The sequence below is a fragment of the Lissotriton helveticus genome, chromosome 12 (assembly GCF_964261635.1).
Source record: "Lissotriton helveticus chromosome 12, aLisHel1.1, whole genome shotgun sequence".
NCBI lineage: Eukaryota > Metazoa > Chordata > Amphibia > Caudata > Salamandridae > Lissotriton > Lissotriton helveticus.
The window spans coordinates 337,136,590-337,208,678 of record NC_136073.1 but is presented as its reverse complement, the minus strand read 5'-3'; positions in this window follow the sequence as shown (position 1 = coordinate 337,208,678).

Genomic DNA, 72,089 nt, shown 5'->3' with positions numbered 1-72,089 from the left:
GAACAGAAATTGTTTTTTTATAAAATATTAATAGATCAGTGGAGTTTGTAATTTTAGGAAAATCCCCTGCTCACTAGTAAGTAACATCTCAATTTATGTTTTCAGCCTAGCATATTTTTCTCAATCCCATACCATATTTCCTACCATTCTCTATCAAAACTATAGCACCTATATGAGGATACAAAGAATGTATTGCCAGCCAAGTGACAGCGTACCCATCTCACTGCAATTGTTTTAGCTCATGGTACACCAATAGCTATAAAGTCAGCTGATAAGTTGAGAAAGGAAGGTTCATGCTACAGTTAGTGGAAATATTAAAAATATATTTAAACATATTCATTTCAGCAAATTCCCACCAGTTTAGCTGTAGTGAAGTGTAGAATACTCTAATCAATCACACAGTCATACAAATGTATACGTTTCAATTAATGCCCTAATTTCTTACATCTTGCCATCCTAGTATTCAGCTGGGCACCCTGTGTTCCCTGCTATCCATTTCAATACCAAACTATTGCTTACCAGGCAATTGATTGGCCCTCATGTCAGGCGACATTCTGCTGTAGCTTTATGATGTCATGGCACCACTAGAGCAATTTTCCTGGGTGAAGATGACACACAGGATGATGTGATCAGCAATTGTGCACTAGATTACTATCTATAATTATGATAGCAAGGCAAGTAGGAATAGTAATAGGAAAGTACTCTGAGCTGCTGAAAGGATTGAGCTCTTTTGAAAAGTAAGATAGAGTTACAAGAACCCACAGTATCCTCAACAACAATCCATCTTCAGTATCAAAGTTCCACAAACAGAGTGCTGGGAAACAGCTTAATTGAGCTTGCCTCCATGAGAAAGTAAGTCACACGGTCTAACTTAAAGCAACTTATTCCAGCCACAAAGTCAGTAATTTCCTCTGATGACATATTGCTAGCACAAGTATCTAAACTAAAGCAGGGTTTGTCAGCCTTAAAGACAGTCAAAGTCTTTGATTGGCTATGAAGAGCACCATAATGTCATCCACATTACAGCCATCTTGACAGAAATTATATTTATGCTGGACGCCCCATGTAATGTACTGAGGACCTTCAGATGCTATGGACTTATCATAATAACAAGCAAAATGGTTAAATGGGAGTTTGACTTACCATATAAATCAATTAAAAAGATGCAGAATACTGATGAACTTTTCTTTGTCTGCACAAAGCAGAGAAATTCTCTTCTGCAACACTGCCACTACTGGCCATTCAGTAAATTCTGCAAATGGAAAAGTCCACTGCATTTTCCATTATTAGAAATTAAATGTGTTCAAACTAATGCAATACAACAAAACATGATTTAAATAAAGTGCTAAAAGATCTGTACTGTGGCTTCTGTAATATTGAGAAAATCCACAGCTCACTAGAAATGTAAACCTCAATGTGCGTTTTGAACCAAGCATACATCTCCCAATTCTATGCCTCATTTGCTACCACTCTCAATACAACTCTAGCACCTCTATTAGGACGTAGATATGAAGATCATATTGCCAGCCAAGTGACAGCATATCCTTCTCACTGCAATTCTTTTAGTTTATGGTACACCAATAGAAATTAACCATCTGATAAGTAGAGTGAGGAAGGCTTATGATGTAGGCAGTGGAAATAATAACAATTATGAATCACACATTCTTACATCTTTATTTTAGCACATCCACATCAGTTAAGTAATAGGGAAGTCGAGAATAATATGAACTGTTTTGATCTTGTGCCTAGAAAACTGCTATGGAAAGTTTTATTAGGGATGAGTGCTACTGCTAATCTGATTAATTTGCTTGTTAGGCTAAACAAGTGTAACAAGGCGCGGGTTAGGTGGGGAGACAGGGAGAATTAACTACAAAGATTCCTATCCAGCTTGGGCACACTAAGGATGCGCTCTAGCCCCTACACTGTTCCCCTGTATGTAAATGAAGTAGTAAATGACTTGAGGGACTGTGCCAATGACTCTCCGGCGCTAAATGCCAAGAAAACATCAATTCCGCTGTTTGCAGATGATTCTCTACTTGTTTCCAGGGCCCCCATGAGCCCCCAGAAACTATTATACAAATTGTTGGCTTTTTGTGAAGTTAGGGGCCTGTAACTCAACTTGGAGAAAACTACGTTCATGGTATTCAGTAAGAGTAAGGGCAGAACAAGAGCTGTGAGACCCCTTGAGAGTGTGGTCACTTTTGACTATCTCTGGGTTAGGTTGACCGACACTTTGGGGTGGGTTCCCCAGCTTGAGAAAAGTTATATGTTCCTGTGCCATAAATCTAAACACATAATTCATCATCATCATTTGCTTCATTTCGATAACTGGTATCATAAGAGCATCAAGCAGCAGTTTAAAAACAAATAAAAAGGTACATGGTGACAAGCAAAACAGAAATAGGCCAAAAATGATGTACAATCAAAACATAGAAGTGCATTATTGTGCCACAAACAATAAAATCAGTTGTTGAAAGCTACATGATGAAGAGCATTAAAAATGTATTGATAAAACCATGAATTATTATGATAATAACAATTAAAAAGTTAATTCATGACAATCCTGCCCAGTAGAGATATCACAGCAAAAAGGAAAAGACAGTGTGTGGAGCACTCCGTGCATACCCATTAAGTAGATGGATTGGGCCCTCTATCAGGGGGCAGGTGACCTAGTATATAGCGCTAGTGCATATAATGAAGCTTTAGCGGTGGATTTGACATTCATCTTGGGCTGGAGTAAGTCCTCCACGGCTCCTAGAATGTGATGTTAGGCCACCCCAAGCAAGGCTTTTTGCTTAAGTATCCAGGCGTGGCTAAGAAACTTGGCCACTGTACAAGCAAAGAGCGCTCATGCATATGACTTCAGAATGCACAGAGCAACCCGGTAGCCTGATGTGCCCAGTTGTCTGCAGATTGGTTTTAGCCAGTTAGACCTTGCTGCATTGTATGTAGACATAATTAGACTTCACAAACAGACCCTGACCTAGTCAATAACCCCCAGCCCTAGAGGTTTACCGGATGAAAGTCCAAAATGTGGTACTTTAAGGAGCAGAGCTATGGTGTCTTGCTCACACGTGCAAGCTGGTGGTGAGCAAGAACATATTTGCCATATCCCTTGTCTCTGTTCCAAATAGTACCCAACTGACCCCACTGTATCTTGATCTTGGGCTAAGGAGAGTTGGCGACGTGGCCGCATTAAAACCCTTGTTGTTCTGGCTGCGTCTTTGGTCCACCCTGGCAGGGCCGGACTGCGAACCAAAACCGGCCCCGGCAAAGTGCTTGGCCGGCCCCCCGGGGGGAGGTCCGAGCTCTTTGTTGGGGCCGGCTTTCGGCCAATTTTGTTGCAGGGCCGATTTTGCAGCTATGCTGCATAAACAGCCCTGTCACAAAAACGGCCCCCAGTGGCCCAAAACCGGCCCCCACCCTTGCGGCGCACCGGGGGATTGCCCGGTGCCTGCAACGACCAGTCCGGGCCTGCACCCCGGATCTAAGGGAATATAGTGCTTCACTGATTGAAGTCCGAAATATGAGTGGTGCAACGGATTGCAGCATTACTTCATGTTGCTACTTGGTGTAGATCCTTGGGGTTGATTAACCTATGGGAAAGCCTGGAGCGCATTAGCAAAATGTCATAGCTTCTGTGGAAGCCAAGTACTGGGCTTTTGTGGCTGAACGGTTTGCTAAAGTACAACTGCAGGGGTTTAACCAGCAAGTTTTTAAGTTTTAAGTTCCACCCAAATTTTGAGCCCTTACTTGATTTGATTACACCACCATTGGCAAAAAGTCTCAATGTGAGATTCCATCTAGGCTGCCTTCCCCTTTGGGCTTTTCACACCTGGGACTCTGAATCAGACTCAATCACTTGCTCTGCTTGTGGCTGTGCTCAAGAGACTGTTGAACATATTCTGTTCTTTTAAACCAAATACCGTTTTGTAGGAAAGTAGGATCTGCTTCTTATGATTAAGCCCACTTTTTTGCTGGATGTAATACTTTTTTGACCAGTCTGACTGGGATCCTGCTAATCCGGACTCCAGTTTATCTGCTTTCTCCCTAAACTGTTATGCTATGTACTTAGGTACACCCCAGATTGGATACTGGGGTACCCTGGTCAGTCCCTAGTGTATGGTACCCATGTACCCAGAGCATTGGTACCCCAGATGTTTCCCATGGGCTGCAGCATGCATTATGCCACCAGTGAGAGACCATGCAAAATGGACCTACAGGATTGCCATTGTAGCCTGTGTAAGTCGGTGCATGCACCACTTAGTTAAGATATAGATTTATTATATCTAAGCCTCACTGCACTTAAAACTATAAGTCACCCCTATAGCAGGCCTTTACAATTCTGAGGGCAGGGTGCTTGGTTCTAACTGAGAGGGTGCTGCTGCATGAGCAGGACAGCCCTACAGCCTACGGAGTCTATTCTCCAGGGTTGTCAGTGAAGCAGCCATGTACTATATATAAAGGGGCATTATGCGACCGAATATTGACCATCTCGAAAACGGCTGCACCCAACTCTATCATGTTTGGTGTCAAACATGTTGGAATCATACCCCCACACCGGCAACTGGTGTGGGAGGTGTAATTCCACACATCAGGAGAGCCCTCAATTAAGCTCTCCATGTTCCCGGTACCAGTCTTCTTGACCCAGACAGCACAAAATGGTTGCTGCCGACCAGAGACACATTTTTGCCTGCCTGCTGCTGAGCCAAGCTCGAGCAGGGAAAGGCAGAACAATAGGCATCCTTTCATAGGGAGGTGAGGCCACCTCCCAGACAGGATTTAGTGTATTAGGGCTGGGTGGGTGCACTTGCAAAGCACCTGCAAGTCTGCATGAGGGGCAATTTGGTGTCCCGGTGCATAGTCCAGTTCAAACCAGTCCTGAGAGCTGTTGGCTCCCTCTCTGGCATGAAACTGGACAAATGACATGGAAGTAACCTCTCCCCTGTCCAGGCCCCCCCCTGGGATGGTCCCTTGAATATTTTCAACCCTCTCTCGTGGCTTCTTGAGGGATTACCTGGCTGCAGGACCTTGGATTCATAGTGGGCAAGATTCAGAAATGAAACCACTGCACTTCAACCATCTCAGCATTCTGGACTTTGCTGGACTTTGCTTGGGCCTGACTTCATCTCCCTTTCAGTCTGCTGCATCGTCTGTGCCATAGAAACCTGAAAATAATCGCCCTTGGAGTGAAGGAGTCACTCCCCTGCATTCGCAAGCACCGCAACACTGATGACTGGTCTGCTGATCCTAAGCTCCTACAGACTCCAAAGGGCCCAGCAACACAGGAGGTGGGCTTCTCTGTCCCTCAAGGCCTGAGCTGCCCTCTTACCTATTCTGAGGCCAGTATCCCTTGTTGGGGCTGCAATACCCAAATCCCTGTGCACATGTATATTTGCAAGTGCATGTGCTTATAGGCAATTTCTTGACAAGTGCATTGGACTCCGAGTAGCCCCAACCTCTGGCAACTTTCCCTACAAAGATCTTTAGTCACCTCACACCGAGTGCTCCGTGGCCTGTGGTTTTGTGGAACTGCTTGAGATACTCTCACGAATCCTTTGCCTCCGGCCTGTGGGTCAATTTGAGGGGAAACTTTGTTTTTCTTATGCTCCCCTGGTTGTTCCAGGTTTGCCCAGACTCCCCTGACTGTGGTGAGTCTCCTGGGCCTTGCTGGTCCAGACTGTACACTTCCTAGATCTTCTCTGTGGGTTGCTTTTGCCAAGGTTTGTTGGTGCTCCTGCCGGACACTCAGCACTCTACATCCTTCGTGGGACAGCTTGCATCCGGCTCCTGGTCATCCTCAACATTACCTGGCGCCCGCAGCTACAGAGTCAAGGTCAATGTCACCTATCCTGATGCACCCAACATCACTGGGCATTCATCTACCGAGCCCCTAGTCACTCTCAAGTGACCCAGACTCTGTTCCCTCTGCTTTCAGGTACTCCTCGACAAGAAACCACATTTGATTTCCAACGGACACTCTTCTCCCTCCAAGCAGCCACACTTTCTCGAAGCCCTCCATTGTGTTTGATGACAGTTTCAGACGCCACTACACATCTATGCACCGGCTCCCCTGGGTAAGGTAACTTGGGTACTTCGGTATCCATGGGTGGGGTGGGTCTGCAACCTTCTGTCTTCCACTGGGATTCTTCTAAGTCCACTGGAAAGGGTCCCTAATCTTTAAAAATCCAACCATGACTTGTACATTAACTTGTACGGAGCACGCAGTTGTGTAGTCACTCTGTACACTCACTCCGTGGAGTCCCTATGTACTCACATTGGGTGGTTCCTTGGGGTCCCAGCAATTCTACATCCTCTCGACATTGTCCTGAATTGAGTCGTGGTTCTTATACCAATGTCTTAGTAAATGGTTTGGTCCCACCCGGGGCCCACTGTGTATTAGTGCTATTTACTGTGATATCTTTGCTATAGTATTGTGTGCTTTAGTATATCTCTATGTAGGAGATACTGTAAAGTATTACAGAGTATTATATAATAATTACATATTTTTATAAATACCTTGTGTGGTTCTCTTTCATTTAATCCATACTATAAGATTGCATTTTGGTAAAACAAGCTCCTGTGTACACTCCTTCAAGACTAAGCCTGAAGGCTGCTCTCCACAGATACCACTTGGATAGCTTTCTAAGCTTGTCTGAGACCTCTTAAATCACCATAAGGGTTGTCTGAACTGGTGCAAGGTGCCCACTTACATTAGTGGACAGCATATACCAGGCCAGCCTCTCACACATTTCGTTCGAAGAAGGTGGATCCGACCTGTGTGTTGCAATCTGGGAGTCAGATATTACTGGCTTGCTTTGAGGATCCTAAGGACTGATACATCAAATCCTATTGCCTTTGCTGTAGGCCGGTTTTTATTGAATGCTTAGTTTAGGTGACAAAAGTTAATAACCTAGAATGTTTGGGTGTTTTTTACTACCAGAGATGAAATCATGTACAGGGCAGCTTGGACTCTATTTTTAGGAATGTTGCTATGATTGTTTGATCACAAGAGGCAATTACCACTTTAATTACATGATAATATGTTATTAACTGTGTTTTAATTTCTCCAATGGAAGTCTTTTTTTTTTTAAATGATGTTTTAAGATGTGCAAATCGGGTAAAGACGGTTTTAGTTATTTATTGTCCCTCATCGATTGTATATACTCAGATGGTCTGATAAATTGAAGAAGCATTGGATGGTGATGAAACAGCCATGAGCCCTAAAAGATTATGATATCCCCAGATTGGTATGGATTAGGCACACAACATGGCGGACCCCTTTAGACTTTGTTTTAGGATTTCTGGAAGTTTTTGTTGTTTAGAGCATACCGCTCCATCAGAGAATATTGTGAAATATCAATCAGTTATTTATTGAATATGGGACTGTGCATGTATTTTGGCTGCTATAACAATGTATTGTATGTATTTATCGTTTTTGCACTTTTATGGTCACGTGACCGAAATAAAGTATTATAAACATAACTCTCCAATACATTGGTTTTCTGGGGCAACCCCAGACTGTGTGTAAGAGAGAGCCTTCCGTATCAGCACAACACAGGCTGCAAGAGTCAGGCACTATCCCCTTGTCATGAAGATGTCTGTCATAGTAGGCTCTTTCAGCATTTTAAACTGAATTAGCCAAATGTTATGTTATGTTATGTTAATTGTTTATTTCTATAGCGCGCGGCTACTCAAAGAGAGTGTCCCGGCGCTTTATTGGAGAAAGAGACAAAACTGCAACATACTAACATAACACCAGATAAAAAAACTAACAGAAGAGTGGGCCAAAGATTCACGGAGGACCGGCTACTGAGTGAACAGCCAAGTTTTAAGGCCTTTCCTAAAAGCCAGTAGACTGGTGGCTCCCCGCAGGGCCAATGGTAAAGAGTTCCACAACTGAGATGCCAACAGTCCAAAAGAGCGGCCTCCGAGGCGCGCTTTCTTTACCCGGGGGACAACAGCAAGGTACAGGGCTTCCGACCTCAGAGACCTGGTCGGATGATAAAAGACCAGCCTCTTTTGGAGGTACTTGGCTCCCTCCTTGTGAAGAGCTTTGTAGGCCAAGGTCAGCGCCTTAAAGGCGATCCTCTTGCGGATAGGAAGCCAATGTAAAGTTGCCAGCAAGCCCGAGGCCCTGGAGCGCCTACCAAGGCCAAAGATTGCCCTGGCAGCGGCGTTCTGTACCACTTGAAGCCGCTGCAGCAAGTACTCTGGGAGGCCCAGGTAAAGAACGTTGGAATAATCCAACCTGGACCCAATCAGAGCCTGGACTGTCAGCGTCCTATGTTCCACGGATAACAGAGGAAGGAACCTCCGCAGCATCCTGAGGATGCCAAAGCAAATGCCCGACACCCCCAGGATCTGGGATTTCAAGGTAAGCCTGTTATCCATCTTCACCCCCAGATTCTTAGCAACCTGAGAGGAGCAGGACGGAGGGAACATATCCAGTGGCCACCAGGTCTGCCAATCTGGCTCTGTGTCGCACCCAAAGAAAAGTACTTCGGACTTGTCGGAATTGCACTTAAGGCTGTTTAGATGGAACCAATGAAAAACAGCCCCAAGGCAATCCCGAATACTCTCCCCATCAAAGTCGCCTCCTCTCTTACAAGAGAAGAGGAGCTGGGTGTCGTCCACGTAGGATACGATCTGGGCACCATGCGACTCCACCAACGCCGCCAATGGGGTCATAATGATGTTAAAGAGGGTCGGGCTCAAAATAGAGCCCTGAGGGACCCCGACTCCCAGAGGCGGCATCACGGCGGAATCAGGCGGGGCCCAGATCGATTGCCGGCGGCCGGCTAGGAAAGAGGAAAACCAGTCGAACACCGTCCCCCGTAAGCCTATCTCGAAAAGTCTAGCGAGAAGACCATCATGTGGAACGGTGTCGAACGCCGCCGACAGGTCTAACATCACCAGCATGACTTTGCCCCCAGAGTCCAGAACCCCTTTAATGGTTTCCGAGACCTCCAGGAGCGCTGTCTCAGTACTGAGATGGGGACGAAAGCCCGATTGGGTGGCATGCAGGATCTCATTAGATTCAAGAAAGTTGGAGAGCACGCCATGGACGTGCTTTTCCAGAATCTTCGTGAGGGCCGGCAGCAGAGAGATAGGCCTATAATTAACAGGGGCCTTCGGGTCTAGACCAGGTTTTTTGAGCAAGGGAATCACCATCGCCTGCTTCCAGGTTCGCGGGACCACACCGAGCCTCAGCGAAAGATTTAAGAGTGGATTAGCCAGCGGGTTGATCACCTCCGCGACTTTCGCTAGAAATTTAGCAGGACATGGGTCAAGGGGAGAACCCGATTTTAAATTGCCCATGAGAGCCAGGGAGTCCAGAGCAGAGATTGGGGGAAACACACTCAACGTCGCCCCTGGCCCGGCCTGTGGCAGTGTGGTGATGTCGGGCTCAGTCTGGCCCGCAGACGCTGGTACCAGGAATGACTCCTGGATGCGTTGGATCTTGCTCGTGAAGAAGTCAGCAAGGTCCGTGGCCCAGGTACCAGATGGTTTTTGGTCCGAGGTGTTAGACCAAGGTGAGGTGAATTCTCTCACAATGGAGAAAATCTCCTTGCAGGAGTTGGAGGCAGCATCAATTCTCCTGGCTAGATAAGCTTTTTTCTCCAGGCGGATGTCCCGGTGATAAGCCTTAACCACCGTTTGGTATGTCAACTTGGCAACAGTGTCATATTGTGCCCGCCAGGCTCTTTCGGCTACCTTGCACTGCTGCCGCGTAGCCGACAGTGCAGCGGTAAACCAAGGCGCAGAGACCCGTTTCGGTGTTGGGCGAGATGTTACTTCCGGGGCAAGATCGTTTAGCCTGTCCACTAACCAGTCTTGCATGGTCTGCAGATCCCTGTCTAGATCACCTGAAAGAAGGCAGGGGTGGGCCTCAGCTGCCTGGGCCAGCATCTCCGGGGTTACTCGATGGAAAGCCCTATGGACACGACCCTGTTGATGTGCCTGGATAGGCACTGATTTAACTATGCCCTTGATCACAAATTTGGCAAGAAAGTGGTCAGACCATAGGACAGGAGTGATCTCTATACCCTCGAGAGGGACAGACGAGAAGACCTGGTCAAGGGTATGCCCCTTCTCGTGCGTAGGCTCCTGAAAGTAGGGGATGAGCCCCAGCGGGGTCAGCGCCTCCGAGAGTTTGGCGGCAGCCGGGTCGGATGAATCATCCATCCGGAAGTTAAAATCGCCAGCCACGATGAAATGTTCGGCTTTCAGGGCCAACTCCACCAGCACCGTATCCAGATCTTCAAAGAAGGTGCCGGGAGTACCAGGTGGCCTATATACGAGCAGTCCCTTGAAGGATTGGTGGGGCGAAAGAGTGATAGAGAAGGCTAGGGTCTCCGAGCCTCGGATGTCAATAGCTGGCAGGATCTCACAGGGGGTTCCTTTCCGGACCACTAGCGCTACTCCACCTCCCCTTCCCTTGGCTCTATCCTTTCTGAAGATGTTGTAATCAGGCGGGATTGCCAAAGCGACGTCAGGGTTAGAAGAATCACCCCACCATGTCTCAGTAAGCATGAGACATAGTGGTTTATCTATATCGAGAAGCTCATAGATGTCCTGCGCATGTTTGCAAGCTGACCTGGTGTTCAATAGCATGCACCCGAAGCCCATACTAGAGATGTTATTGCTCGGCCGTAAAAAGAGCGAGCGGGTCGGGCGCCAGCCACAACCCGGGCAACGGGATTTCCCATGGTAACGGCCAGGGAAAACAGTGCGACAGCCAGAGCCAAGAGGATAGAATGAGCGAAGTTCGCTAGGGGAATAGCGCAAGGCGGGGGTCCCAGGGGGACACATCCCTGTAGGAGGAATCCCACCCGCCGCTCCGCCCGCCTCCGGGACGCTGACGGGCGCAGACGGGCAGGACTCTGGCTTGACTCCGGCGAGAGTCCGGCGCTCCCGCTGCGCGTCACCGCTGCAGCTGTGCCTTTATTGCTACTCCTTAGGGTGCATCAGGGCTGCTTCCCAATCAATGTCTTCCAGCTCCCCTAGGGTGCATCAGGGCTGCTTCCCAATCAATGTCTTCCAGCTCCCCTATATCTCTTTCCCACCTTTCCCTTAAGCCTTTCAATGTATCAGGTTTATTAAGGTGGGTTTGGTGGTATGGTACGGAGAGGAGATCGCCCCCCTCTCCAGGTCCGCTATAAGTAGCTGTCCCTATTAAATTAGGGGGTTTCCCTCTATAGGTAGCAGTTCATCTGACCATGCATACCTAAGCTGTGCATATTTAAAAAATTGAGAGTCCTGCATACTGTATTCATGCTTCAATGAGTCAAGCTACATAAGGTCAGCCCCTTCCAGCATATCTCTGAATTTGGTCACCCCAATCAGTTCCCATGGCCTGAAGCCTTTCAGTTTACCAATCTCAGCCAACCATTTCCCCTCCCACAGTGGTGTTTCCTTAGTTGACTTACTGTGGCATCCCACCACTTTTGTGGCTCTGATTCAGCTCTCCACTGCCACCCTGGTGGTAGGATCTAGGACTGAGGTTCCCCCACCCTATATAGACAGTGGAGACAGGATTTATGGGTCCATTGGGAGTGTTCTAGGCTAAAGGTAGAATGATCTGAGGGAGCATAAAGCCAATCGAACAAGGTACTTACCTTCTGTAATGCTTTTTCTGGTGGATGCAGTATCTGCCTGTGGATTCCTCACCTTTTGATTCACCCTAATGTGCAGCATTCCACAGAAACTTTTCTCCTCAGCTCTCCCACATCAACAAGGACGTCACAATAGAATGGCTCCGCACGCGACTCCGTGTGACGTCATCGGAGCAAAAAGACGACCTCACCGGCATGCTGATGTCAGTTCCCCCTGTTTTTTCTGTTCCTTGAAGGTGAATGTGTGAACCGACAGAATTTTCACAAGTATACACAGTATAAAAACACATCCGAAACTGGAAATTCCTCATTATAGATATTTCCTAGTGCCAAGCATCATATGATTCCAACAATAAATCACATAAGATATACATTGATTCTTTTTTTCTGTATAAGCAGACAGGCAGATACTGGATCTACCTCAAAAAGCGTTACCAAAGATAAGTAACTTGTTATTCCGATGGATACCTCTGCCTATGGATTCCTCACCTTTTAATTGAATCCTCAAGCAGTACCGTTCCCGGCGGAGAGTGCCTGCCTGCCTATACCAAAAAATCCTGCAGCACAGAACATGCAAAATGGCCGTCCCTTCTCAAATCCAAATCCAACCGATTGTGCTTCGCAAAAGTGTGGAGGGAGGCCCAAGTTGCTGTCTTGCAGATGTCTACCACTGGGACACCTCTAGGTAACGCCAAAGAAGAAGACTTAGCTCTGGTAGAATGAGTACCTTCAGGGGACTCCTTCTTGGCCAAGGCGAAGCAGATGTTGATACAGAGGATGATCCAACTGGACAGCGTTCATTTGTGGACAGCCTTGCTCTTCATCTTGCCCACATATCTGATGAAGAGTTGATCGTCCAACCTGAAGTCCTTGGTTCTGACCAGGTAGAAGCTGACCGCCCTCTTGGGGTTCAGGTGAGGGAGTCTCTCCTAATCCTTTGAAAGGTGAGGGGGGCGGTAGAATGTGGGAACGGTAATGGACTGCCCTAGGTAGAAAGGAGTACCCATCTTAGGCAGGAAAGCAGATCTGGTCCTTAGAAGCATCTTATCTGCATGGAATGATGTAAAAGGACCCCTGAGGCTAAGAGCCTGCAACTCACTCACCCTCCTAATGGAAGTGATTGCGACCAAAAATATTGTTTTAAACACTAGGAACCTTAAGGGACAACTATGTTGTGGTTCAAAGGGAGAACCCATCAAGAAACTGAGAACCAAATTTATATCCCACTGAGATATGATAAAAGGAGTGGGAGGAAACTTATTTTTGAGACCTTTAATAAATCTCATAACTATGAGAGATTTAAACAACAAGGGTTGATCTGGTAAACAGAAAAAAGCCGGCAAGGCAGACAAGTAGCCCTTAACTGTAGCTACTGCTCAACCATGTTGTACTAGGGAAATAGAGAAACTCAGAATATCAGACAAATGGGCTTGCAAAGGATCAATCGATCTCCCTCCACACCATTTAACAAACTTGGCCCACCTACCAGAATAGACAGATTTGGTGGAGTGTCCCCTGGCTGATAAAATAACATCCACGACATCCGTTGGGAGAGAGAATGAGCTCAGGTTGCTCCATTCAATCTGCAGGCTTGAAGGTGTAGGCTCTGGAGTTGGGAGTGTAAAACCTGCACCTGCAAGAGGAGGTCTTCCCTGAGAGGGACATGGAGCAGAGTGTGCAATAAGATGCAAAGGAGGTCTGTGTACCACACCCTTCACTGCTAATCCGGTATGATCAATGAGACTTGGGTCAGAACTTGGCGAATCTTCCTCAGAACTCGAGGAATTAAGGGTATGGAAGGAAACGTGTAAAGAAGCTGTGAGCCCCAATCTAACTGAAGCGCATCCCCCATAGGCTTCCCGTGTCGGATATTGCAGACTGCAGAATGACAGGTAGTAAGCGTTCTCTTGAGTGGCAACCAGGTCCATTGAGGAAACCCCCATATCCTGGATATGTGAAGGACCACTTCTGGATGGAGATTCCACTTGTGATCAGTCGAATACTGCCGACTGAGACTGTCCGCACGTACATTCAGTTCTCCAGCCAGATGATTCACGATTACACAAATCTGATGGTCATGAGCCCAGGACCAGAGTTGCAGAGCCTATCTGCATTAGGATACAATCCTACTCCTCCCTGTTTGTTGATGTACCACATCGTGGTAGTGTTGTCCGTCAGAACCTGAAGGGACTGGCCATGAAGGGAGGGCAGAAAGGACTTGAGAGCTGACTTGGATTGTGGTTCCTGCTTGGACGGGTTGTATACCTATGCCAACCAGAAACAATTTCTAACACACTCTCACAGTCTTTTACACTCCACTCTACGGAACAAAATGGCATGCCACTCCATTGTACAGCTCGCCACTCCACTTTACAATATTTGACTCCACTATATGAGACACCATGCCACTACACTAAATAACACTTTCCTACACTATACAATAGCCCACTCCACTTTATTCCACTTTACAACCCTCCACTCTAAGACAATAGACTTTACAACACTCTTCTCCACCATACTGTACAACACTCCATGTAACAACATTGCATTAGGTGACACTGCACCTTATGATTTAAAACACATTTTTATTTTTAGAAACTTTAAAAAAATTGTATTCAATGAAAAAAACAAAGGTTAAAGCTTGGTTCAAGTTAGAAAATCTTTTTTTCCCTCTACAAACCAAACTTAAACTACCCAAACTTTAAAAATCCTAAAGTTATAGTTAAAGATTTCATTTACAATGTAAACACCACCTTCAAATTATTAAAAGCAGCGCACCTCGCTACACACTCTTATCAGCTAGCTAACCAGACAACACTAACTATAACTTGCCACTCTTTGTTTATATATGTATAAATATCAAATTAATCATAATTTATATATGGATTTTAAAAGTGGATAATTGTATTTATTTTAACATTATTTCCTATGGAGTGTTATTTTCAAGTCCCCGCCTCCATTATTTTCTATGGCAGTGGATTGCAACACCTTTGAGTTGCCACTTGTGGTGCTTGACTTACTCCAAAGTTGGCCTGAACTACATGTACAACTGTTTTGAGATCTTTTGGTTTTATTAACTTTAGAAGTGCAGTTTGTGCATAGCACTGGGCTTACTCATGTGAGGGTGATTTCATTATTGTTTTATTTTGCATGTTTCTCCTGTACCGTCTCCTTCCCCCTCAGTAAACGCACCCTTTTAAGTGGAATTATTCCCCGTCTGCAGCCACTAACCCCAGTCCCTCACATATTTACTACTAAAACAAAGACCTATGTGTGCAGGGAAAAGATAGGAGCAGTGGAGATCTCCGCACATAGCATTGTGAAATGCATTTTTTTTAGTATGTGAGTAGTACTACTGAGATACCATTACATGTATTGCAAAATGCAGTTTGTGAAATATGCTCATTGCTTTAATGTACATAGCGAAAAATTAGTCACAATATAGGAACAGTTTAAGCATTGAGTAGCGATGTTTGATTATAATTGTTTCTGATGTTGTGTGCAGCCCTTATTTCTACAGTGCTGCTTCTGAAATGGACCTGGAACTCCCTCCCGACCCACCTCCGCCTGACCCAAGACCACCTGGCCTTCAGGAAGCAGCTCAAGACCTGGCTGTTCGAGCAGTAGCGGACCCCCCCCTCCCCAAGCGCCTTGAGACCCTCCGGGTGAGTAGTGCGCTATATAAATGCATTGATTGATTGATTGATTGAAATGGAAAAGCAACATGAGGACATTTAACTTGATTAACAATAGGAAGAAGAGGACCATTCTGTTTGAACAGAGCACAGTAGCTTGGGGCACGTATGAAGGGAGTTGCATTTATAGCCGTGGAGGCCGCCGCGCTGCCTACCTAAAGTGGTAGAGCTACCGCTGGGTTTGGGAGGGGAGGATGTGATATTATAAAAGCAAAAAAAAGACTTACCTGCTGCTCTGCTCCCCTCCCGCTGATGGTCACCTCGCTGCTCCTTTCGTCGGGCTGGAAGGGGATAGACCCTCAGGGCGCATGATCCACACCCAATCCAGCGCTGCTTTTATAGCATGAGAGAAGTGCCAGGGTTGGTCTGAGCGGCCTCGTTTGCTGCTCAGACAGTGCATTGGAACCTGTGGCTTTTCTCCAAACCAGCTGTATAACACAGCTGGTTTGGAGAAACATAACCGTGCATGTGTGTTTGGCCGGCCTAGGACGGCCAGCCAAACACACATGTGCACTTATAAGTGCTCACTACTTCTCCTCTCTGACATGACTGGCCAAGCCATGCTCTATACTTATTGAGGGGCTCAGACAGCATAAATAAAATGACAATAAAATTGTGTTTTTATCATTTTATTTATCATCTGCTGGTGTGAGCTGTGGGGCGATACTCCTCCGCCATTACAGAGGAGCCGCCTCTGTTTAATAGCAGTGGTTATGTGTTGCCACTTACAATAATTACATTTTGTTAAAGCATGTTTCAACTTTGTAATGTCCATAAATGAAAGATAGCAGATGTTTGACAGGCATGCATCTGTCTTTCATCTCTAAGACAGTGAGTGATGATAATAAGGGAGCTGTGTGCCGCCTGTGCTTCATTCTGACATAACCAGGCCCTTGCCAATTATTACCGGTGAGTTGGCCACAGGTCAGTTGTGAGTCATAACTTGTCTGTAAAACGAAAATAAAGGCCAGCCATGTATATTGTTATTACAGTGTCCCATGTACATGTGAGCAGATATGGATGTTGCTCTGCATTGCAGGGTCAAGTGCAGCCCTGCCATGGACCACGCATCAGGCGTTAGACTAACGCATTTCAGTGTGGTGCTCCCCATCACTGCACTGAAATGCAACTTCGCACATTTATAGTGCTTCAGCTGTCAAGCTGGAGCGCTGTTGCTGCACTGTCAAAAAGCCAGGCTGCAGGATTGGGTCGGTGCTGCTTGGGGGAAGCTTGGAGTGGCTGCTCAGTTCACGACTGGGCTGGCCTAGGCAGCTGAGAGGCTACAACATAACAAGAAAGTTCATTCACCGCTGCAGCAATGGATTAAGATTCAATATCTGTGACATGACATCACCTGACGGAGTGTCACAGTGAGTCAGTCTTAACAAGCATTTGCAATGTAATAGGTCTCCCATTTGTGAAAGTTAGAGCTATTGGCCTTGTAAATGACAGAATCTGTCCTTAGTTGTAAACACTGGACAGCAGCATTTATATTTTGTTGGACGAGCCGCGCAGAAGAAAGGTGCAGCAGCATTTGTTTTAGTTGAAGCGCCTCGTGCTGCGCTGCTGAAAATAAAACATAAGATTATGCGTGGCTGAAAAAGAAATTAAAATAAAGCATGCCGCACTGCTTTTTAAAAAAGTGCAGCCTGCAGAGCTGCTATAAAAAAAACATATATTCTGTTGTGTTGTCTTTACATCAAGTTCTGTGAGACACAAATAGAGAAAGAGTTACCTGCTTGGGCTACAGTCAGATGCAGGCAACTGAAGTAGGCAATATGAGCACTGCATCAGGTAGCAGAAATAGAAGCCAAAGTCTCAGCTAGCAGGAATGCTAATCACCCCAGCTGCAGTTGGAGGACACGTCTCCAGCTGTAAGCACTGAAAAAAATGCAACTTAGAATAACTTGGTCGAGCCACGGAGAAGAAAGACGTGGCCGCTATTGTTGAAGTTGAAGCACAGCATGCCACGCTGCTGAAATGAAAACATACGATTATGTGCGGCTAAAATGTTTTTAAATTAATCGGGTTGTGCCGCGCTAGTTATAAAAAAAAGCGTGGCGTCCCGCGCAGCTTATAAAAAAAAGATATTATGTTGTGTGTGCTGTATTGTCAGCATCAATTTCTGTATGTTGCACATAAGTAAAGAGAAGAGCCCTCGCCATTATTGCAGCTCAAACCCATAAACATAAGATAACGCGAGGCATGCATCGAGGCTTGATAAAAGAAGAAACGGTTGTTGGAGAGCTTGTCCTGCCAAAGTCATTTCAGAGAATAGTGCTCACGGTGTTATTAAAACATACTGAGTAACAACACATGGGCAGTCCTCATGGGAGGTTACAACAGGAGAAAAGGAGGTACTAAGGAGAGACTACTAAGCCTATTAACAAACAAGACGCCATTTACAAAGGACAGAAAGAGGAGGCAATTGAAAAGATGTGTGGTAAAACGGGCGGAGCTTAAAGTCCACACCTGCTACAAGACAGAGTGTAAACCCTGCCTGGAGGCGGACCTAAAACTGACCAATGGCTACACCCCGCCGGCGTGAGCGGCAGGCTTGAAATTAGTTGGTCAGTGTGAGAAGGAGTCCAGACGCCGCTGCTCACGCACAGCGTTGGTTAACTGATTCAGTGGTTTATACCGTAATGCTACAGACACTCAAGTCTGTCGACCCGGTCAGGACCGCCGTTGGAGTGGTGGTGGCTCACAAGCAGCCTGCTGCAGTGCAGTCCGGCAGCTCTGAGCTCGGCAGTCCGGCATCAGAATGCGAGCCACAGCTAGGAGCAGTCACTGAAATAACTCCTTGAGGTGTGCGGACCTGCCGTCAGACCGGCACTGGAACTGTTAACAGTAAGTGTCACTCCCGGTCCTTCAATTCTCAAATATTGTAGATTAGAGACTGGTTTAGGTTACCCCGCCTAGGAAGAGGACTGGAGTCGGAGTGAGCAGGTACTGCTCTTGTCCACATGATGGCGGCAAAGCACTAAAATTAAAACCTAAAGGCAAGAAGTGTGTACTGTGGCATCGAAGATCCAAAGAAACCCCTGTTTTCCTCAAAACGATTCTCTTAGAATTTATGATTTTCTTTTTGAAGCAAAGGGAACATGATCCTGGAGAAAAGTAAATATTTATTCCAGCTGTTGCTCTCACGCTGCCCAAATCGCTCCAACCTTTCTGTGCTGCGTCAGGTTTTTTGACATATTTGACTCGAGTATCTTGTGACTGGTTTCTAAATATTGTGATGAAAAAGGAGGCTTGGTTTATTTTAGAGTGTTTATTAGGTTGTTTTCCATATGCTCTAATTTCAACTGAACTGCCAATGTGTTTCGCTTGTCTTCGTTTACAGGCGCGTTAGACTTAGCGATTAGAGTGCCTAACAGTCAAACTGAAGCATTATGTGATTTTATCCCTGGCGCCCTGGGCAGTGTAATATAGTGACTTGGGCCCACTATCAATAACTGGAGACCACACGTGCTGTCAGATAGTGGTCAGTATGGAACCTGCCACGCCCAGAGCCCTGGGCTATTCATTAGTAACTTAGCGTACCCTCCGTCCTTACGTAGGGTGAGACCACTGCATGCACGCCTGAGGGGGGGGCGTGGAATGGTACGGCAACATTGTTCATTGTGTGCCGTGGTTGAGTCCACTTCCGGCAACATTACATTCCTCCTTTACCCAAACATGAAACCAACATGAACATAGCATGAACAGCTACAACTTTAACTATAGTCTCTGGAAAACAGCAGCGAGGTAAGAAAAGAACAGTCTTACTTTATGCAGGCAGTTGCACATCACCTCCGCTTCACAGTCTGCAGCGGGCCACGAAGTCTCGGTACCTTTGGGATGGCTTCGGGCAGGGGCGCAGATTATATTGGCTCTGGCTGCGTTCGCTCGACAGGTTTGGAGCTGGTGCTTCTGAATCATATGTCTCGGTAGTCTCTGGGTGGCTCTGGGCCACTGGTAGTCCAGCACTGCTCTGGGTCGGGTCTGCGGAGTTGGTGACGGGGACCTCTTCACCGTTGGGGGCGTCCTCCTCTTCCGCTTCATTTGGGCTTTGCGCTGGTCTCGGATAGGGTTCTGCTGGGTCCGGGAAGCTCTCTTCTTCTTCGCCCCTGATCTTTTTGAAGAGCGATACGTTTCTGGTGACTTTCTCTCTCCCTTTCACAGCTGTGATCATGGTGCCATTGACGTTGGTAACAGTCCATGGGTCCAACTCGAAAGGGAGGCGGAACTTCCCCCCCGGATGACGGTCTTTCACGAGCACACGGTCGCCCACTTGGATAGGGCTGTCCACGGCTCTTCTCCTCCGAGACGCTTCTTTGTTGGACTTGGTTCGTAGTTCCTGGGACCGGTTGCAGGGAACCGGAGCAGACACCCATAGGGGATGGTGTGGGAGAGTGTCCATGACTGCCCTGTTGAAACAGAGGCGGCTCGGAGGGATCCCCGTGGTGCAGTGGGGCGTTAGTCTGTATTCCCGCAGGAATTGGAAAAGGGCCCGCTCCACGTTCTGGCCATCTGCCATTGCAATCTGGATGGTTTTGTTTAGAGTTCTCATTAGCCTCTCCACCTCTCCGTTGGCTTGAGGCCACCTGGGGGTGATCTTCCGGTGTTTGATGCGGTGTGATTGCAGGTACTCTGCTAGTTCGCAGCTGGTGAAAGGGGGTCCGTTATCGGTGCGCAACTCTTCCATGAGGCCGTGGGTCGCAATGATTTTTTCCAGTTTCGGAATGACCTCCGGAGCCGCGGTGGATGATAGGATTTCGATTTCGGGGTATCTTGAGAAATCGTCCACAACAACAAACATGTACTTCCCCCCGCGAAGGCTGCCGAAGTCTGCGCTGGCCCGCACCCAGGGGGCGGTCGGCCCTTCTTCCGTGATCACAGGTGCTGGGGGGTTAGGCAGGCTGGTTGCCAGACACACCGGGCAGCGCTGGATGACGTCCTCAACTTTCTTGTCAAGTCCCGGGAACCAGAGCTTGTTCCGGATGCGATTCTTAGACTTCACGATGCCCTGGTGGGCGCCGTGGGCCAACAGGACTGCTTGCTGTGTAAGACTGTCCGGTAGCACCAGGCGAGGGCCTCTCAGAAGGCACCCTTCCGGTGAGATGGATAGTTCACTTCGGACTTGGTGGAGAGCTGTTAGCGTTGCCTGGGATTCCAGGGTGCGGAATGACGCTGGGCTCTGGAGTGGTTTCCAGTTTCCGGACCGGATCACTTGCATGGCGATCTGTAGGCAGTCGTCGTCGTTGGTGGCTTGCACTACATCCCTTAGGGAGATCGGTAGAGGTCTCCAGCGCTCCACGATCATTCTGACGTATTCCTCCGTTGCATCGGCTTCCGCGGCTTCTGCTTCCGTGACCGGGCGGGCGTGCCTCGACAGGTAGTCTGCTGGGTTCCTGGTGCCCGGCTGGTACTCCACCGTGAACTGGTACTCCTGGAGCTGGAGCACCCACTTTTCGATGCGGGGAGGAGGACGCGAGGATGATCCTTGGAAAAGGGGAAGGGGCAGCTTGTGGTCCGTAATCACCACGAACGGGTGTCCGTATAAATAGATGTGAAAGTGCCGGCATCCCCACAAGATGGCGATGGCCTCTCTTTCGATCTGTGAATATTGTTGCTCGGTGGCAGTGAGGGTCCTGCTCGCATACGCAACTGGGGCCCACTCTCCGCACTGTTGTTGTTGGGTTAGGACAGCGCCGAGGCCGGTAGGGCTGGCGTCCACCATGAGTCGCGAATCGTAGCGAGGGTTGAAGTAGGCCAGTGTCGTGTCGGCAGATAGCGCAGCTTTCGTTTTCTGGAAGGCTTCTTGCTGCTCGGGCCCCCACTCCCACGTGGCGGTGGATTTCGTGAGGTCACGGAGGGGGCCTGTGAGGTCTGAGAGGTCTTTGATGAAACGCCCGCAGTATGTTACCATACCCAGAAAACTGCGGACGGCGGTCACTGACGTTGGGGCAGGGGCCTCGTGGATGTCTTTGACTTTAGTGGGGTCTGGTCCAACGCCTTGGTCGGAGAACTTGTAGCCGAAAAAGCTAATGTCCTTTCGTAGGAATTCGCATTTTTCTTTGTGGAGTGTTAGGCCCCACTCTTGGAGCCTGGCGAAGACCGCTTGGAGGCGCTGGATGTGTTCGTCCAACGTCGCTGCGTGGACCAGAATATCGTCACTCACATTTAGCACGCCTTCTAGACCCTGTAGGAAATTTTGGACGATGTTCTGAAAAACTTCCGCTGCGCTGGATATCCCGAAGTTGAGTCTGGTATACCTCCATAGGCCGGCGTGGGTGGAGAAAGTTGTTATCGGACGGGACTCCGGGTGCAGAGGGATCTGGTGACATCCTGATCTCAGGTCCATCTTCGAAAACCACCTGGATCCTGACAGCTCGCCAATGATGTAGTCGATGGTCGGTGTCAAATGGCGCTCCCTCTTGATCGCGAGGTTGGGGATGCGCATATCCACGCAGATCCGCACGGCATCCGGTTGCTTCGGCTTCTTGGCTACCACAATGGGGGATACCCACGGGGTGGGCCCGCTTACTCTTTTGATTATTCCGGCCCTCTCCAGCATCCGCAACTCAGCTTCCACTTTGGGTCGCAGGTGGAACGCGATGCGTCGGTGTCTTAGGGCTACTGGAGCGACAGAGTGATCAATGTGGAGGCGAACAGCGGGTCCTTTCAGACAGCCGATCCCTTCGAACGACGATGGGTGCTGTATCACGAGGTGGTCAAGGCTGTGGGCTTGAACTGTGAGGGCGAAGTGGATCAGCCCTAGGTCTTGGGCGGTTCTGCAGCCGAGCAGGAATCCAGATCCTTCTTGCGAGACATAGACTTTGGTGTGTAGTTGGTGGGAGTCATGTGACACCGTTGTTCGGAAGACACCCCATAGGCGTAGGGGCTGCCTGGTGCCGTAGGCGTACACTTGCACTCGTGTGGGGTGGAGCACTGGTGGGGTGTCTAATGTCCGGAATACGCTGGCCGCCATTAGGTTTATCGTCGCTCCGGTGTCTATCAGAGCTGCCACTGCTTGATCTTGCACGCGTACTGTGCACATCGGCTCTGCGGACGCGGCCAGGGTGTTGAGCATTCGCACCACGTGGACGGAAGCAGCGTCTGCATCGTCATCGTCCATGTCGCTGCTGTTGGAGGCGTTTGGCAGCGGCTCTATCTGTCGTACCCTTCTGGGTGGGCCGTTGAGCTTCTTTCTTTGCGTCGATAGGCACACGCTGGCGAAATGGTTGGCCTTCCCACAGGCGCTGCAAATCTTCCCTTGTGCAGGGCACGCTCCATTGTGGGGTGTTGCTCCTCCGCACCACATGCAGGCGCGTTCTTGTGGTGACTGGGCTGGGCTAGGTCGTCCTCGTCGGGGTGTCTTTGGGTGTGCCCCGGCATTACTGGTTTTGATGGCGCACACTGGTTCAACCTTGACCGCCACTGTGGGTTTCGGTTCCATATGCGCAGCTCTGGCTTTTGATCGTTCCTTTGACCGTCCAAGTGCCAGGATGTCGCGCATGGGCATGTTGTCCGTTTCTAGGACCCTTTCTCGAAGTTTCGATGAGGCGCACCCTTGTATGAATTGCGCGCGGATTTCGTCGTCCGCGTCCGGAAGTATGCATGTGCTGCCTAACTTTTTAAGCCTCGCGTAGAAAACATCCACCGATTCTTCTGGGAGTTGGCGGGCTTGGCGGAGGAGGAATCTTTCATAATCTGCGCTGGCGAATGGTTCGAAGTACCCCGTTATGGCGTCGCGTAGCGTGGCGTAGTACCGGGGCGGGCCTCCTTCCACTACGTCCTTAGAGATGTCGTGAATTGCCTCCCCACCAAGACGTAGAAGCATCGCACGTCTCCGTTCAACAGCAACATCAGCCACCACAAAGTAGTTCTGTAGGCGTTCCACCCATTTTTTCCACCTGGCAGCTTGGGATGGGGGCGTGCCTGTGACCGTGAAGGGCTCCAGCGGGGGCACAGCGGCCATGGCCATGACTGGGAATAGGGGGGCTGTTGGGGCCCACGAATGTATTGGCACCAGAGGGCCAGGCGTTCAGGAGTCCAATGGGGGGGTGTAGGCAAAAACCAGGCAGAGCTCCACCAGCGTCGCACGCGAGATGCGTGAGGATTCGACGGGCTTCTCGCACGCGAGATGCGTGGGGAATGGCAGGCGGGCGGGCTGCAGCGTAGCACGCGGGAGGCGTGTGGAGGCGTCCGACGGCAGCACGCGGCAGGCACAGCAGGCAGGCGTGGAGGCGGGAGCAGGGGCAGACGCTTGCAGGCCGGGACGATGGCTGCAGTCACGCACCTGGGGCCGGATGGCCACGTGGACAGGAGGAGCGGAGACGCCAATGGAGGCGAGGTCTGTGCTGCAGGAGGCACAGGCGCCGAGGAGCACGGAACGCACCGGTGAGTGCGATAGATGGGCGCTGGTCCGCAAAACGGTCGCAGGGCGTAGGGGTGTGCTCCGCTGGCGAGGTGGTGCGCCGTGCACACCGGATGGGGCGCACTGCAGGGCTCTGCAGGGCTGACAGGGGCTGGCTCGCGTCAGGCAGGGCGGCAGAGCCAGGCACGCGGTGGGGGTGGCGAGACCACCCGTCGTCGCCAATGTAATATAGTGACTTGGGCCCACTATCAATAACTGGAGACCACACGTGCTGTCAGATAGTGGTCAGTATGGAACCTGCCACGCCCAGAGCCCTGGGCTATTTATTAGTAACTTAGCGTACCCTCCGTCCTTACGTAGGGTGAGACCACTGCATGCACGCCTGAGGGGGGGCGTGGAATGGTACGGCAACATTGTTCATTGTGTGCCGTGGTTGAGTCCACTTCCGGCAACATTACAGGCAGTTCTTCGGGGCCCTCACGTGTGCAAAACACAACATGCCTCGCTCTTTCCATTCACGATTCTTATTATTGCATGTTGAATACTCATTTGTGTTTAAGATTAACCCTCTTACACAGCATTGCAGTTTCGTAGCACTCAATTAAAAGTGTTATGTATGGTAAACGGGATGGTTTTCAACTCAGTGGTCGAAGTGGGGGGGGGGGAAAGTAGGGGAACTGTTGGCGGACAATCAGAGGGTGGGAATAACCCATGGATTGGGTCAGTGGGTGAGTCAGAGGTGTAGCAGAAAGAGCGAAATATCCCAATTTACTTGTTTCCCATTTCACTAACCGGTTACAGCTTATTACGTTATTTAATTTAACCAATTTTATTTAAGGTTTAATATTAGTTATTCACATTAAAATACATTCACAAAGTTGGATACCTTTCCAATCACAGAATTTAACAAATCTCCTTAAAAGTGGTATCGCAAGCCATTTGTCTCCCAGCCATAGAGTTTGTCATCAGCTTCTCCCTTTTTCCACAAGAGCAGTTCAAACATGAATGGAAAATATTCTAGTTTGCAAATGTTTTCCACATAATTACAGCTCTGCCATATTTACCGCATAATAAATCATCTGCTGCATAATCTGACGCTTTTAACTAATAAATTGTTTAGAACTTAAACGGATCAAAAGTTACTAAAAATGTAACTTCTGCTGCTATGAAGTGGAGGGCCCTTTGCAGAGGTTGACTGGTCATCTTTCTCACTGTTGCAGTTGTATGTTCCACTGGTACTAACAAGGAAACATCCCTGCAGAGACTGATAGCATGTGTAAAAATGTCAAAATAATAAAGAATCATAAAATGTACAGCACCGCTAATACCAGTGTAGGGTGTCAGAGCACTTTACATCACACATATTACACAGAGACAATCATATGTGTGTAAATCACTGTATAGGAAATGTTACATAAGACAAAGGACTACAAGGTGTAGGAGTCACATGAGAACCATACTAGTAGGCAGCATAGTTTAATTGTGATTTGGTCTGGAGAAATACAAACTCAGAATGTAAAACGTAATACCAAGGTTGGGGGTTCTCTTTAATAATCGGAATTGATTTCTACCCAAATGAACCCTATTTTGCAACATTAAGATAATCAAAGACTGGTGAAAAAAAACAACGCTCTCATTTATACCTTGTAGTTTGCATGCAGCTCTTACATGACACTTAATACCTCAATGTTCTAGGTTAGGATTTTAACTTATTAACTGCAAGTAACAATAGGGTCTCTCTTACAAAAGCTGTAAGCTACTGACCTATTTAAATTATGTACACTTTGTGATCTGCGTGGTACATGTTCTTAGCAGCAGGCACATTAACAGTCTGTGCTTCCTTTCCATGAGTTAAAACTTCCACTAGACATAACACCATCTCACTCTACTAAGTACATAAAACACTGGAGTTATCATGAAATTGTTATTGTTGCTGAAAATTGATGGAAGCCAGGTGGGAGTCAGCGAGTGCTTTTAAAACCATATTATACTTGCAAACGCAACGCCCCTACCTGAAGTCAGCACTCGGTGCGGTCACACTGCGCTGGAGCCTCCCTGCTCAAGGGTCCTGTGATCTCAGTGACGGAGTCACTGTCACTCTATGGTGTGCTGCTTCATAGGCCTGCCTGCCAGACTGGAGGTGAACTTCAGAATGAATTGTGGTGGACAGGCCTTCAAGGTTACCCCACACTTGTCACTGCTAGGGTCCACCAGGTGGTGCTAAGACATCAGAGCTTTTAAGATCTTGCGGGGCCTTCTAAAGTCTAGCATTGGAATGTGCTTCCCCCATGGGGGAGTAGTCTGATGGACTGGTCGTGACGGCTGAACCTGGTTCCCCAGTTCAAAATTCAGCAGCTCTTACCATAGTGCCACATCCTCTCCAATGAACACCATACTGCCCCACTGAGAGAAACTTGAACTGCACTGACCCGCTATAAACACCTGAATGTGACTCAATTGTGAGGGCTCCAGTACCACGTTTTGCCACAGGGTACGGAGCGGAGTGCTGTGCGAGGCGCGAGTGTGAGGACGCGCCGGGAGGCTGCTGAGCTAACCGCGGCTTCGACTTTGACCGGCTTCCCATCTGCGATTTGGAGCGAGCGGTTTCTGGCTAGTCCCTTGCCTGTTCCCTGTTCCCTACTCCCTCGGAGTGTGGAGCGTGGCGTAGGCGGGGGCGCAGGGCCGCCAGAAGCTGCTGCGGCAACGAGGGCTCCCCAGTAGCGGCACAGCCCGCAGCCGCCCCAGCTACCCTTGCCACTCCAGCCGCTGAGACCTCCGCAGCGGCGGACAAACGCGGGAACAGCCCGGTTGCGGCGGGAGCCCTGCAGGAGCCACGGGGTCATCCCGGCAGCCCGGCAGCCCGGCAGCGGCAGCAGCAGGCAGGACCCACGGCGAGACCCCCCCAGTGGCGGCAAGAGCAGCGGGACCAGCGGGAGCCCGGAGCCTGGGGAGCTAGTGAGTAGCAGAGGGTTCACACGGCAGAGCAAGTGCGGGCATACGCAGGCACAGGCACATGACTTGGACAGAGGAGCCCTGGCCCGCTCTGCCCCGCGTTCCCTTGCTACATCTTGCCACATCTCACCACTTGCCAGGCAAAGCTCACTCGTTACTGGAAGTGGCAGACCTCGCCGCAAGAGCCTGGCAAGACCGGCGACTGGTGAGGCTGGAGAAGCACCGTGACCACACACCAAACATGCCGCGAGCAGGAAGCAGCCCAGAGGCGACCTCGACCTCGTCCTCGACCGCCACCCACCCCCGAAGTATAGTAGGTGCAGGTGAGGTAAGGCGAGGTGAGGAGGGCGGGTGGTAAATCGAGCAGAGAAAACTGAGCAGGCGCTTACTCGACTGTGCGTCCTGTGTACCCTGCGAACCTGGGAGCCCGCGCTTGGGGACCCCCGCCCTGCCCAATAGTGAGCCCTGCTCCCTCTAGAAAAGCCCCCACCCATCCCCGTCCACTTCCACCAGCAATCGGCGCTAGCTGATGACAGGGTAACAGAAGAACACAAATCTCAAAAGGTAAACTTGAGGGGGCCCCCCGGTCCTAACGGGATCCCTCCAATATTATACAAACAAGACGCTGTCTTTTGGAGCAACATCTTGGCACTGGTCTTTTACGAAATAATGGAATCAGCAATAATACCACCAACCTGGAGAGGTTCTATAATAAGCCCAATTTACAAAAAGGAAGCTAGGAACAACCCAAGTAGCTATCGCCTCAGCTCTAATTGATACCGAGGCAAAGTACTATGCGGGCCTCATTCTGGAGGACTTAACAACTTGGGCAACCGCAAAGAACATCCTCCCAGCAACCCAAACCGGCTTCCGCAGCGGCCAGGGCACTACGACAAACATCATGGTGCTAACTCTCTTGGCAGACGCGGCAAAAGCCACAAAGACCTTACTATTTCTGTGCTTTATCGATTACAGCGCCGCGTTCGACCACGTAGACCGGCAAAAACTCTGGCAGAAGCTGGATAGATGGGGAATTCCAGGCCCACTCTTACAGCAGCTGATAATGCTACACACCAACACATGGGTCAGGATCAAACTGCAATCCGGTACGCACCTTTCAAGACAAATCAGTACCAGCAAAGGATTGAAACAAGGCTGCGTCCTAGCCCCCATGCTGTTCAACCTCTTCCTCGCAGATCTCCCAGGCGAACTTGAGAAAGTCAAATCCCATGCCCCGTGGTTGGGCAACATCAAACTCTCAAACCTCCTATATGCAGATGACCTTGTCCTCATCAGCCGGTCTCCCATCGGCCTCCAACATCTTATGGACAACACCAACGCATTCTCCACAACCAACTCATTAACAATTAACTTAAGCAAAACAAAAGTCATGACATTCAACTACCACAAAAAACGGAAATTTGCATGGTTTCTGGACGGACAGAGGCTAGACCAGGTAGCCTCTTACAAATACCTAGGCGTTCTAATAGACAGCAGCAGCTCTTTTAAATACCAACTGGAGGCCATCTGTCGGAAGGGCACAACATTCCATCTGTCTATAAAGCCATTGCAGAAAGTCTTCCCAGACTGGTCATTGGGTCCCCACCTGCAGGTGATCAGAGCGCACTTACAGCCCATGCTCGCTTATGGCAGTGAATCCATGCAAGGTAAAGACGCAAGAACACTAGACAACACCATCAGTCGAGTATACAGGGCAATATTCCATCTACCCGTCTACTCATCGCCCGCTCAAATTCGTCTCGAATTCGGACTACAGAAGTAAACTGTCGAGAGAAGAGGTGCATACATAAAAAGTTGGCGGAAAATCAGACGCCGACCACGGTACTTTAAACGCCCAACTTTGGACTGAATTGTCCACTAGAGAATAATTCACCTGTAAGGAATTACTTAATGGAATCACTGGAGACCTCAGGATTAACAAATCTCTGGGAGTCATCGACTGACCTCGGCACCTTCAAAAAAGTGATATCAAAAGTCACCAAGATGATTTCAACCATTGAGGACAAAGACACCTTGGCTAAGAGAGCCCACGGATGGGTGGTGCTGGCAAGCTACAACGCTCTTAAACCACAAGAGTACCGAACAACGGGCCTCTCTCAGAAAACAAAAAACAAGTTTCTTAACATGCGTCTCGGCAACATACCCATAACACCCCACTTGGCACCCTGGAAAAGGGAGAGCTCAGTAAATTGTTGCCGACTCTGTTCATCTGGAAAAGAGGACCTCATACACATCATCTGTATCTGCACAAACCTCTCGGACATAAGGCGTTCCCTACTTCGGGCCTTATGGAACCAGAAGGGCATAACAATCTGCAGGCAGTGATGCTATGCTTTAACCCGGAAGAAATCCAGCTAAACTGCAGATTAACAAATATTTTTTTGATACAGTGGCAATCAGACTAACGAAACAGCTACAGGGTTTACCCAAAGTACTTGCCAAGCCAAAGCCGCCCTAATCTCCTCGGAGACCTGTCTTCCAAATCTGTAAAATCCTTGTCTCCCTAATCCTTAAGGTCTAAACTAAATTCAAATTGTGACTCTAATTATCTTAACATGCGAGTTTACCCGCTCCTTTTATATTTTAAATGCAACTATGTTCATCTTTTATATATTTGTACGCTTTAAATTGTGAGTTTTTAATAACTGTACAATAAACTAATCTAACCATGGATGTGACTCAATTCAAATTACGTACTAGACAAGAGCAATATGCTGCCTACAAAAATTAACAACATCCTCAAAGGCAAACACTCCTAGGGAATGCAAGATTAGGCAAAGCATGTGAAATGTAAGCAGGAACAACAGGGTTACCTTTTTCCTTTTACACTCATTATTCAGAAATTAGTGAGTGCTTTTGCCTGAAAGGCTAAGGCCATGACTACAGGGCACAGAAGGGACCCTTTTCAATGGCCATTGCTCATATCCTTACAATACAATGCAATAAATACAATATCCTTACAAAACATAAGCAGTATGGTTTAAAAATACTACATTTGTGAACACACAGCCACTGCACACATTTTGTTTTTCAATTCCCCCATCAAGCAGATATTTCAGTACCTCCAGGTATAGTGCACTTGAGTGGGAACAATGTTATTCAAAGAGAGACTAGAAAACAAAAGTAGTGCTTCACTGGCAAACACTGTAAAGTGCAAGTAAACAAAAGGGGGAGGTAGAGTGAAGAAGTAGGATTCTTACTCCACAGACAGTTACACAAACAACAAGAATCCTACTGGGGGAATTAGGGAAGTGTTCCTCACAGTGGTGTGGGAGCACTTAGTGTTTCTTAAAATACCCCTCAAACACTAACAGGCCCCTTGGTGTCGTGCTTCATCATTGGGGTCTTCGCACCCCTCTAGCGGGATGCTGCGACCTACGACTACGCGGGAGCACTTATAGTAAAGACTATGTGTGGTGTGTGTGATGCATGTGATAGGGATATTTAAATGTGAGTGGTGGGATATTAGTGAAGGATTAAAAAGATACCTGGCTCGTGGGTTTGGTGAATTTTTTTTTTTTATTCATATCCCGGGCTGGTCCTACTAAAAGAAGTGAAGTGCGAGGTTGGACCTGTCGTGTTAATGGACAGTACCTCATGTGTGTGTCGACATGTTTCGGAGCAAAGGCTCCTTCTTCAGGACGGGGGCACAACTTCCTCACCATACTCACGTTTCACTAATTCTGTCACAAAATTATGTAGCTACCAAAAAGTGAAGAAAATGTGTATATAAAGATACAGGCTATAATGTGCCTACAGCGGTATAGCTCATGTTTAATGCAATTTGCATAACTTATTAAGTATAGCTTGCTTGCTTCATGAGCATTCAGAAACGTCTGGGGGGTTGATTGCTATTGTGCAATAAACTTGGGATGGGTTGTCCTCCGTCTTACCCCATACGCTGCTCCGGCGGACTGGGTGTGAGTGTTTGATTAGTTCAGATGCTCTGTCCATCACCACCCCCATTTGTACCGCTTTGGCCGCCATAAGTGTGGCAGGGTATGCTCAGACGTGAGTCCCTTGCTCACTTTGCCACTGGATTCAAGCAAGCCGGGCTGAAGACGGCTGGAATGCCAGAAACCGGTCCTCGGAAGCTTGTTTCCGGTCCAGGGAAGACATGGCTTGGCAGTTCGGGCTGGATTGTTCCCATGAGGCACAGGGTCAGACTGATTTGCATATAGCCATGTCTGAACTGGGGTGGCAGAGTGGGCTAAAGAACGGTGATGGATCAAACCCAGATCTTTTGACTGGGTGAGAGTGTTTGATTGGCTCAGATGCTCCGTCCATCACCACCCCCTTTTGTACCGCTATAAATGAAATGGGCAGACCCGCACTGGAAGTCTGGCAGGCTGCTCGCCTCATTCTAAACGATACCCTTAGTTACTCAGTCTCTGTTTTGGAGTATTGTTTTCTAAATACACTTTTTGACATAATGTGTGGTAGTTTGTGAAATAACTCTACCTTTATGTCCCTCAGATTATAAATAAATATATATGTAGGGCCCATAAGTATGTGTGATGTGATATGTGCAATATATATTTCGAAGATTTTTTTTTTTTTTGTAATCTGAATTTGAGGCGTGCAATACTGTTCAGTGTAAATCATGTGTAAGCTTAAGCTTCTCATATTATGCTCTAAGTGTACAGTGCTACTGTAGTTCAAATATCGAAACACTACAATCAATAGAATTTAATTTTGTAGTTTATCTTTTAGCAGTGTGCAGAGATATCCTCTTAGGTTTTGCCTACACGGTTTGTGAAATCTTTTGTATTTGATATAAAACTTGAAAGGCGTTTACACCCAGCATCCATGCTTTCCTTGCTTTTCTATAGTTCCTGTGCTTGCCACTTAGTTTTCCTTCATCTCTATTGGCTGTAGCTCACCTTTCCTGCATTTACCAATGCTTGTTCCTCATGTGCTTCTCTTATCAGTTACCCATCGGCCAAGTACTTTTTCCATCCGCTATTGTGGAACAATTTTTTTTATTTTAAGGAGTTCCATGCCCAGCGCTTGTTTACTTTCAGCCGAATGCACAGCTCTGCTAATGTGTAGTACTCTATCTGTTTCTATTGGCTCGTTATTAACTTTGCTCTCACACAGACAGCCTGACTTTAATATGGCCACCTCTCTGGACATTGCCTTGTTCTTGTTTTTAGTGTTGCCTTAGGATCCTTCACCGGGGACTCTGTTTCCTGTTGTCGTTCACCCCACAGGCCTTTGCAGTGCATTTTTATTTCGGGTTGATCACCATGTGTGCAGTTTTAAACCATAGATCGTACTTCTACTGTTCACCATGGACTTATTTGCCTTCGGCCCTTCGCTTGTTCCTTCATTCACGGGAGTGACGCCTGTTGCATCCGTCGTCCTCCTCTGCTCCATTCAGACACGAGCACATTTCATCTAAAAATGATGTCTGCTGTCGCTTGTCGTTTTCTTTCTAGGATTATATTTAAAGCCCTGCCTCTGTCCCCCACTTGTTGAGTCTTTTCCTATGATCTTCTATGCTATCTTTTTGTTTATAATTATGCCCCTTTTACCCAGGGGCGGCTGGTGACATGTGATAGTGTCGGGATGTGGGTCAATTTTTGACCCACTTGGCAAATATCTTGATCATTATTTACAACAATTCGTTCAGCAATGGGGATCCTACATACGGGACACGACAGACTTTTTGAACAAATTAAAATGGATTGAAGAAGGATATCAGGACCATTGGATTATGTGCACCATAGATGTGGTGGCACTTTATACCTCTATACCTCATCAAGCAGGACTGGAATCTACTGAATGGGCACTGCTCAAAATGCAAGAGTTACCGACCACCCAAAATTTTTTTTTGCTACAGCTATTGAAATTCTGCCTATACAACAGTCACTTCATATGGAAAGATGAGTTCTATGCACAATTAAATGGTACTGCCATGTGCTTTGCAGGGGCCCCTGCGTACGCGAACACCTTTATGGCCCAATATGAAGCAAACCACCTGATGTCACTGAGAGAATGGTCACATGTGAAAATGTACAGTCGATTCATCGACGACATCTTTTTAATTTGGGATGACACTCAAGAAACTCTTGAACAACTAATCAATACATTAAATCACATTGATACAAGAATTCAATTTACATACAAAATCAGTAAGGATGCCATCGACTACTTGGACGTTAGAATCATCAAAACAGCCACTGGATTTGAAACAGCATTGTACACTAAAACCACAGATCGGAACAGTGCACTTGAATATACAAGTTTTCATCCCAAAAACTTGATCAGGAACTTACCAGTATCTCAGTTCATTCGGATCAAACGAATATGTTCCAATGAACAAACATGCCAAATTACACTTGACAATCTAGTACAAAAGTACAAAGACGGAGGATATCCTGCGGATGTACTAGCAGCACAATTAAATAGGGTACAGCAAATGGAAAGATTGGACCTGCTGAAACCGAGCAAGAAAGCAAAACAGAATAGGATGGTATTTGTAACAAAGTACACAACTTTATCCACAAGGATTAAAAACATTGTAAATAAGAGATGGGAACTTTTATCTCTGGAACCAGATTTTCATGGCATTTTCAAAGAACCTCCTTTACATGCATACACGAGAGGACCAAACTTAAGAGAACGACTAAAACGGAAACAACATCCTACAGTATCAACCACATACAAGGGTACAACCAGATGCCTTAACTGTGTAAATTGTAACAATGTGATCACGGGGAATACATGTACACATCCCACGACTGGCAAAGTTACACATCTAAAACACTCGAGTGATTGCAATACAAACAATGTCGTGTATGCTATTAAATGCCCTTGTGGCAAGATGTACATTGGCAAGACGGAACGCAAAGTAAAAACACGCATAACGGAACACAAAAGCCGCATCCGTAATGAGAACTTAACATCACCATTGGTGTTTCACTGGAGAGAAGAAAGACACACAATCTCACAATTAAGGTTCTTCATTATAGAACAAGTACAAATTAAACAAGGCATAGACAACCACCAGAGGTTGATGCAACGAGAACTGTTCTGGATCAAGTATCTTAAGACTTTGGTGCCAACAGGCCTTAATGATAAATATGACTTGGCATGTTATCTATAGGTTAAATGATTTGATACCAGTATCATCCACTATCTGTTTCTTAACAACAACTTGTTTACACAATGGATAAGATATTTGAAGTAATGAACTTTGTGAAAAAAATGTCTGAACAATAATTATGCAATGTTTGTCAATTACAACTGACATATAGATGGAGTGTTGCCACGAGGTTCACTTAATTGAAGACTAATGAACGATATGTTCAGACATAGTTTTTGTTAACTGTAAATATGGTACACAAACATTGATCTCCACAACAACCCAGTCGCATAAACAGCGATTTCACAATATGGTGAAACAATTGAAACGGTGCTCTATTTCCCTACCCTTTTTTTGACAAAATAATCGCGCTAGATACTTCTGACGCTTGAAAGTTTAGAACAGAGAACGGCAAGATTAAACTACCAATAACTCGCTCGCGCGAGTTTAACATTCCTTTTTAAAAAAATGATTCGAATATAACTTTATCCCATTGAAGGGTAAGGTATATAATTAGATAGACTATCAAATAACGTAGGCTATTAACAGAATCCCCATTCCAATATGGCGCGCACAGTGATCTTTACACTGAACGTTGTCCACAGAGTTAGTCCGTCTTTTATTATTACAGCAACGCAATTGCGTGCAGAACGCTAAGTTTATATGGTGTTTACCACCTGAACTCAGGCGACCGAATACTCACAGGGCAGCGGCTTTTTCGTGACGGCCAAGATTTTTCGACAAGACAGGTACAGCTCATCACAGTCTTAATTCCGTGTATTAGGAAAGTTCAGATTAAACGTGGCAACAACTGAGCGATATTTTCCTTAAATTTCTAGATGACGAGTAAAAAACGAAGATAAGGTAGGGTCTTTATTTATTTTTCAACACACCGATGTTTTGAAGGTCTCATTATAAAACTGGTGATCTCATTAGATATATGCTTGTTATTACAGCCACGAAAGAGAAAGACAAGCAGGTATGTCTTTTCACCGACATAAGTGCTTTCAGTTGACAGTTTCGAATTAATAAATAGGAACAGAATAAGCCTTTACCATTATTTTCCCACATAGCATAATAGTGATCTAAGCGACTATACAAGTATACCGACATCGATCAACAGTTGACTTCCGGTATGCCATTTACTAATTAACAGAACGCCCCCATGCTCAATCAAACATTAGACACTTACACTGAGTACTTCTTTATTTTGCAGAGTTGCCCCTGATGAAGGCACCAACCGGGTGCCGAAATGTATTGGGCCTATCGACAAATGTTTGAAAAGAAAATGTCATCCTTATAATTTCAAAGCAATAATGGTTCAAATGTATTTGTATATATGTATGGAAATTGTTATGACTAATGAAAATAACAAATGCAAAAATGGTTCAAAAGCATAATTGAAAAGTTGAAAATAAATGTGAAAATAATTGAAAGTATAAAGTTTAAAGAGTGGTGACATAAACAAAAGCAATTAAGGTGCGGCAGCACCAAGTGAACAGTGCATGATTAGGTGAGCTAAAACTCACCATAACCAATGTGAAAGTGGTCGGGCATAAAATTAGTAGTGGAGCACACCGCGGCGAGTAAGCATAGCGAGCCCAAACGACCTAAGGAGGGTTCGTGGGGGTTCTCCCCTGAGAAAATGTTGAGAAATGAGTGGGGTAATGGTGCATTTTCAAGACTTTCAGAAGCCATTGTGCTAAACAGAACCAGGCTACTGCCTCCCCTCAAACTATCATCAGTTCCATGACATATTAGTGATACTGGTAGGCAATATAGTTTGAGTCCATATTCTGAAAAAGCACAAATTCTGAATTAAAAATTTAACACCATTGTTAGGGGTTTTCTTTAATAACAAGAATTGTTTTCCACCCAACTAAACTCCTTTGGCAAGATTAGGATAATGAAAGACAAGGCACATTTTTTTTTAAATAAATCTAACATAATGCTTGCATTATACACACAGCTGGTTGATGGCAGTTAATAGCACAATGTTCTATATTATAATTTAGACTTACAAACGACAAGTAATAAAAGGAGCTCGCTTACAGAAGCAGTAACCCACTGACCTATTTACATTACTTGAACTTTATCTGCATGGTACACATTCTTAGCAGCAGTCATTTAAACCCACTGCGCTACCTTTGGTTGAGTCTCAACTTCACTACACAAACATCCATCTCTTACCAGGGAGACATTAATCCCCTGAGTTTTTTTTTTAATTTTAATTGATGCCCGATAACTGCTGGAGGCCAGGAACATGGTAGCAGGTGCTTTTTAAAGGACAATATAAATTTGCAAAAATTACCCAACATTATACACCTCGCTGAGAGAATACTGTATTCAGCACTGTTCAGTTTACAAGCAATCTATTCAGCACTGAACGGAGTAATGCAGAGCACAAACATTTTGCATGCAGAGTAGCAAATGAAGGTTCAAAGTAGCAGAATACAACGTAACGCTCATATCCATATAAACACGCTGCTGCGGGAAGCAGTACACCTACCATCCCACAGTCTTGAACCAACGTCTGGCATTGTAAATGAAGAAAAATGAATCCTACAATAATAAAAAATAGAGTAAAATCCAGTGTGACATCTGATTTTCTCACTAAGTCTGTATATACTTCGTAACATGTAAGACACTCCTCTCTGCCACTTGAGCTCACAATCCCTGCATGACTTTTACACCTGATTTCATGAAGCGCTTACGCCTGGCCTGTAGCGCCTACAAGACATGTCAAACGCCAGGCAGCTATCTGCAATGTCACTTTCCACTTGTGTGCGTGCAATATGGCCGATGATGCTTCGTGCTGAGTGATGTAAGTTAGCAGCGTCTCCATTAATTACTGACTGTGCTCTCCCTCCCAGACCTGCCTCTGTCTCTCAGCCTCGAGTGGTTGCTAAAAGCCCTGCTGTCGCAAGATATTCCCACACCAGGGCCGGTCCGCTGCTTCCTGGAGCGCCTTGACGCAAACAAGACAGGATTGAATAAAAGCATCCTCCTTATCCATAACCAATAAGTGCAGCTGGCTTTTCTTTTGTTTCACGTAGGCGCGGCTCGTGCTCCAATACTCGTTGGGTGGGGGGTGTTGGGGTCATGCGCAGGGGAGATTAAAATAAAGCAGCAGCATTATTAAGCAAGCTAATAAAATTACCGGGTCCGTGCCGCCTCTGTGAGTCCTCTGAATCCTGGTCCAGGGTCCGACTCCCGCGTTGGCACCTTGGCAAGTAACGCCTGCGTCGGTCTGAGCCAATCCAGATGCTGCTCCAGCGCCAGGATTGGCTTGAGCAGTAGTGCGCATGTTCTGTTTAGGGCTTAACATTTTTTGCGACCAGCCTGGACATGCGCCCTAGGCTGCTAGAGCGACATGGAACAACCCTCGCACTTCTAATGAGCACCACCTAATGCGCATGTTCGGGCTGGTTGCAAATTTTGTAAGCCCTAAACAGAGCATGCGCTCTCTTGGTGTTGTGCGCTCCGCTGACCACCTGTGAATGATACATGGATGTGGATGTCAATGATTCACGATTCAGACACTTGCCGCAGCTGAACTCCTGTAGTGCTGCCCCGCCCCCTTCTGAGCCGACTGGCTCCGGCGGCCTGGGATAGAATGATTGCATTGTGTGACTGAGCGAGACGAGAGTTCGAGAGAGTGACTGACTGCAACGCTCAGTGGAGGTGCAACGACCAAGTGCCCTAATGGACGCACCGCGCCTGCTTTTACCCTTTTCTATCTTGGTCTAATTCGTGGCCGTGTTTCTCAGTCTCTGTGCAAGTCTCTACCCCTCTTCCAGGACCCGTCTTTGTTTCCTGACAGTGTTATCTGTTTGCCGTCTATTTTCAAAATTGAAGTTTTTTTTCTTTAAAGCAGTCCCATTTCCTTTAAGGAAATCTTCCTGCTATAAAAGTAAAGGTTTTCACTTTTAAAATACAATGTTGGGCATTGTTTGTTGCTGTCCCTTGCAGGCCACAATCTCTATCATTGCAGCAAATGGCAAGAGTTGCAAATTGAGGACTGCCTAGTGAATAATCATAAGATTGGTAACTCACCGACACCGTGCACTTAACTGTTTTGCAAACCAACCTATTTGTTCATAGATTGGGTATCAAAATTAGATACTGGCCACAGAAAGTTGGGCTGCCATTTATGACCACTTTTTGCAACCAGTATTTTACTACATCTGGCCCTTATTTCTGATAATCAAAGAAATAAAGCAAATAGCATGTAATATTTCAGAAGCAAGGTGAGGAAGTTAAATTAGTAGGTGAGGTTCCAGAGCCAGCTTATAAAGCAGTAAGGAAGATGTGTGAAACAATTGGAAGCAACTCCCTCAGCTGTCCTGTTCAGTGATATGCAGCTAGCCCTCTTGTGCTTTGATGATGATATATGCTTCAGACCTTGATATATATTAACTTTGCTTGCAAGTTTTTGCTTGAGGATTTATAGTAGTGTAAGTTTTTATTGGACCTTAAAATGGTAATTAAGTGAGTTCACACTTTGCATCTGCGGGATGATAGTTTATTTTTGTGCAAGTGAGTGTGAGCATGCAAATTTGCTACATGCCTTCTGTTCTACAAACCTCAACATTAAAGGATTTTTTAAAATTTCTGCACTACTCAATAAAGACAGCACCAAGAGGTAAAATGTCTTTTGCAGAATAACCTTCCCGAGGCTCCTGTTTCACAAATAATTGAACTTTGAATGAAAAATGCACTAAACTTGTTATGGAGCCGGCATCAATTTAAATAAAAGTGGTTTATCATCTCTATCTCACACCAAACAGGGTTGATCCTCACTCTCACTCAAAGTTCACACTTCTCTGAGAGAAACCTTTGTTGTTGTGTATGAGAAGATAAGGAGCTATTCATCATAAACTGTCAATCCCTATTTCTAAGTTCAGTAAAATATAGTTTTGAATAGTTGAAACAGTTTTATTTTCATTAGGTTTTGTAAGTTATTTCTCTTTTTTTAATTTTTTTTATTAGTTAATGTTTCAATCAGATTACAGAATTGATAGTACATTTATGGTTGGAACAAGTCAAATCAAATACTGCCATACAGGGTGTTCCATAAAGCAAAGAATCCCTATTCTAAAATATTGGAAGGTGAATTATACATAGGGTAAATTTGTATCTGCCATTAGTTATAAGACCACTAACACGGTATAGGGTCCAGTAGAGGTCTCAGTAAATTAGCCCCTTACTCAACCCTTGGTAACTGATAATGAGCAGTCGGGCCTAACTTAGGAAACAGGAGTGTAACACATTTAAAAACACAGATACCTCAAATAAGTATGTCAGGATTCCTGCCACAATTCACCTCTTGACTATCACAATTTACTGGCATGACTCATATCTCCCAACACTTATAAATGAACAAACATTTTGTACCCTAACTTTTGACCAAATTGCATTCTGTTGGTAATAGCAAGCTGCATCTGGTGTTTCCCGGTTTGTTTGAAAAGGCTTAATAGCATTTAGAAATGTTTTACCATTGTATATGCAAGTTCTGGTTTCCGACACCACAGAAACATCCCAAATATTCTCTGAAATAAAGCTCAAGCGGCATGGATGACCTCAAAGTGAACCGTGTGGAACACAGCCTCATCAAATTAATCATCTGCACTGTTCCTTGCTATAAGCAATTAGAATGGAACCTTTGTGAACATTCTAATCACCTTCTAGAAGGCAACCTCATCACGTTTATTATCTGCACCGGTTCCTTGTGGAAGAGGTGTGGCACAGCGCCAGGGTGCCTGACTCCAGACTACGGGGTCAAAGGTTCGATCCCCGGTGACGGAGGCAGGTTAGCCCAGCACCATGTTACTCTGGGCAATAGCTTGCTTTATCTTTCCGAGGGCCCCCAGCGCCGGGACACCACTTCAGAGGTAGCTGTGTGCTTTACAAATACTGGTATGTCATTTTGTTTGTTATAAACAATTAGAAAAAGACCTTTATGAACCTTCTAAAGTAGTCTTATTTAAAGACCGTTCACACTCCTCACCTTCCCTTAACCTCTTTGCCTGCCACTTACCTGTTTCTTGGCTTCCAGAAGTCTGTCTTGCCAGCTCACTTGTTCCTTCCACTTTGACCTCACCGCAAAGGACGTCCTGCATTAGTCTTGCACCTGGATGGAGAAACAAGAAGAAAAGGAGAGATTCATTAACAGACCTGATTTTGCAACGCGCGGAGCTCAGTCACAACAGTGTGCTTGCAGACAAGGTAACCAGTGTTTTGGCTCAACTTGTACATTCTGTTGGCTGGGCTCTGTCAGAAATAACTCGGGTGACGCATACCCCATCCAAATTAGCTTGTAGATTTGATGCTGGAATCACACTCACTAAAGTTTCAAAACTTTAATGAAGGAACTTCTATGAACTACCTAAAAACAATTGACCACAAAACTAAAGGTTATAGCTATTACTAGACTAAAGCTTTATTAGTTTGTTTATAGATAACATTGGCCGGTATTATTATTCATCAGACTGTTGTGAATGCCTGTTGCAATGTTGCAGTTGAGTAGTTGAGCCACAGCATCTTTTAACTCCACATGCTCTCTCCATCCCAGCACCCTTCCCCCTGGGATTTTCCACTGGAACAGTGTCTCCTGTACACTGAGGGCAAATCTCTGGGGGATTCAGGACCTAGCATCGCCTCCCAATTGTAATCACCTAGGATCCAAGTAGGTGGCTTATGACAAGTGCAACACGCTATAAAAATCCCACACCAATTTATAAAAATAGGAATTATGTTTAGGAACAAAGCCACCAAAATGTCCAAAATCCAATGTAGAAAACGAGAGATATACATTTGTAAAGAATAACCAGTTTATAGTGCTTAACCAGTTTATAGTGCTTAAACGTATAGCGCCTCTCTTGGACATCTGGTCACGCTTGACCGTGACAGTCACTTTTTGAGGCCGATCATGATGGAGGCCAGGCTGGGTATACTAATCAGGAGGCTCAAGTCAACATTTTACCTTCACACTTAGAAACCTTTCTGGATCTTTTTCTTTCAACGTCGCTTGACCCTCCGGAGCAGGCTGGATTCGGAGAGGGTTTGCTCACTTGAATTCCTGCAAGTCCCTGTTCAAATCCTGGAAGTCTGGAGCTTTCAGTGTGATGACCCTGAAAATCCTGGCCAGTTTGCAGTTGAAGGTAGTCGGCCTGAATCTTGAGGTCAGGTCCATGGTAGAGCTTTTTCACAAAAGTTCTCCAAACTTCAGGTTTTCTTTTTACTGATGGTATCCTTGAAGGTTGAAAGTGATCATAACACTAGTCCACAGTTCTAAAATCACCTAGTTCTAAAATTGCCTAGATGGTCCTTGGGATGACTGGACTACAACCCCCGCAATGCACCTGACCAAATCCTTAAAAGTCCACTGGATGCACTCTAGGATGGGGACTCTCGGTGGAGATGATGCAGGTGGGCACTGTTAAATCTTACAGGGAGCCCACTCCATAATTCTTCTTGAAGCAGTCCCCAGGGCTGTAGTGCCAGATTGTGCAGCAGGTGCAGTCATTCAGTGTGCAGACCTTTGGGTTCAGATCCAGAATCCAGCAGGGCAGTCCTTCCTTTCCTTTTAGTTTCAGGAGGCACATTTGAGAGACTATGAAGCTCTCACTTATTTGTTCAGTGATCTGTAGCAATAAGCAGGGGGCACCTCTGTCCGTAGAATGTCGGTTGCCACCCTAAAGCATGACATCTTCCTCCAACGTGTGACATCTTCTTGTCCTACAAAGCACTGCACTTCACTTCCAAAATCCAACATGGACTATTTCTCTCCAGAGGAGTAAGAACTAGCTAAACCAATCCACACTGTTGCTAATTTCCATGAGGTCTCCTTTCTGTCCTAAATTTGCTATCTGGCTGGGGCACAGGGTGTGGGGGGTTGGTATGCCTGGTATTCCTAACTGAGCTGCTCTTTGAGCTCAGTTTGATTTACCCAGCCCCCTCTGCAGTAACGATCCTCCCCAGCCACAGAGCTCCCTCTATCAGATAACCTCTACTCCTGCCAGGCTACTTATCACCTAATAATAGCAGCCTGGCTAAGCATGAAAAATCAAGAAAACACTAGAAGCTGGGTGCTGGCTTACAGAAGAGAACATTTTAGGACTTCTCTTCTGTACTAGTTATGATAAATTCAACAGTGGCAAGTTTTTGCTTTTTCATCAATAACAATTTTTTAAGTCTTTCAATGAAATCTACTCCTTTCCTAGCAATATTTATATCTAAACAAAATATTGAAATGTTAGCCAATGGAGCGAAGTATCTGCAATGGGTAAAAATGAAGTTGACATTTTTTCCCTCACCAGGGCAAACGAAACCTATTTTATAAGGTCCCTGCTTATAGCTACATGCTCCCCCACGCCTAAGACACCTAGGGGACAACTGGTAGTGCGTAATATGTAAATGGAAGGTAGAGTATAGGAAAATAGGATTTGCTTCTTATGGTTACCCCCACTTTTTGCTTGATGTTACACTGTTTTTGACTAGTCTGACTGGGATCCTGCTAATCAGGAGACCCGCCTACCTGCTATCTCCCTCAAATGTAATGACATGTACCAGGGTACTGTGGGAAGGTGGCCTGGTATGTGCTGTTCACTAATTAAAGTGGGCACCCTGTACCAGTCCACACAGCCCTTATGATGTATGAGGTCAAAGATAACCTTACTGAAAGCTATCCTAGTGGTAGCTATGGAGAGAAGCCTTCAGGCTTAATCTTGAACGAATGTAAAGCAGCTTGTTTTACCAGAATATCACCTCCTAAATGACTAAATGAAATGAGAACCACACAGTGTTTGTATAAAAATATGTATTTATTAATATAACACTCTCTACTAGTCTATATACGAGACTAGGGCACAAAGTACACAATACTGAATCAATAGAACATTCATAAATAGCAAAATACTCTGCGGGCTCCAGGGGGGAGAACCAACCAAATACAAAAAAATGGTATAGCCACGACTTAACTAGACACAGTGCCTAGAGCACGTAGAATCGCTGGGACCCCAAGTAACCTCCCAGAGGAGTGACACATGGAGCCCACGGAGAACTGGTGCAGTGATGAAACATGGACATGTGCTCCGTACAACTCTATGGGAAAGTCACAGTTGCAAATTTTCAAGTTAAGGACACTTCTAATACGACTTCGAACAAACCATTTGGAACATAGGAGGTTCTAAGGCCAACACACCAGTGAGTACCAAAATACCAGATTTTCCTATCCCAGAGGAGCCGGGTGCATAGGGGTCAAGTGGTGTCGGAAACCTTTGTTGTTTTCAATGGAGAGTTGCAAAGAAGTACTGCTGCAAGGAGGGCGAAGAGTGTCCGGTGGAATCCAAGCCTGGATTTGAGGTGAGAAGAACCTGAAAGCAGAGGGGACAGTCTGGGTCACTTCAGGTGACCAGGGTCTCAGTAGTCAAACACCCACCGATGTAGAGTGCTTCAGGAGTGAAGGTATTGGTTAACTATGCAGCCACGGGGACCAGTATATGTCGAGGATGACCAGGATCTGGAGGTGAACTGTCCAATGAAGGATGTCGAGTGCTGATGGGGTCAATGTCCGGCTGGAGCACCAACAATCCTTGACAAATGCAACCCACGGGGTCAGAGGAAAACGGTTAGGATGTGGATCAGCATGGTCCAGGGGACTCTCCAAGCACTGGAGAGTTGAGGCACATCTGGAGCAACCAGGTAAGCCCAAGAACACACAAGGTGACCCACGCCAGGACCCACAGGCCAATGGATCTGGGATCTCGAGGAGACATCAAGCAAGTTTTCAAAGTTCCAGCCCACAGGACACTCTAGGAGTGGAGGCCAGAAATCATCAGTGCAAATACTGCTCGGGGTCAGGACTACACGGAGTCCAATGCACAAGCTCGGGAATTGTCACTAAGCATAAGCAAATGCGGTGCACAGGGGTTCGGGTTGTACGGTCCACTTCTAGGGATACTGGTCTCAGGATTGCTAAGAGGGCAGATCGACCTCTGGGACCTTTGGGAACCCCCCTTCTGTGTTGCAGAAAACTTAGGAGTCCTCAAGAGCTTGGGAGAAGCAAACCGGTCAGAGGCATTTAGGTGCCTACTTTTGCAGGGTAGTAACTCCTTTACTCCAGCATCATGCAGGCAGCCAAAGTACTTGGTTTCTTCTTAGCAGAATCTTGTCCAGGTACAATCTAAAGTTCTGTAGTAAAGTAACCCACTTTATACCCATAGGAAGGGGTTGGAAAGATTCTTTGAACCCTCCTAGGGGAGAGGCAGGACAGAGGATTGGCTACACCCATGTAGTTTAAAAAAAAAAATGTTTATAAAGTTTTATTAAAACCAAATATTATGCACAGATACAATAGCACAAATCTTAGTTGGGCAAAACATCAAAATGATTTACACATTATATCTGTAGTGGCTGTGTAAACAATACAGTAGGGACAGGCAACACATATCAGATACAGAGAGAAAAACCTGTTCACTGTTCTGCTATTCCGGAGACACTTTTTAGCAAGGATCGCAGGTACTGTAATAGAGGTTCCCATATGTCACGTGGTCTAGAGGAGGGAGGCAGGTCCTCTGCATATAACATTAAATTATCACAACAGTAAACTAGATCTCTGAGCGAAATGGTGCTCTGAGGTGTTGCACTGCTTTCCTATGACATTGTCACTCGACATTTTGCATGAAGTAAAGCTACTTTCGCAAATGTACCCACCGCCCCTTTTAAAAACTGCACTAAGCCCAGCAAACAGATATGCAAAGTGCATTGCATAGTAACATTAATCATACTGGTTAGTTTACCTAATACATCTGTCCAAAATGTGGCAACCCCTCGACATGTCCAGGCTAAATGCCAGAAACCAGCTTCTGGAGCTCCGCAATGTTTCCATGCATCAGTGTCTCATAACCCATAATGAAATAGTTTCTGCGGAGTGTGATAAGCCTGATGGATATATTTGAAGTGAATTATTCAAAGGTTCTTGTTTGACGTCAGGTCGCCTGTCAACTGACAGCAGTACTCCCAACCCAATTGTTTGATCTGTGGGGTTGGGTGTGTATTCCATCTCTCCAAACTCCTGCCGGGGGATGTGAATTTTTCAGCCTGGGCTGCTTGATATAGTTTGGTGATAAGCTTAGATCATGTGGGACTGAGAAGCAGCGTATGTAGTGTCTGCAGAGTTGGGTGCTCTCCGGGGAATGTGGGGTAATGGCCCTGCAGTGCTTTTTTAAGTCTGTGAAAGAGAAAAATAAATAAGGGTGTTTTGTTCTGTATCTAACTGATGTAATCCGATACAAAAGTACCAGCCACATATAAATCCTACAGGTGAGTGATCCCAGCCAGTTTCAAAATGTGTAGAGCTCCCTTGTCATGCTTGACCGTCGGGGCCGAGTGGCAGTAGAGGGGAGTATAGTGGGAGCTTCCCAGCTAAGCGGCCTAGATTCTGCCAGGCTGCCACAGTGCTGTCGATGGTGTTGATTTCAGTGAGGGGTGTATGTCTGTGGTTATGAGTTAGAATGGAACTTGGTATGGGATGCACATTGCCGTCTTTGACTGCAAAGTGTGGTGTGAAGTCAATGAGTGCCAAACCAGTAATGTGCATATTGCGCGTGCACACTTAAATAATATATGCGATCGGCTAGTGATAGTTTCACCCATCTATCAACCTGTTGTTTCAGGGTCGCATAGGCAACACCATAGTTTTTACGAATGACTACTTCAAGGTTGCGGTGGACCAACCCCCCCAAATATTTCACAGGGTCCGTAGCCCATGTAAGAGGGAATTCAAGGTCGTAGGGTTGGGTGCATAGTGTTAGCAATACCACCACCGATTTGGTCCAGTTGATCTAGAGGCCGTAAAAGCGCCCAAATTTGATATATTCCTGCAGAACCGATGCCAGATGGGTGTGCGGTTCCCTGACGGAGAGCAGCATATTCACGTGTAGGGAGACGTGAACTGGATGGTGGGCGAATCAGAGGGCCGAAGCCCTGTGCCGTTGTCTAATTATGCAAGCCAGTGGCTCCAATGTCAGTGCAAATAAGAGTGGGGAGAGAAGGCATCCCTGCCTTGTACCTCCAGTGATCTGAAAGGGGACTAATCCGGGCCACCAGATCAGTGTATAGTAGACGTATCCATCCAATAAATCTAGGTGGGAAACCAATGCGTGTCAAGAAAGGAATAAATACCCCCATTCGATGGAACCAAAGGCTTTAGCCGCATCAAGCATCACAGCCGCTGCCTGTAGATCAGGATCAGGTATAAAACATGGCAAAGAGCGTGTGTAGGTTATGGGATGTAGATCTAGTGGGGATAAATCTGGACTGGTCCGGGAGGACCAGCAACGGCATGAGGGGCTGCAATCTTGTAGCTCGAATTTTGGCCAAAATTTTAACGTCCGTATTGATAAGTGATAATGGTCTAGAAGAGTCACAGCAGGACGGCGGCTTATCTTTTTTAAGCAGAGTGATGATGAGGGCTTCCCGTAGCATGGGGGGCAGTGTTCCGTGTCATGGGCTTCAGCATACATTTCACAATACAAAGCGTATTCTTTATAAAATTCACAGGGGAATCCTTCAGGTCCCGGGGCATTTTTATTGTGGAGAGATTTGATTGCCGCACGCACTTCCTCTTCAGTGATTGGTTGGCTGAAAAATCTCTCTGGGCATTTGTGAGCCATGCAATGTCCGAGAGGTATAGATCCAGCTCCCTAGTATCAACCTCCCCTTGCTATGTGTATAGTTTAGCATATGTGTTCTTAACCTGTGCGACTATGTCTGGGGTGGTATAGTAATCATGGTCATTGTCCTCTGTAATCTTGGTGATATGTCTATTGGCGCACATTTTAATTTTAGTAGGCAGGTGGTGTCCTGGATGTCCTCCCTCACCATGTCCTCCCTCACCGTACGCACAGGCTACATGGTGTCTATTGATATAGCGTGTTTCTTCCTCCGCGAGTGAATTATATTCTAAGATGGACTCTTTAATAGAAGCAAGCAGTGGTTCAGATGGGGAGTGTTCATAGTCTTTCTCATATTTTTGCAACACGGTCTCTATCCTGCCCAGCCATCGGCGCAGGGGTCGTGCAGTATGCCAGCTGTCGTGCAGATGCAGGTGCCATGAATGGTGGCCTTAAACGCCTCCCACAGGTTCATAGCACTGTCGACTGAGCCATTGTTAGTGTCGAAATAATGTACGATCACCTCGCGAATGGTCGTGCTGTATAATGGATCAAGGAGTGCCTCAGGGTGGAAGCTCCACGTAAAAGAGCTAGAAATGGTCTTTGGGACGTGTAGAACTAGTGTACCGGATTGTGGTCCGAAATGGTGTGGGGCAATCTACTTACTTCAGAGGCCCAACCTCCCACATGGTCGCTTAGTAACCAGTAGTCCAGCCGGGACCAGCTATTGTGTGCAGTGGGGACATGTGTGCCTTCTAGTGCATCTGGATTGGGTAGCGCCTTATATCTAGTAGTCCCAGTTCCGTCATTCCCTCCCGGATAACCCTGGCTGCTTTAGGTGATTGGCCATCTCGGCCTCTCGACTTGTCCTTGGCTGGGTCAAGGTGCATATTTATATCCCCTAACCAGAGTATCACAGCATCAGGCCAGGCTCTCAAAGTGGAGAGTATGTGTTCATATAGGACCGGGTCATTGGTTTCGGGGACATAGGTAAGGAGTGTACCTCCCAGTTTTCCATGGACCAGGGCGTACTGCCCAGAGTCATCTACGCAAGAATAGATCACAGTGAAGGAAAGGCCTTGGTTAATAAGTGTTATCACCCCGTGGAAGTAGGAGGAGTAGGAGGTGGCCAGACAGTAACCGGGTGGATCTTTTTAGGCGAGTTGAGCTCCCGGACATTCCAAGTGAGACATGTTATCACAGTTTTCTCTTTGTATTCCTCTCAAATGTTTCATGCCTGGAGCGTGTTATGATGTGTATGCCTGTATGGGAACGTTGTATATAACCAGGAGGGGGAGAGAGAGAGTCAGTGGATTCGATCTCCCTAATTAATACGATCAAACAAAGTGGAATCCACTCAAGAAGAGGTGGCGGTGGTCCCTAAAGTGATGGGGAACACACAGTGTTGTTTTAAATGCCCCTCACACACCAACAGGCCCCTTGGTGTCATGCTTCATCATCGGGGCCTTCGCACCCCTCTACGGGATGCGGCGTGCTACGACTCACGAATACGCAGGAGCACTTGATAGTGAACTATGTTAGGGAGTGTGTTGACTAAGGGAAAATGTGAGTGAAGTGAGGTGAAAGTGAGTTACTTATAAAATACCTGGCACGTAGGAAAAAATTATTTATTATGTCCTCGGCTGGTATTATTAAAAAGGGTGCAAAAGTGGGTTGTTTAAATACGAATTAGGGTATTTACAACCAGAGTGTCAACACTCTGGTTGTAAATACCCGTAGCACGCCGCATCCCGTAGAGGGGTGCGAAGGCCCCGATGATGAAGCATGACACCAAGGGGCCTGTTGGTGTGTGAGGGGCATTTAAAACAACACTGTGTGTTCCCCATCACTTTAGGGACCACCGCCACCTCTTCTTGAGTGGATTCCACTTTGTTTGATTGTATGGGAACGTTTACATCTCAGTCATCAATAATGCACTTGGTAGTCGAACCAACACCTTCCACCCACTTTGGCACCCCCAACTCGCCAAAGCCAACCCAAACCACCCATAACAAGTTCCTAGTACAGTTCCAGGGAGGCAAACGGTAATGGGGAACACCCATGTTCGGGGACACTGGAGCACACATCCCCCCCATTTCCATAGGAGGTTGTCGAGCTAGAATAGATAGCATTCCTGCCTGTGGAGTTTAAATGCAGTAAACAAATATAAGGCCATCTTGGTGTATAGTATACATTAAGACAGAAACAGAGCATAGGGTAGTCAAACTGAAAGAGGACTTCTCTGTCTATGTAGTTTAGGAGCAATAACCACTACAGAGGGCACACAGGAGCACATATCAAATCTGAATAAAGAAACTAATCTTATCTGAGCACAGCAAGTTCGCTTGGGCAGTCTGCTCTGTAGCTGTTACAATTGTTCATAGCCGGGCACAGGGTGAAGGAGTAATCAAAGATCTGTGTAAAGTGGGCAAAGGGGAATGGCCATAGTTCCCCGCCACCCAACAATGTCAATGTTCTGCAGCGCCAGCGCCTCCATGGTCATTTTCTGCTGCGTTGGGTGAGTCATGACCACGGCGCTTGAGAGTTTTTAAGAAGTCCATCGCTGATTTGGGGGTGGTGTATATTCTCGGCTTTCCGTTGACCTCCATACGCAATCATGCTCGGTATAGCATCGCATAGGGTATTTGTTCCAAGATGATCCGCTTTTTCACAGGTTGGTATTCTCGACATGCTTCCTGGACGGCTGCTGTAAAATCAGAGTATTGCCGTTGTTGGTTATCGTGCCTTTCTCGCTCGCCAAGTGGAGTATAGCATCACAATCTCTATAGTTCAGCAGGTGCACGATGATGGGGCACTTTGGAGCTCCGGGAGGCGGCTGGGTTGCAAGAGATCAATGGGCCCACTCCACTATTAAAATGTTTGTAGGCATCTCTCCATATAATTCTCCAGTCGTCCGGTGTTGGTGGATTCTAGTAGTCCAGTGACGCGGACATTATTGTGTTGGGATCTGGGATCTCCTTGTTGCGAGCTTGAATAACCACCAGTACCTTTTCCATAGAGTGCGTCTTTCATGTTACTTGCTTTAAGCCATCTTCCGCAGTTGAAATGCGAGTCTGGCTGAGGGTGCCTCCCCCTCAGAGGCAGCGTGTTGGGCTATATTGCCACCTCGCCGTGGTTCAAAATTGAGATGTGGTTGGTTGTGTTCTGTCTTCCACATCGCGTGACACCAGGTTGAAGTGCACCCCACTGTGTAGTGTAGGTTGGTTACGTGATTGTTCAGGGGTGCAGATTGAGCCCAAAGGCACCCAGTGGAAGCGGGTTCCCAGCGCAGATGCAGCGCGTCAGATAATTAAGAGTTGAGGATGTGGCCAGCAGTGATATTGATGAGAGCGGTATGGCACCTTAGTCCGGTCTGGGAGGCCAGTGAACGTGAAAAGAAAGGTAAGGCAGCAAGATATGGTGAGCATAAGGTCAGGGCCAGAATTGATAAGGTGTCTGCAGCGCCCCGCTGTCCACAGTGGGAGTTCACTGTGTCCTGGGCCTGCTACTAATGCCACCAGGAGGACGTGAGCCCGCATGAGACCAGCATCCCTTCCTCAGGCCACAATGGGACCAATCTCAATCACCAGCTGAGGCAGGGCAAACAGGAGTGGCAGCACCGTCGAGCAGGGTAGTAGGCCAGCGGCAGGGAGTATTCACTGGGGAGGGGACAAGCAGACCGTGGTAGCACATGCACCCCCAAAGGTCCAGCAATGTCACAGCAATAGCACTGCCCTTTCTCGGTGCTCAGCAAGGGAAATCAGATGGCCCTCTGGAAGCAGCAGGAATAGGCCTGCCAAGAATTAGACACCGGGTATGCAGGTCACCCATCGCGGATCAAAGGCACAGCCGGGCTCCACTCGGTGCATGGTAATCCCCTTAGAGGACGATTCCCCACCAGGCCGCAAGGCAGATATTGGTAGGGGCCCTTTAGATGCGGTTGGATGAGGCTGCATGGGACACAACGGCATGGCAGGCCGTGGCAGGGAAGCAGGCGCACTGTGGCACTTACTCAGTCTGGTCCACGCAGCGGTCCGCAGTATCTCCGATGCAAACACGGCTGATGGCACAGAGTGGCAGTAGAGCAGCACAGCCTTCACAGGCCGCGACCAGTGCTCCGCAAGGGTCTGGAGCCGGCCGCACCTCAGGCACCAGAGGAACTCATGCAGAGATGCCTGCCAGCTCCAGTCCAGGCCGCACAGGTCTCCGGACAGCAACTGTGCAGCGCAATGTCACCACCGCCACCACCGCACCCTGCAGCCAACAGCATCCGATGCTCACCGCGGCCGTGTGCTCAGAACTCGTCCCGGGCCGCCATTTTGAGAGTGCGGGCCTGGGGAGTCAACAGCTTTCCTGCACGGCTGAATGTCAGTGCAGCAGCCAGCACAGTTCGTGCAAGGGTGCCCATGGTACTCCGCTGCTCGGTCATTGTAATTTAGGCGTCCGTCAGGTCAGGAAGTCAAGGAGAATTGGTGGATTGATGGCTCGGCCAGCAGAGCTGCTCTACAGAGTGGCCATCTTTCTTTGCAACCTCTAGCGCCCCCCTACACCCATGTCCTTTGTCCAGTTTTGTGCCATAGCAGGAGCCAATGGCTCCCAGAACTGGTTTGAGGTGGACTATGCACAGGGACACCAAATGTTACCCCAGTGCAGGCTTTCTGACACTCAGATTGCACCCACCCAGCCCCAATACACTAAACCCTGTCTGGGAGGTAGTCACAACTCCCTGTGACAGGATGCCTAATGTCATGCCTTCCTCTGCTCGAGCTTGGCTCCGCAGCAGGAGAGCAGAATCAGGTCTCTGGCTGGCAGCGTCCATTTTGTGCTGCCCAGGTCGAGAAATCTGGTACCGGGTAGACTGGTGACCCACATATGTCCCTTTGGAAGGGTGCAATCATACCTCCCACACCATTTACTGGGGGAGGTATGATTCCAAGGTGTTTGACACCAAACACGACCTGTTACTAAGCAGCCATTTTTAAAGTTATCATTTACCATGAGGTTATAATGCACTAAAACATATGTGTCTGGCTGCATCACAAACAACCCCGTAGAATGGTCTCCGAAGGCTGCAGAGGGGCTCTGCTCATGCAGGGTCACCCTCACCAGTGGCGGTTTCTGGGAGTGGGCGGAGGGGCTACGCCCTTCCAATTAAATGCTATGTCATTGACACTACCAGTAATTGCAAAAAGCAATTACCACAGTGAGTGATGCCTTTTATACTGACCTTGAATATTTCCTGCCTTGGGCTGCCAAGTCCATTCTGCAAAATGGATGTGAGGCAGTTTTAATTTAGACACCTGCGCCACTACGCACGCAGGTCTCTATTATCAGCAGTAATAGTTAAGCAGTACGGGCTGACCTTGCTGCCAGCCCGATTCTGCAATAACTGGGGTCTTATGGAACCACCCAGAAATGACGTTTTAAAAACGTCACATTCTAAAACAGCCTCGGGCGTGTACAGGATCAGCCCTGTACTCCCGGGGCTACCTGTCTATCATAAGCTGCCTAATCACTCCTCCCTTTCTCTTGTTGTCACAGCATGACGACTTGGAGGGGTTGCAGCATTATCATGATGGTTTCTCAGGTGCTCTGAACAGTTACACAGCGCATGCTTCTGCGCCTCGTGTGTAACTGTATTCTGTTTAGAGCCTTATTTCCAGTGCAATAAGAGGTCCTGAAAGGTGATTTGTATTAGCTGCAGCAGCTGGGCCTCGTGAAAGCGCCACCGTGGACTGTTGAAGTGCACCGGACCAGAAGACTTCTGAGGGTGAGTGTTGTTTTATATACTTGCCGTAGTGCCCGGCTCACTTTATTTCTCATCCTGTCTTTTTTTCTTCCCATCCTGCACTGTCCTTGTCCTGTCTGCCGCTCTCTCCTTTTCCTGCTGTTTTTTCTCCCTTGTCCTCTCTAGTAGCAGCAGCAATCACTGCTGGACGGTGAATTCCAATAGTTTGGATTAAATACTACAAACTGCCATTAAGTGAGCTTCCTGTTCTGTGAACGGAATGCCTGGCAGACAGCTGAGCTAATCAAAATCAAGCCTTTCTCCCAGAGTACCTGTTGGCCTGCAAAAATTTCAAATGTGCACTACAAGGAGTTAATCTGCAATTGTAAAGGCCAATCTGTGTGTAAAGTCTGGTTGGGAGCTCTGGTAGTGGCATTAATTGATAGAATCTGTCCAGGGTTTGCGGCAAATATTTATTGGTTTTGAGCATCAATGCAAAGAGTTAACAACTGAGCTGTAAAGTAAGTGTGTGCTTTTAATTGTAAATATATATCCCGTACTACCCAATACCAGGTATTGAAGGGACAGTTATGTTAAAAAAAAATGCATTCAGTATAGGCTTGGTATTACTAAAAGCTATACTTTGGAAGCACCTTTTTATCTTAAAACAGTTTACAGCAATCTATGTTTCTGTATGTAATACAAGTTTAAATAATGGCTTGCCTATTCAGTGTTTTTTGTCATAGGCTGTGACCTCGTAACATTAAAAATACAGAAGGCACTATTCCCCACTGCACCACCCAAGATTTAATTCTGTAGCTCTCTGGTTGAACACAGACATCTCTGCAGTTGATTAGTGAATAGACTTTCATAATGTACTATAGTGCGTTTGCCATTGAGTATCAACTTTTTAAATGTATGTTTCACTTAAGTTCCATGCTATTTTATATGTAGCTATCTGAATGTGAAGCATACAGAATATTTTGTTTTTTTAGCCACAACTTTTGTAGAACTGATATTCTGAACTTTCATACGTCATAATGAAGAAAATGGCGTTTTGGTGAAATATTTTCCTATGATCACAAAATGTAAGTGGGGTAGCTGTGATTTAGCGATATTGTATGGTTTCACTTTGTACAAATCAGCCACTCAATGGGTATCTATTTGTCTTTCATTATATTAAGGCTTTGCTTTTAACTTCATTGTGCAGTTTTTATATAGTGCAAACTCATCCCGAAAAAAATGTAGTTCTTTCATGAGATCCAATTATATTACACATCACATTCATTTTTTATAGGCAGATGTTGAGAGTAAGTGATTTACCTAGAATCACAGGATATTCACACTAGGAATTAAACCTGGTTCCCTGCTTCCTAAGTCTGTAGCTCTGGCCGTAACACCACATCCTGTGTAGATGGGGGGTGGCAGGCTGAAGCCAGTATAAGAACTCTATTTTTTTGGTCCACTTATAACAGAAATATTGCTGACAATTGCACCAAAATACACCAATTTTCAAAAAATTTCTCGGTGTGGAAGAACCCGAGAACGGTCACCCCATAAACACCAGCCTCTCTTGCGCTACAATTCAATCACTGATTTTGCGCCTCACCACTTTCAAATCCTACCAGCCGCCACTGCTCGCTGGTATTAATCTTTTATTTATTTGATAAAGGTATTTCTGCAGAACAGACCAGGCCACATGGGCAAATGAGTCCTCTACAAGCGACAACAAGGATACGAATGGGATGGAGTGAATGCACTCAGTGGTAAAAGAAACAACCAAAGTATTCTATAAGGTGGAGCATGAAGAGGTGAGTCTCTAGGGCATTTTGGACCTATAAATGAACCATTTTAATAGGACTGACTCAAAGGGACAAAAACAATTAGGTTGACAAGACTACAGCAGTGGGAAGCTGCAGCAGTAGGTGGAGCATGGGTGACCTACTATGAGGTTTCAGGCAGTGGCAATTCGTTTTTTAAGAAATTGGGCACCAGCAGTGTATCAAAACTATTGCTGCCCTAACCATAAAAATATCATGTGTGTATCTCGGTTGATCAAATATGCCTCCTCCCTCCAAAGAAATATAATTTAAAAAAATAAACTAGTTGAGCCTTTAGGACAAAACCATAACTGTCTAAAACAACAGATTGTTTCAGAAACAGCCTGTACTCATCCACTGCAATAACACGTCCGCACCACTAGGGGCTCCTTTGCCACCAACTAATTGTCTCCAGAGAAAGACTCACACTCGCCCCCTTTTATTCACTGGATTACATGATCAACATTTGAGAAGTATCACATTTACTATTCCTATTTGGCCTTCTTGAAAGGAGTGCGGGACATGACTCACATTATTCTATGGGAGAAGGTCAGGCGCAGTGTGTGGATGTGATCCAGTAGAAATAGTTTAATATGTACATCGAAGGAGCGTTGTGCAGACACGTTGTGACAATTAACTTTATGGTGAAAATATAATTTATTTTAAACTAAAACTGAAAAAAATCCTACTTTCTAAATTCTACGCGAAAGGTCCGTGCTTTGCCTGAAGCACCAGAAGCAGAATTCTGTGGATGGAACACACATGACGTCACAGGCCCTGCAATGCGTTGTCACGAGGCACAGGATACGTACAGAGGAGAAGCCTCCACTGCAGCAGAAATAGGACAGACTACTGTTGGGGTACTAAGTCGGATAGGAGACGTTATTTTTCAGGCTAAACGCAGCATTATTTTTTTGACTACATTGTTGGAATTTCTCACGAAATTGGAGAATAGTCGTGACTTGCCTGCTCTCCCGTTGAACTGAAACAAACGGTATCGCCCACAAAGTAGTGATGTTTGTCATGGTGAAAAGTCCCGATTGTAACGTGCATAGCTGCCAAGGTTTCAGATTGCTATATGTGACATTTTTAGAATTTCAGTGTAATTATGAGTGACATTTCAACGACTATGAGTGATACTTCCTCACGCGCAAAATCGAGCAAAGATGATGAGGAAAACTTATAAATATCAGTAATTACACCTATTTGAGCAATGAGATGGTCTTTAGGCTCATGTGTTCAAACACACAGTTAAGGTAAAAGGGTGTAGACCAGACTGGTGACCAAAAACTCTAAAAACTGATAAAACAGGCAATTGACTTTCTCCATCTATGCATGAAGGATTTGGAAAAATATCCCTGTATCCATCAGGACTGCCTCAACGCTGTTGAAACTGAGGAAAGATTTGTAGACACACCTTTTTAAAGAACACAACAGCACAATGCAGTAATATTACATGTCTTCTCAGAACCCAGGTACCTCTCCCATCACTAGCTGACTGTACTTGTGCCTTTCTCCACTTGCCTTGGTTTGTGCTATTAAATAAGCATATACTTAGAATAATCTCCCTTCACAGACCTAGAACTTCAGAGTACACTACATGCACAAGTGCAAGAATGCAAACGTATTGCTTAGTCATATATGGCGACTACTAGCTAGAATGTTATAAGCAGAGATGTGATGTTTAAATACAATAATCAAATAAAACAATCTTTTTATTTTAAATGTAGCACTACAGATCTGGGATCCCCTATTGAGTTCCAGGATGGAGAGCATTAAAACATTCGGATTTTCGGATGAAGACTTCGCTAAAATGATTGGCCTCTCAGCAGGTAGCGACAAACAGTTCACCCTATCCAAGGGGTTAGAAGGTGAATGGACTAAACTCTTGAATTTAAAGAAAAAGTCCAAGCGCACGGAGTTCCATGCCCACTTTATGTTAGATTACCTCAAGGCTGGAACTATTCCCATTGGATTGAGGGTTCGTAACATCCCGGGACTCTTTGTTGAGATCAGACAATTCCTGGAGAAGTGGGCTTTAATATCCAATAGATGCTCCAGGGATTGGATGATGCTCCTCATTGAGACGGCCAGAGAAGTCCATAACTATCCTCAATAAAGAAATTGAAGACCTTGAAGAAAGGTTCAAAAAGGATAATGCTGTTGAACTAAGCAAAAAGACACTGGAAGAGATAGGCTTTGAACTTGATTCTCTTTCGGATTATCTCTTGAAGAGAAAAACTGAAAAATGTAGAAAAGATATTCGCCTATTTTCTCAAGAACGTGCCTACTCTTATCTAATCACCAATTTTTATTCCAATGTGAAAGACCCTGACCCCCGAGCTGGCGCCCCTAGATGGGGTAACTGACGGGTTACAACCTTTTCTGATACCACCGACTCGGAGGGTGAGGTCCCCAACAATTATGATACCAACTATGATCCAAATTATGATACGTGGGCTATATAAATCGCAATACAGATGAGACCGGAACCCTTTGAGAGATCAACTCAGCCGAATCGTTTTTTAGGCAACCGCAAGGGGAACTTTCGCCCAAGAACCCGGACGCCTCAACAGAGGAACTACCATCAGGGTCAGGGCCAACCCCAAATGTATATCCAGACAAGACACCATCCGTACTGGAAAACGTAAAAAGTATCCCTGTATTTAATCTCTCCAATGCGGACAATGACCCTGGAGCCATGTGCTTACTATCTAGGGGCTTATCGTTTGTCCCCACTACCAACTTTAATAAATTTGAGTTCTTGAAAAATCTTCATTTATTTTTCCGCAAAATCAGGCTTAAAAAGTTTTCCCTTAATAAACCTATGCCTGATACTTTGGAGAATCTGTCGTGCCTAAAACCTCAATCTAAATTTATGCCCACCCTGGATGTGATTGAACATGAGGTAGGTATTTTTGAAAAAGCGGTTACGACTAGAATCAATAAGGTCATCAAATATGTTCCTAAACCTTCCCCCAATTTGCCTAGAATTGAAGAGACTACCCTAGCATCGCTGAAGAACAACAAACTGCTAACCATTAAGCCTTGCAATAAGGGTGGGGACATCGTGATTTTTGATACCCCTACCTATGTGGAGAGAATGAATGTTCTCCTCTCCGCCACTGATCACTATAAAAAAAATGTAAGGAACCCAAAACCTGCCTTAAAACGCCGCATTCTCAGTATGGTGGAGCAGGCGGTAGATATGGGCTACATCTGCCACAAGGAATCAGAATTTCTGACCTCTAGTTTACCAGGATACCCATTATCTATGGGGTCCCCAAGACCCATAAGAACACCTATGACCCTCCACTGAGGCCCATCGTGTCTACCATCGGGTCCGCTATGGAGCCCCTCTCCAAATATATTGAACACTTCCTAAAACCTTTGGTCAACAACCTGGAGTCCTTTAAGGACACCGGCCATTTAATCGACAAAGTCGAAGGAACATCGTATTTGGAATACAGAGAACTCTTGGTTACCCTAGACCTCGAGTCTCTACATACGAATATACCCCAGAGAGGAGCTTTGAGGGTCGTGGAGGAAATTCTGTCCTCTAGACCTGAGATGAATCATGTTCCCTTCATTATGCAGTGTCTCAAAGTGATTCTCTACGAGAGCTACTTTGAATTTAGCAATTGCTACTTCCAGGGAGTCCCCATGGGGGCTGCCTGTGCCCCCAGCATAGCCTGCCTGTATATGGGGCGATTCGAACAGGTCAACATCTACAATGAGATGGCCCCTTCCATGAAAATGTTCGAGCCTGGTCTCGAGTTATTGACATTTTCTTTATATGGAAGGGGGACCTTGAGTCATTGAATGAGTTTATCCTTTGGATCAATGCTGCTGACGACAATTTGAAGTTTACCGCCCATTCGATTAACAGCAGAATTGAGTTTCTCGATATTTGGATTGAACATCGCCACAATGAGGTATATGTGTCCCTGTTTATGAGACCGACTGCCAGGAACACCCTATTGCAGTACGGCAGCTTCCATCCTCGCGACCAACGGGACAGTATCCCGTTTAGTCAGTTCCTGCGGATTCGGAGGAACTGCATGGATATCAAAGATTTTCTCTTTCAATCTGATATTCTTAAAGAGAAGCTGACCCATCGTGGATACCCCCACAAACTGATTAAAGAATCATTCGAACTGGCCAGGTACTTCAACCGTGAGTCCATGTTCGCATCTAGGGAAAAGAGATCCCCTGGACAGATTGGTCTGCATCACCAGACACTCCAACCTCAACCACAAATTGAGGCAGGCCATAAACTCCTGTTGGCATCTTCCTAATTTGGGTAATGATGAAGAACATCTTCCTAAACCCATCTTTGCCTTTAGGAGGAATACAAATCTAAAGAACCCTCTTGTGAAAGGGAAGTTGACTGAACCCCTCAAACCAGTACAAAAATCTCTATACGGTCTGGACCCTGTCAAGGGCAACCATCGATGTGGCAACTGTGAGGCCTGCCCCAATGCTCTTATACGAGATACCATCAAAACCCCTGAGTGCACCATCTCTCTGACCCTGATGACCAACTACCACACGTCCAATGTGGTCTGTCATCTTGTGTTCTTGTGGCCTCCCCTACGTGGGAGAAACAGGATGTGAGTGTCGCTTGAGGATAGGGAACACAAATCCAATATATGGATTAAAAAATCCTCAGCACTGATAGTTGCCCATTGGCAGGAGAAAAATCATTCTGAGAACGATCTCATGTGGTCCATTTTGGAATAAATCCAGGTGCATCCTAGGTTAGTCCCTGTGGCTGTACGCAAAAAAAGAGGTCTTTTGGATCTACCTATTGAATGCGGTTAAACGGGGCCTTAATGAGACCTGTCCCTGGGGAAAATGCCATCATGTAACCCCCCTGCTGGGGATTACATTCCCTTCATTCATTCCATTTCTATTTATTCTTTTCTGTAGTTCTGCTTTTGAGGGTCATTTCCCTCACTCCATTATAGGGTTGCGTGTGGGCACGTGATACTAGGTCGAAATGCCCCTCTTTTTGACTGACAGGGGCTCCTATCTTGATTTATTTCATGGGCTTCACTCTATCTTGTTTAAAAGCCTGGTCCCTAGAAATCTTTCAGGATTAGCCTCTACTATATAGTACCCCAGTCTAGTTCTACTTTTATTGGGGCTGTATGCCTTTTGCAATCTTATCTGGGCACGCGATACTAGGTCGGAATGCCCCTCTTTTTGACTGATAGGGGCTCCTATCTTGTTATATTCCATGGGCTTAACTCTCCCTTGTTTTACAGCCTGGTCCCTAGAAATCTTTCACAATCAGCGTATACTATATAGTACCCCAGTCTAGTTCCACTCTTGGGGCTGTATGACTATATCTTATCTGCCCCTACACTCTCATTTTTAATATTGTTTGTTTTTCTATTTATTTTTCTATTTATTAATGGTTACCTACTCCTTTATACCTATTTTACTATTTATCTTTTGTTATGTGTTTATTTTTTCCTTTATTGGTTATTATTTCTTCTGGTTTGTTGTTCCCCCTTCCCCCCTCCCCATGTCCTTTATTTTACCTTGTTTTCATTTGATTGCTCCGCGAGAAGAAACTCTCCAATCTAAGATGGCCTTCATAATTTTCTGGTTAAACTGCGAGCAGTCTTCTCTCACTGTTGCCCACACCTGGAACCACGAGTAGTCCCCTTTTTTTCTCGCTAAAGCCGACCGCATTTTTTGCGCGCGTACGTCTGATTGTCCTGCCTTTATATCTGGAGCGGATTTTCTTGCAATCACCACCCATCACGCGCTACACACAGAGGCATATTCGGAACCGCTGATCGGAATGCTTTCCATTTTTTGAACACCCTCGGTAAGTCCAACTAGGGGGGCTTATGGGTACTAATTTAATCGTTTCCAGCGGCAGCTCCCTTGATTTTTCCTGCGAGTTGCATCCTTGGGGGACTTTTACTTTATGGGAGCGTTACAGGCTTTGACACCAGTGCGTTGCCCCCTGTGCTCCCCATGTTTATCTAGGTGCTTACGTGGCTCTATTCTGTCTTGTAATCTCGGGGCACTTTGAAATATACACCTTAGCCCCCTTTTGTGTTTAGTTAAAACCGGTCGAAAGAGTGGAAATCTTTACATATCTAGGAAATGCACTCAGCAGGGATCTTAAATGGGATTTTTTTAATTACAATGAGGGCCCAACAAACCAATAGAGTAGCGGAGGGGCTTTTAAGGTTCGCTAGCAAGCTATGTCATAGGCCGGTGCCACAGCTTGTCACTCTATATAATGCAAAATGTATACCGGCGGCATCATACGGGGCAGGGGTTTGGGGTCATCAAAAAAGCCGCTTTTTACAAGTGCTAGAAAATAAATTCATAAAACGCTTACTGATCCCAACCAGTACGGCCACCTCTTTCTCTCAATGAGAGATAGGGTTGGATTACCTGGAGGATCGTATTAGCTCTACCCCTTTGCTTTTATGGGCTAAAATTTGGTTGAAAGAATAACTACAGTTTACTAGGGGAATCATGTAAGACAGCCTTAACCTTAATAAGGTGATTACTATTCCCTGGTTTCGGTATGTTAAGGAAAGATTTTATGACATTGGGCTGGGTGAGTTTATGAAAATCTGACAAATATCCCCGTAAATGCCAAAGGCATTATCAAGAAGCAATTCGGGTGCTGGGCACATGTGAAACATTTTCAGCAAGGGGCGCCTGGCCCGATATGTGCCGTTCTGTCTAACCAGCAGTACTATCTAGCTTTTTCTACAATTTGTCAGATGAGTTTTTATTTAACCAGATTTCGCCTTGGCACATTGCACTTTTTGCTTGCTTTTGCTAGACAAACCGGGTGGGTGGAAACCCTTAGTTTCTATCCCTGTGATAACAGTACTCCCCAGAGCACTATCAACCTTACACTCTTTTGCACACTCTATGATGATCCGTGAAGGAGATCTTTAAGACCAATACTAAAAAAAATCTCCGTGTACATACCTTGAGGGATATAAGAGTTTGCAACTATTGGAAAATTCTACTGTTTGTTCTGCAATGATGAGTTTCATTGAAGTAGCACTGGGTATTAAGAGACGAAATGGAATGTAGTAATTGAATTGGGCAGGGAAATGAAATGATTTTAGTCTACGGAAATTGTAACTTTTTTTAGCATAACTAGTGTTTTAAATTCCCAGGCAATTTTTTTTTTCTTGGCTTCAGAGATAAATATGGTGGTCTTTGCAAAATGCACTTAGCACTTTATGTATAATGATAACCTGGCTTGTAATTGAACCTTACAAGATTTTTTAATATTTCTCACCGTGATAAATTATTTATATCACATTGTGATGAATTATGATAAAGGTTTTAATGCTTTTATATTTGATGCTTTTTAGAATGCTTTTACGGTTGTATACTTACCGTATACAGCTTGTTTTTGAATTTGATTCCTTGATTAATGCTATGGCTGTTAAAAACAAATTTGCTAAATCTTTTTAAAAGAAAACTAACATTATTTGTTACAGGTGTGATTCGAAGACACATCTGGGCAACAGTCCTATTTGTGCTGCACTCGGTAAGAAGTGTATATATTGTCACACAATAGGCCATTTTTACACTGTTTGTAGGAGAAAATACATGGTTTGTGTTAGCTCCATTTCTTCAATTGAACATCCCGATAGTACCTTCTCTTAAATCACCCTTTCAGAGTCTTGACATTAATACAGTGGATTTAATTTCTCAGAAGCATCCACAAAAGGTTATTTTATATGTTAATGCTAGTGAAGGTCTCACTAAGTCTGAGCACATTAAAGATCCCACTTGTGAAATCACCATTGCTAATAAGCCCATCAATATGATAGCAGATTCTGGCGCACCTCTGACCACCATTTCTAACTCTTTTTGACATTCACCGGGATTTGAATGTTCAGTTAAGATCTTTAGATATTATTCCTAAAGCATATGGTGATAAAGATATAGACATACTGGGTTTCTTTCTTGCTGGCCTAACTTGCTTGGTAAAAACACATCTACACAAAAAATGATGTTGCTATTAAAGGTAAGAATATCATAGGTTAGAGAGATCTTGCTAAAACTGGTCTCAAGCTGGTGCGGAGGTCAGAAAACCCAGTTCAACTCAATGATGTTTCTATTTCTCTAGTCTCTGAAGATTTGAAACTACTCATTGATGAAATTACATCAGAATTTCCAGAAGTTTTCAACACTTGTGTATTTAACATCAAAATTTTTTAACATATATTTAAACTCAAGCCTGGTGCAATACCGATCACACACAAACTTGGATCAATTCCCCTAAGTGTGAGAGAGCATCTTAAGAAACTACTGGACGAAATGGTTTTAGAAGGTATTATTGAACCAACTTATTCATCCCGATGGTTCAGTCCTATTGTTATTGTCAGAGATAAATATTCTAGTATCTGCCTCTGTGCTGATCTCCGCTCCCTTAATCAGAACATAATTATGGACTGTCATCCCCTTCCCAAAATACAAGATTTATTACCTGGGATCAGTGGTTCAACTTATTTTACTTTGCTTGACCTCTGCAGTGCATATCACCAAATCCCTATATCTTCTCAATCTTCAGACTTAACCACTTTCATTACTTCCTTCGAAGCATTTAAGTATTTGAGGTTTCCATTCGGCCTGGCCTCTGCGGCCAGGGTTTAAAAAAAATGTTATGGATTGTTTATTGAAAAACATTGACTTAGTGCAACCTTACCAGGACGATGTCCTTATTTTCTCAAAGAATAAGGAAGAACATGTTCGTACTTTAAAAGAGGTTCTATCTTGCTTCAAAGATGCTGGTGTTACCTTGGGCAAAGATAAATGCACATTTTTCGAAACAGAGGTTGATTATTTAGGACACTCAATTTCTGCCAATGGGATCAATCCAAAATTTTCCCTAACTCAAGTAATTTCTGGTGTTGCAGTTAAAATAAAGATTCTTTGAAATATTTTTTGGGTATGACTGAATATTACTCCAGATTTGAACAAGGCTACTCACAAATTTCTCAACCTTTGCATGTGCTCTTAAAAAAATGTGCATTTATTTGGTCTCCAGAAGTTGACATTGCATTCAATCTTACCAAAAAAGTTATGATTGGAGCACCTGCATTATCTACTTTCACCCCTAGTGTTAAATGTTCCATCTCTGCTGATGCCAGTCAACATGGTTTAGGTGCGGGACGTTGCCAGTGGATTGGTGCTAAAGAGCATACCATAGGTTTTACCTCCAGAGTGCTCTCTGCTGCAGAAATGAATTGCAGCACTATCGAAAGAGAAGCACTTGCTTGCTCTTGGGCCATCGAAGTTTAAAAGTTTCATTTGGGGCTCCCATTTTATTCTCTTGGCTGACCATTAACTACTTTTAAACTTACTCAATGGCACTGGAAAAGTATCACCAAGACTGATTCATATTCTTTCAAGATTGCATGAATATAATTTTAACATTCAGCATATTTCTGGAGGACACAATGTCAGGGCAGATTGCCGTTCTAGATTACCTTTGCAAGAGAATTCATCTGACACTAAACATGATGATGTAGAATATATGGTTGCTTCTTTTGAAGATATTTCTAACACACTCTCACATTCAGATTGGAGTCAAGCATTTGTTATTGACCCCGCACTTCAAGCTGTCAAGAACATGATAATTTCTGGTTGGCCCAATGAGTGTTCTCTTCCGGCTCGCCTGAAATCATATGCACAGGTGTCTGATGAAGTTTCTTTTGTCAATGTCATTATGCGTGGCGATCAATGTGTTCCTCACATGTCTTGTCACTCTAAGCTTTTTCGAAGGGCACATGAAGGACATTAAGGTGTAGGCGCAACCTCAAAGACACTAAAAGAGCAATTTTGGTTGCCTGCTCTAGATAAGAATGTCACTCAATGGATTGACAACTGTGATACCTGTTTACTTTCAGGTAAAAACTGGAAGATGACAAAAATTCCCTTCCATTCTATACCCATTCCTGAAGAAGCTTGGTTTTAACTTGCTATTGACTTTGCAGGTCCTCTTGACTTGTTATCCCATGACAAACGTCACATTATTGCTCTCATTGATTATCATTCAAAGTGGGTAGATTTTGACTTTTGTGACCCACCTAATACCTACTCGGTCAACAATTTTCTAAGCAGAGTGTTTTTATCAGAAGGTTCACCCAGAGAAATGGTTTGATATTTCAAGGTTGCTCTATATTCATCCTCTTCAAATGGCCTTATCGAAAGGAAGCAAAAAGAATAATTGATGGACAGAATGCAGAACAATGTCATACATTCACCCCAGTACAGGGATCTGGGCCTAAATCCATTGTTTTTTGCTCACCATGCCATTCCAGTTTGAAGCCAGCCATATGCAAATCAGTCTTGACCCTGCGCCAAATGGGAACAGTCCAGACTGAACTGCCAGGCCTGGTCCTCCCTGGACTGGAAACAAGCATCCTAGGACCGGTTTCAGGGTTTCAGCCCTCATCAACCAAGATAGCTTGACTCCAGTGGCATGGAGAGCACGGACCCATGTCTGAGCTTACCCGTCCCACTCGGGGTGACAAATGCAAAAAGAACAATTGATGGACAGAATACAGAACAATGTCACACGTTCACCCCAGTACAGGGATCTGGGCCTAAATCCATTGTTTTATTTTGCTCACCATGCCATTCCAGTTTGGACCCATCCATATGCAAATCAGTCTTGACCCTGTGCTCAATGGGAACAGTCCAGCCCGAACTGCCAGGCCAGGACCTCCTTATCAAAAGGATGAACAGATTTATTAAGGAAAGCATACAATCGGCCTTGGCCTGCAATATTGATGATGAGTTTTTTCTTAGAAAAAAATCTGTCTCTACCTAGTCACTCCACATTCTACTACAGGGATTTATCCATTCAGATTACTTAAAAAAAAAGGGATCCCAATGGAAGCTTTCGTCCCAATTGGATCAGGCTCGTTAAGAAGAGTAATGTTGATTCCTGTTTATCATGCCAAGACAAACTCATTAAAAAAAATTTTTTTGAAACAATGTACGGAAAAAACATTTTGATTCTTCTTGCTCTTCTACTTTTCGTGATTTTCAAATTGGAGATTGGGTTTGATTAAGAATCCCAACAAAGTCAAAAAAGGCGCCTCTAAATTTTCTGCTCCCCCGCAGGTCATTAAAACAGTTGAGTCTCAGTGTGGACGGCTGTACTCCTGTGTCGATGCTGACAAACTGGATTAAAGCTTATCCGACTTTACCTGAATCGTCTCCTTCGTCATTTCAACCTGCACTTCACAATAATTCAGACTAAGTATATAGCTATAATAAAATAAATCGAAGGCCGTATAGAGAGAAATAAGTGAACTCATATTACAAATAATCTTGCTAAACACTGACCAGCCTTTGCCATCCATATTCTGTCCACAGCCAATCCAAATCTTGGCACTCTGGTTTGATTAGAATACGAGGGGATGGCACTTGACTGTTTAGCAGACAACACAGGACATACAGACATTAAAAAGACCTGCTAAGATTCATCACATCTTGAGCCTATTGATTATCAATGCCATAGATATATGGAGTACATTTAGTATCAACATTTGTAATATAGTGACAGTCTTATCAGTTTTGAAAGTTATAAAGCCACATTTTATAAAGGGCAGAATTTCGAAATGATCGCAGAAATAAGTAAGACATACCAGTGTGGTGTGGTGGGATGCATTTCGATGTGCGTCCTGATTTTTGCCCTTCCGCCCCTGCGCTAGCCGACATTACCAATACACTCAAAGTGGGCTGTTTGTTTAAAAATAAATAAGTTATAATGATTAGCTGTTTATTTAAAACTTGCAAATACATGTTGGATTACAAAATGCTGTGCATGAGTGACAAGTGTGTGATGTTTAACTATCTGTTGAGGAAGGGGATTGTGATGCGAGTGTGGTTTACAGTGATTTATTTAAATTAGAATGGTCTATTTTCTTACCTGGCCTAACCCTGTTATTTGCTACGTGGCCTACCTTGAACAGGGGCCGTAACAGGTCAGGGTACATGGTGGAGAGGATAGTATCAATGGCCTCCTACAGGAATATCCATTCTACCTGCATCCTCGAAAATGTCCTTCACCCATCTTTTCTCATCTTACCACCTCACCTTGAGCACCCACAAATTGCATATTTCCACCCCAAATCATTTGATGATGTTTGCCAACTCCTGCTACTTGGCATTCTTATCTGCTTTACTGAGGGTGTAAGGAGGCAAACCATGTACTTCCCTGTAATGATGAACGAGAATGTTTTTCTACAAGGGCAGTCTCCTTCTCCGAGATGTCCTCTTGAGTGTTGTGGTCTGCATCCCAGAGGATGAATGTTGTCCACAGGGTTATCTAGTCCAAGGGAAGAGGTTGGAGTCTAGATTGTGTGTGTTTTGAGTGTTAATCTGTGTCAGGTGTTTGTGCGTAGGTGCTACCTTCCATTCAGGGTTCATTAGATCTAAAAAAGTCTCGCAAGACATGTGCCCTTAACAAATATATTTTTTTGCTATGAGCAGTCTATACATTGGGCCATGGGGCCATGCCCCTCCAACTTCTACCCCTCACGAACAGTGTCTGTGAGGCTGAACAAAGGTCAGCCTGAAAGACACTGTTCAGGTCAGACAGCTGCGAACCAGGCATGCGCTAAATACAGGCTCCTAGCTTTCTCAACTGAGCTTTGCTAAGGAAGTCACAGCTCCTGTGGGCGTGACGTCCTCCGCACAAACAGGTTCCTGAGGCCCTCCCCTCAGTGACAAGGGGTAGTGTCACTGATTACCTCGCACCTGGGCGCTCACGTTTTAAGCCCTGAAGTGCCTATGGTCAAGTGTCAATCAGTAACACTTAATCACAGAGTAGGGTGACGTCAGCAGACTCACTGAACCCATCCCACTCTGACGTTGGGACTGCTTTCTTCCCTCATTGGCCTCCTGGAATCTTAGAGGCCGAGCTGGCTGCAGATAAGTGTGTGTTTTCTTTTAAATTAATGTTTGGTGTATGCAGGAGTATAGGTATGAATGTTTGGGAAAGTGTGTTGTGAATGTGTGTGTGTGTGTGGGTATGTGTGTGTGTGTGTGTGTGTTTGTGTGTGTGCACGTGAATGAATGCATGACTGTGAGTGCTGCTCCAAAACTAACTGGCTGCCACTGGCTATGAATGCTACAGTGAGCATAATGAATTGCATTTCATTGATTTATTTTATTTTTGTCCATACTTCTCCTTTCCAACTAAATATTTAAAAAACTTCCAACACAGAAAGGTAAAGCCCGTGTGTTTCACACAATACTCTGTGGGGCGCATTTCTGGGATTTTGGCAAGGGCAACACAGCACGGCACCTGCTGCTCTGCCTTACACTAAAATGAAAAGGCAGGAATGCACCATATTTAAGCAATATAGTGCATTTTTATTCTTTGTCCCCCAGCGGGTGCAGTTTTGACCTAGCGCCAATGTAGGCACTCTTGCACCATGGTGCAAGGGTGTCTCTGTAGCATGCAGGGTTGTTTTTGTGCAGAAAAGGGCACCTTTCTGCACAAAAGCAATCCTAAGAGGCATTTTCCCCTTTGTATGTGAGCTGCATAATGCATCACAGATAGAAAAAGCTTATTTCTCTGAATTATTCCATGTTTATTCTCGTTAAGCCTCACCTCAGAAGGCGTACGGGTTTGGCGCTTCCCCTGGTTTACATGATTTTGTAAATCTGGGGCGGTGTCAAATTCCATTGGTGTTGCATTGGAAAACCCACCGCAATGTCAATGGAACTTCTCACAGGCGCTGAGTAAGACAGCGCAGAAATGTTGAGCTTGCGTTGCCTTACTCCTAATTTACAAGGCGACTCAAAGCCACGTAGGGTGGCTTTGCTTGGCTTCATAAATTGGATTAAGAACCCTTCATCATGCATGTACCACTTTACGTGGTGAATAAGTGACGCTGGACTCTCATAAATAAGCACCTTTGTTCTTTTTAGGGCATTATCTATGAATCTAGGGGCTAGGTGCAAAAACAGTTTTTCAGCCAGAAACACTGATTCTGAAAAATCGGAATGTTTTTTTTTTTATGCGTTAATCTCCTCATCTGAAAGAGACAAGTTGGTGATTTCTTACCTTAGAATATCCCCGGGCATCAGACTGGATCCGGAAAGTTTTGCTTAGCAGTACCCCTGCATGCCAGGAGGTGGTGTCCTGTGGCTCCGCGTCCATCACAGGCGTCGGAAGCGCCGAGATGACGTCACGGAGAGTACTTAGGCGCCACCATGCGCGCTCACGTCTGTTCTTTATTTTTCCCCACCAGCAAGCGCAGATTGAATTGAGCATGTACCTTAGTCACTTTTTGACTACTCTTTTGAGACTTTTGTCTCCCTCCTTTTTTTCCCTGGTGCACATAGGGAGGCCCAGCTTTAAGTCTTGTGGGATATGCTGCCTTAATATGTCGTAGGTGGACCCCCACGATGTGTGCCTCTACTGCCTGTAGACAGATCACGACTCCCGGGACTATCGAGCCATGGCCCCGAAAGCCTTGTGGGAGTGGCGTCGGAAATTGCTGGAGGTTCGGCATTCGTCACACCATCGCTCTGGGTCCAGGGGTCGTTCGCGGGGCTGGAGCTGTCGCTCCTCGGGCTCCAAGTGTACACCTTCGAATTCCAGTAAGCGACGCCATAAAAAGAAGTCGAAGAAACGTGTTTGCTCTCAGACTCCCCCCCCCGTCGCTCCTCGGAGGCTGATGAGGGGGATAGGTGATCTGCCCCTGCGGCTCCTCTGGAGCCTGGGAGTCCCGTGGCCAACCCGCCATCCCCAGGTCCATCGGCGACTCCCAAACAGTTGCAAGAGTTTCTTGCTGCCATCGACCGCCTTTTTAGGCCCTAGGCTCCCACCAGCATGCCTTCAGGCCCCGCTGTCCCTTGTCCAGATCCTGCTGGCCCGGCAGCTCCGCCGCCACAGGATCCCGCGCCCCTGGCCCCGGTGACATGAGGTGCAGCGCCGAAGTCCTCTTGGGCACTAGATTGCGGCCCGCCATGGGGGCGCCAGTGGATAAAAACATCGCCAGGCGTCATCGCCAGACGCCTGGTGATCCCACCTTCCTGACCACTCGCCCTACGCCTGAGAGCCTGGTCATTCAGTCCTCGACATCACAGCGTGCCTTTCCCATGGCTCCACCGGATAAGGACTCTAAAAGGCTGAAACAATTTGGTAAGAGATTTTTCTCCTCTGCCAGCTTAGGGCTGTGGTCGGTTAACACCGCCTGCTTGTTGGGCCGTTACTCCCATGCAGAGTGGGATTCCATTGCTCAGGTCTTGCCTCAGTGTTCTGAGGAGTCCAGGCTGTCCTTTCCTAAGTGATTACTGAAGGTAAGGATGCGGCTAAGTTTGCCGTCAGGTGTGGTTTGAATACTGCTGATTCATTGTGCAGGGCAATTTCCACGACTGGCATTGCGGCGCCACGACTGGTTGCGTTCAGCTGGGTTCTTGTCCAATGTCCAGGGCTTGCTCTTGGACATGCCCTTTGATGGCTCCCGCCTCTTTGTCAATAAGGCTGACAGTGCACTGGAGCGCTTTAAGGTCTCAAGGGCCACGGCAAAGTCCTTGGGTCTTTCTATGAAGAACCCGGCCACTCTTGGGTTTTGTTCCTTTCGTGACCAGGGCAGAGGCACCCAAGCACACTCCTCAAACAAGCCTGTGCAGAACCAGCCTCACCGTGGCTTCCACAGGGGCGGGTCGGGGAACCAGTGTGCGGATCCATCCACCTCTACCCCCGCTCTTTCCACCTCCAAGCCTTCCTAATCCGAACTTCAGGGAGCACCCCATGCCGGTGGGTGTCAGGGTCCGCAACCACTTCCACCACTGGCGCAAAATTACATCGGACAGGTGGGTGCTGCAGATATTCTGCAAGGGTTATTCCCTTCCCTTTCAGTCCTCCCCTCCAGCCATGCCGTCTCGGTGCCACCGCATGTCGGGGGTTTATTTGGTTCTTCTCCAACAGGAAGTCACTGCCCTCTTGGCCAAGGGGGCCATCAAGTGCGTTCCTGTGCAGGAAGTGGTTGTTATTCCCACTACTTTCTGGTCCCCAAGATGGACAAGGAGGGCCTGCGCCCCATCTTGGACCACGGGACGTCAATCGCTTCCTCTGGAAGGAGAAATTCAAAATGCTGACTCTGGCTCAGGTCCTGGCTTCCCTCGACCCTGGAGACTGGATGGTAGCGTTGGACTTGCAGGATGCTTATTTGCACATCCCCGTCCTGCCAACCCACGGGTGTTACCTGCGGCTCACAGTAGGCCAGGAGCATTTTCAGATTGCCGTGCTCCCCTTCGGCCTTACCAGGGCCCCTCAGGTGTTCACGAAGGTGATGGCAGTGGTCGCGTTTCACCTGGGCAGGTTGGGGTACCAGTCTTCCCCTACGTCGACGACTAGTTGTTGAAGGCGGGCTCGCCCCAGGCAGTCGTCCACCACCTTCAGACTACGGCCGACCTCCTGCAGTTGCTGGGCTGCTTCATCAACCTGCCAAAGTCGCACCTGAGTCTCTCTCAGAAGCTCCCCTTCATCGGAGCGGTTCTGGATTTGATGCTGTTTCGGGTTTATCCTCCCGAGCAGTGAGTCCGGGATATTCAGGCTATGATTCCGATCTTTCAGACTCTATCCTGGGTTTCAGTCCGGATGACCCGAAGGCTCCTGGATCTGATGGCCTCCTGCATCCTGGTGGTAACGCATGCCAATTAGCAAATGCCGGCGCTGCAGTGGGACCTGAGGTTCCAGTGGGCGCAGCATCAGGGCAACCTGTCTGATCATGTCCAGATCTCCGAGGGCACTGCTCAACAATTGCAGTGGTGGCTCACTAATCGAGATTGGGTCTGGGGCAGATCCCTCTCCCTTCCCCAGCCGAGCTCACAGTGGTGACATATGCATCCCTTCTGGGGTGGGATGGACACTTGCGAGAGGTGGAGATCAGAGGCCTCTGGTCCCCGGCAGAGTCCCGGCTCCATATCAACTTTTTGGAGCTGCGGGCGATCCGGCTTGCACTGAAGGCATTCCTTCCCTCTGTCTGGGGAAGTGCAGTGCAGGCGGTCACGGACAACACCACCGCCATGTGGTATTGCAACAAACAGGGCGGGGTGGGGTCCTGGACCCTATGTCAGGAGGCTCTGTGCCTCTGGACAAGGCTGGAACATCAAGGCATTACCTTGGTGGTTCACCACCTGGCAGGTTCTCTGAATGCAAGAGCGGACAAACTCAGCCGCTGCTGCTTGATGGATCACAAATGGCATCTGAACTCTGACGTGGCACAAGGCCTCATTCAGCAGTTGGGAGAGCCTTGGTTAGATCTATTCGCCACCAAAGAGAATGCGCAATGTCATCAATTCTGCGCGTTGAAGTTTCCAAAGCGGCACTCGCTCGGCGATGCTTTTCATTGCTAGTGGAGCTGCGGTCTGTTGTACGCCTTTCCACCTTTACCACTTCTACCCAGAGTGCTGAAGAAGGTCTGGCGCGCCCGGGCCCAAGTCATCCTTGTGGCTCTGGATTGGGCACAAAGAAGCTGGTATCCCGAGCTACACAGCATGGCGATCGATTTCCCCCGATCCGATTGCCTCTTCAGGAGGATCTTCCGTCCCCTGCGGCTGCGACGGATCTCCACCCGAACCTGTCCATCCTCCACCTTAATGCCTGGAGATTGAGCGGCGACAGTTGACACCTTTCAATCTTCCTCCCGAAGTCTGTGATGTCATTCTGGAGGAAGAGCGTCTCCACCGTCTGGACCCAAAACTAGCACTTTCCTCCTGCCTGAGCCACACACAACATTCCAGGTGGGTCACCAGCTCTTTGTTGGCTACGTGGGCGCCAAAAAAAGGTCGGGCCGTGCACAAACTGACCATCTCTCGGTGGGTCATTCTCTGCATCAAGGCCTGTTATTCATTGGCTAGGAAGGAGCCTTCTGTGGGGATGCGTGCCCATTCCACCAGAGCAATGGCAGCCACTACTGCCTTGGGACGCGACGTTCCCTTGCAGGACATTTTTCAGGCAGCTACGTGGGCCTCGCAGGACACGTTTACCAAGCACTACTGCCTTGACAGTCCAGTCCTGAGGGACAGTTGCTTTGGCCACTCTGTGCCTTGTGACTTTCTGGTGTAATCTTGTTCGCAGAC